The following is a 69,536-nucleotide window of genomic DNA, read 5'->3' on the forward strand; positions in this document are numbered from 1 at the left end:
ACCAATGCAGCTGCAACAAAGTACAAACAACAATATACCGAAAATTAAATCTTTGAATACACCTAAGAGAAGAGAATAACACTAACCTTTGTGCCAAAAGGACCTTCAGGGTGGTCTATTTCAAGAATATTCCTTCCCTGAAAAACAAAATATCTTTAGACAAGGCAAAACAAAATCATACTACAAATTCCAAAAAGCATCTACTCTACAGCAAAAGTCCCAGCAAACGAACATTGAAATCAGAGAGGTGCAATTTATTGATCACAAATGATTTTTTAGAAATGCAGAATCCATCTTTTGATTAGGGTGGGGTAAATCAGCTATAAAGGTAATTTCACAATTTAAAATTAAATAAACGAAGAGCACAAACCTAATTTGATTCATAGATAATAAAAGTCGCTCAACTTAAAAAATATATGGACAATTCAATCCTAAAGATTTGCACCAAATTATCTCCATGAAATCCCAATTTTATTTTCATAAGATAAATAAAATCTCAAAAATGAATTGGAATAATAATATTAAACATTGAGTATGAAGAAGGAAAAAAGTACCTGAAGCTCAGCCTGAATCTCCTCTCGTTCGTGACCAGTAGCAATTGGCACTACATCCTCAACCCTCTTTTTGATCTCACCACCTTCCATCACAAAAAATGAACGATGAATCATGAAATCGAAGAAAATCCAAAATAAAAAGAAAGATATGATTAATAATACCTGATTGTGTGGTGAGGAAGCGGGCGACGAAAGAGGATGACGACGGAGGAGTGGCGGTGTCGACGAATCGGAATGCGGCGGAAGCGGATCGAAGATGAGAAGTAGTGATAGATAGAGATTTGAGATTAGAAGAGAAGAGTTTTCGCCACATGGTTTGTTTCAAGTGAGTGGATACGGTGTCGTTTTATTCAAAGCCTTTTTGTTCAGAAATCAGAAGTGAATGATGCTAACAAAAACAATTCTTCTGTAGAACAAAGGAGCAGGTCATAAACACTTGGGACCACGCACGTGCCAATCACATGTGTATAGAATGTACAATATTATTATTTCATTTCATAAATTTTGCATCCTTCTTAATATTATTATTGATTCAGATGAATTTAAGTAATATATTAATTCACATTACAGACTTAGCCATCCTAACTTTTTTAAAATGTGTTTTAGGACACAAAATAAAAGATAATACTATTATTAACTAAATATTGGTGAACAAAATATTTATTTTATTAGCGTTTGAAATTTAGTACTCTCCTATGTTGATTTTAAATGTAGCTCATCAAAAATTTTACTCACTTTATTACAGGTTTGAGAGGTATGATCCAATTTTCTTGATTATTATGTTTCACTTATTTATTTAGGTTGAGTCCATTGAAATTTTCAATAATGATATTATATGTTAAATTACATCACAAATCATGCATTTCACGAATAAAAATATGTTAAGTCAATTAAGAAAACTAATTTTTTTTTTGTGTTTGCTTTATTTTCGTTGATGCACAATAAAATTTAAGATATGGTCTGAGATAGTTGATCATTGTTACTAAAAGTGACATTTCTATATCTTTGTTAAGAACAATTATAATCTTTGTTAATAGTTTCATTTATGCTTAGAACAAGTATGGTAGCCAACAAGGAAATTGCTTAGGGAAGTGACCTAAATTTCATTTAGGTTAAATACTAGGAAAGAGAGGAGGGATGAGAGCAAAACAAAGTCAAATAATTGGTTAGGTTGTCACTAACCAATATCTCCTAGATATTAGATATTAGAGAGAAGTTTTATATTTTGTTTGTAATTTTAAGGGTATTCAATATATAAAAAATATGTGTCATTACACTTTGTTTTTTCTTTATTTTTATCCATCATTTTCTTCTTGAGGGGAGAGTCATAATGCTTAAATGAGAGACGGAATGAGCATAAGAGAAAGGAAACATTCTATTGAATTTTATCATTAATTAAAAAGAAATCTAAACCTTCATTGCATTTGATTAACGTAAGAACAAATAGATACATGAATAATAAAGTCGATAGTAGACTCATTGAACAATAAGCCCTCCTATTATTACAAGAAATCAACCTATAAACTATATAGTATATTAATTATATGCTCAACTAAATGGACCAATTAACCACATGCATTTTTGTTTGCACTAGTTATTACACAATCTCATGATGAAGCATTCAAGCATGAGGACTAGGATAACGAACACTAAGCAATTTAACATCATCTAAAACTGGCCCACAAAGTGAACCAGAGTTATCATTCTTCATAGTATAAAATGTACTAAGGAACCTAACACGTGTACGTGTTGACACTGCCTTAAACCTAAGTTTCCCTCTAATAAACCCTCCTTTGCCCTTAGACTGATATGAAACTTGAACACTGTCTCTACCAGCAAATGCTTCTACAATCATTGAACCTTCACATGCATTGTTTGCATCACCAACAGCAAAAGTGAGGTCATAAGTTTTTCCAATAGTGGTGATCACAACTTGTGCAAGGGCGCTTTCTTTTCCTGCCACAAGTTCAATGGCTCTTTGTCCCTCAGGTACACTGAAGTGATTAGAATCAATATACTTTACAGCCTTAAGTGACTCAACTATCCATCCTGGCAAAGGACTATGAGAGTCCTCAATGTGGGGTGGTATTAGGACTCCCCATGATGCTTTAGGGAACACATATGGCCCTTCTTCAAAGTTCCCATTTTTCAGCAAATTCGCTGCACCCACATAAAAAAAATTCCAAATTTAGTATATAAAAAAACATGATTGGTTGAGGGGAAAAGAAAGATAATATAATTGACCTCTAGTTCTTTTGGGTGGGTTCAAAACTCTCAAGGCAACTGAATCAATAAGTGGGCCACAAGCTGGATCCTCTGCAACACCTGGATTATGGATCACAATTTCTCCTTGTGGGAAATCAGCCCTAAACCCACAAGCAAAAGATTCCCAACCATTGCTACCATACATAGTCTGAATAGGAATCACTCCCCAATCAGCATCCTCAGTTGTTGGCACAACAGACACATTGAGTTTCTCTTCTTGTGCACATGTACGTGCAGCACTAAATGTGATTGAATAGAATGACCCTTTAGTGAAATTCACCTTTTGCTTAATAGAAGCTTCATTTCCAAGCCTCACAGCAAAGGCACCCTCAGGCACAATTAGTAGCATATCACCTTGTTTCTGGCCTGATTTTATGTATTCAACAAAGCCTGAAACTGTCCAATTGGGTATGGCATCTGTGCCCACAACTTCGGAGCCCTTTAATTGTGATGGTTTTGGGCCATGCTCAAAGTCACCATTGGGTAATAAACCTGAAAGTGTTCAAGAATTTGGTGTCACTTTACTAATGCATCAACTTTATCAACAAAATGTGAAGCATATGATTCATGTAAGAGTTTTGTTCCATATGATAGTGGGAGCTTTCAGCACATGGAAAATTGTGTCAGCCATGTGAAATAGCATAAGCACATTTGTTGTCCCACAAAAATGTATCAATCAATATATTATTGCTCGTGATTGGTTGAATACAACTAGTGCTCTCCTTGGATATAGTTAGATGATTAGAATATGTGTAAATTAGGGTTAATCAGACAAAACTAATGTGCACCTTGGAGTTTGTAGTTGTTGCAATCACTACAAGTTTATAGTTATTAAGTACTTTATTGCAATTGAGATGTCCAAAAGATTAACTTGAAAGAATATGAATTTAATTTGATATTTCTTTATTTAGTTATTCATCAAACAAGCACATGGATAATAAATTAATTAAATATTATAAATAATTAATTTACAACTAATCTGATAGTGAAGATCAAAATAATTACAAATGAAATTCAATTTTCTACTTCTGTTTTAATTTTTTATATGGAACTCAAAGTAACTCATTAAATATGATTGATATTACTCTTCCATAGTTAAACCAGTGCATCACTAAAAAATCAAACATGAAAATACTTATGCTAAAAAAACAAATGGAATGAAAAAACAATTTTTGCATCATAAATTTTTTTATTATAAAACTAATATCATATATCACAAAATATTGATAAAATTAATATAATCTGATAAAGTTTTGAATAAGAAAATTGAAAGTTGTTTAGCAATTTGGAGTAGCTTTCTAATGATGAATTAGAAATATGACAAAGTAGAAATATGCTTTAAAGTTGCATACAAATATTAATTTGAGGCTAATCCTATAATGTTGAAGTATTATTAAAATTATAAGATGCTTTTAGATCTGAAGAAAGAGACATTGCATGTGGGCTCAGACAATGCAGGTTGCAGACCAAAACGACTACCATTTCACATGGTCGCAGTGGAGTCACATGCAAACTTCAAAATCCTACATTAGATTTACATTTATCATAACAATAATATTACTTATTTTAATGTTTCAAATGTTTACACATCATAATGAAGTTATGACTATATATTACTTAATGAGTATATTCAATGTGAAATAACACATTAAATATGATGAATGAATAAAAAAGATTCATGTAATTATTACCATAAACTTTTATCACTAACAAACTCTTTAATTCACCCAAATATGAAACTTTGCTTGAATATATGTAATAGATATGATAGTTGTAAATTCTAACGTTGTTGTAAAATGATAAAGAAAAGTGACTTAGATGCATTTATATATAAATGGATAGTTAATAAATTGGAACTTACCATCAGTGATGGAGAAAGCAGCTTGAAATGTTGAGAGGAATAGCACTATTAGGAATTTGAGTTTCTCCATTTTGATGAACCACACAAGAGAGTAAGAGAGATATGTGACTTTAGATTGAGATCCTTCAACTAGAAAACACTTCCTTTTATTTCATAATTTCATGAAAAGACCATTGAATTTCACATAAAACTACACCCATGCCACTGGAACTATCCTATCCAATTCCTTTTCACATCAAGATTCCATTTTCCGCCAAAAAATAGCTTTGTCCTAAAGACATTTAATATTGCAAGCAACCTTGTTAAAAATCACTTCATTTTATATTTTACAATAAAGTTTATCTGGTATCACTTCTAGGAATTGAACCCTTAATTTTGAGAATTTGGTGAGTTTTATATTATTAAACCAACACCTTATTGATAAACTCATCTGTTATTTGTTAAATAGTAATGCGATTAATTGATATCAAACTTTGTTTTTCTAATTATCTTAAGCACCTATTTCTCATTAGAATAAGTGTTTTGCAAATTCAGAATGCATACACCTATTCAAAAATGAAATAGCTAGACATACATATATTTTTGTGTGTATATTATTATGTGAAAGTTTAATTTTTTGTATGTCTAAATCACATGAATCCTCTAGTGATCATTCTCTAAGTCAATTTTTGAATGATATATAACTCATAATTTAGTTACCAAAATCTTAACATCATATTTTATATCATCCTAAAATTGAAGAAAATGTTTGAAGAACAACATTTCCATTATGGAAAGAAAGGGATTTATTGATCAGAGCAAATATATTATAGACGGACACGTGTTATCTATAAAGATTTAAGGAAAAAAAAAGTGTCATTTTTAGTTGCTTCAAATTTGAGACGATGATTTTATATGGTGAATATGAGACAAAACCATTAAGATCCACATGCATTTCCAATCCACAGCATACATTGTCGGTCACAAGAAACACCTACATGTTATGAATCTGATTGCATTATATTATTTAATTATATCATTTCATTTTAAAATAAATTAAGCATAATACTCAGCACATAAAATTTATCGTTTGTTACAGACTATTTTTGTCTTTTGACAAGCGTGTACATGTCTCCAAAAAATAATTTTCTTAAAACTTTGTTGAAGTGATTTTCAGAAATGATTGTAGTGATTACAATTCTCATTCAAAATAATAAATTATTTATAGTTAATTTTAATCATTCAATGATTCAGATTAGTTGTTTATCATATTTCATAATAACATTTCATCTTAGTCTAGCGGAGATCTCCAAAGGATTATGTTTCTGGGGTTGGCTCTTCTTAAGTATTAGAGTGTTTAGTACTAAATCCAGATCCTAATATATGACACTCAAAAATATTTAAAGATTCATATTTTATTTCTTTTAGAATTAAATAAATGAAAACTTAGAAGAAAATACTAGAGATGAGTTATATGTTTCCAAACTAAACTAAGTTTATAGTCATTTAGTTAAGCAACATTAAAAATGAAAAAAAAAATGTAGAAGAGAGAAGAAATCAATATTAAATAAAATAAAGTAAAAGTGAAGAAGAAGATAAATATGAGGTAGGTTTATAAGGTCCATTTAAGAACGGTACCATTGGAGATGATTTTGACGTAAGTTGTTGGAATGTGTAAATAATAAGACACATTTAAGAACGAAAAATGGGTTGCATCATTGTGCTGTTTAATTTTGGTCCCCGATCTCTAAAACAAAAGGAGGATATCACCCCTGAATTATTTGAAATATAATCTGGAAATTATATGTATAAGAATTCCAGTAGTTCTAATAAAAAAATAATCCATGAGATCCGAACAAGGCAACCCATGTGCATGTAAGTGATTTTGATTTGAATGTGCCTTCATCTTGTCTACATTTTAGTACCAATTCTTTATTTCTTTGCTTGGGGCGGTTTATAGTCAGCATTAATAATTCTATACAATATATGGAATGGGTAAAATTAAATTTGATATCAATAATATGACTCTGACTTAGTGCCAGATTTGAGAATAGTGGCTTTCATGTACAAATAAGAGGCAACAAAATCACGTTATTGCATGTGCTTTTATAGTTTACAACATTAGATCGGAGACCATATTTATCCATTCAATTTCTTAAATTGGTTGTCACAAATTTGATTTATATTGTGTATAAAAATATATTTTATTGATAGGTGTGAAACCCATTTCAATAATTTCTATGTCTTGAAATATATTAGTTTTTCACTAGTTAGACATTAGTGGAAAAAATTATCATGAAGATGTTATTGAATAATGTAATCTCTAAACATATTTTAATATAGTTGTATATTTGGCTCCCTTGTGAGAGGATAATAAAGTGCGCATCTAACCGAAGATTAACTATTGAGATTATGACAAAGTGTATATAGTCTCGTAATCGAAAATCGGGCATAACATATATACATTTGTAATAAATTATATAGTTTGTGAAAATCTCAATCATTATTTTTTGAATCACAAAAAATAATGACTCCTAAATCCATATTGCAATAAATCAATACAATTAAGTAGAGGAAAATCCAATTGAAGGTTGAATGCTAATTAGAGTTTATTCTTTTCACTATTCATTTACTAATTTTACATCTTAAGTCCACACAGCATTACAAGCCAAGCCACTTAATTTCAGCAGCTTCAAAATAAACTTAGGCCATTATCTATATCTATGGAAGCACTCATAATGTCATATATATATATATATATATATATGTATGCTTCCCCTAATATTCTGTGAGTATGGATCCATTTCATTTTCACCTACCATTTTCATGTGGATAAACCTGCATAGGTCATATTAATATTTTTGTGAGAGAAAGAACACAAGTAACAAGTATTAAGGTTCATCAAAATCATTGAATTATGGTTACCTGGTTCTTTCTTTCCTCACTAAAGCTAACAGTTCTGACTTTAAACTCTCCTCTATTAGTAGTTAACTCATCCAATATTTCACCATTGCCCATTTCTCTTGATCCAACACCAGCTGATTCTACATCCTGAAATAACTTTGTGAAAATGTATTAAAGAATATCCTGAATTTCTTTGTTGAAAAATGTTAGAAAAAAATAACCAAAACTAACTACACTCTAATCATACTAACTATTGTAATAAAAGAGAACCAAGTATTGATAAAAATGAAGTATGACATACCCTGAAAGATAGACTCAAACTCAATCTTGGAGCACCAACTATTTCTTCATATTCTGCTGCATCCAATTCCCTTAGATGGTGAGGTTTGAAAAACTTGGGTAGAATATGTTGCCTCAATGTGATAAGCAAAAAGAATGGCAAAGGGAACAATATTCCAGCTATAGGAATCCATGTTATTCCGAAACAAATCAAGAAATATACACATTGGAAGAGAGTGAATGTGACTATATACTTGAATGGAACCAACTCAACAAAGGAAGCATGATCCCCTTCCAACAACCTGCCAAAATTTGATGAAATTATTTTCATGATTTTGTGAAAATGATGAAAATTAGAGTAAATTTCACTTACTTGTACCACCTACTAGGTGCTACAAGGAGAAGTAGTATCCTTTCCCAGAATTGATTCCCCGGAAGACTATCTATGGCCATGTAAGCAAAGTATCCCCACAGAACGGAAGTCGGTATCTTTTTTATGGCAGGCATAGCAAATACTGATGCTCCTACAAGGAGTGACTGTAATAGATTGCTCACTCTTTGCTCATTTACCCTCACTGGAAGATGTGCATCAATGTGTTTCTCGGGATCAAATGTACTCTTATTGTTGTCTCCTTTTTCTTCAGCATTTAGGATAACCTCCTTCAAATTCTCTAGCTCTTTGACAACTGAGTTACTCTGAAAAACAATCATATCCGAAACCAATAAGGATCTTAGCTATTCATGAATTGGTTTTACTGATCAAAGACTTGTTCTTACATCAGTGCTGCTATCCATTTCTATGAACACTGCTTGCATATTGCCGTAAATCTCAGAATTGCTAGCATTTCGCTTTATGCTTTCCTTGGCACTTTTAACCATTCTTCGCGAGATCAACTGTCATTCAAATCTCGTCATATCAAATATCAAATCTAATCATAATACTTATGACAAATTCCGATACTAATTCTCCTACCTGTTTCTTAAGAACAGCCAGGCTCTTGGTGTGCATCGGGGATTGAGGCAGAACTCCATTTGAAGGTGGTAAGCCAATTAGTCCACAAAGCAAAGTCTGATGATTTTTTTTAACCCAAAGCAAAGCATTAGTTACTATGCTAAACTAAGATGAATGAGAATTAAACAACTTAATATGAAACATACCATGAATCCTAGCAACAAAATGTCATAGTGATATGCAGAAGGTTTCTTTAGATTGAATTCCTTCTGCTGCGCCATCTGCGAAGCAACGCTATGGTCAAAGAAGTAAAGCCCGGCTACCATAACCGCAGGAATAAAGGCAGCAAAAATATATGCTGGAGAAACCTTCACCATATCCTGCAGCAAATGTTATATCAGTAACTTCCAAAACTACAAAAGAAAGAATTTGTGTCACTATGCAGTATGCATTACTTTGATTACAGTCCAATGGCGTAGAGACGTCGATTCCCAAGCTAGAGGAGCAATGAGCCTTCTTGGAACTCCAGAAGGCACTTTACTCGAAGTAGCGAATGATAGTAATGTCCACACCACTACCATTAAAGGTACCCCATAGTCTGCAATGAAACTTCTGAACCACCCTGCTCAATAAACATAGTTGTCAAATTCTACATGCTAGCCTTGGTAATATATACTCAATTCATTCGGAATTCACTTGACAAACCTGTCACATATAACCATGACCTTGCTCTTCGGCTTCTTAATGCGGTATAAAGAAGGCCGAAGGTGAATATAATACCTAACAATCCATTTGCATACAACCAATGAAACTGATACTTTTCCAATGTTGTGTCTTCCTCTTTAGGAACTTTAAACTCACTTACCATCCCCTGCAATTCAAAACACTTGCATCAACTTAACTCCATTTTCCATGTGTTATGCGAAATTATTTTCCATTCGATGTCGAAAATCATAATCCGCAAACTCACCTTGATAGCCTGTTGGATGAACAAGACTGTAATCAACATGCCAAAAAGCTCACCAGCAATCCTTGTAAATCTATTGATGATATTTCCAACATTAAATATTGATAGAAGAAACAGCAACAGAGCAGTCCATACACAAACCCTGAGAAATTAATAATATCAATATTAGACTTTGGTTAAAAATTTAACATAAGGTTATATTAAAGTAAATGTTCTTACCATCCTGCCCATGCCAAAAAAAGTTCTCTTCCTAAACCATCTTTATCTTTAGCAAAGTTGTAGAGATAGGTATACATAATTATGGTGGGTTCTGCAACTCCTACTATTAGGAGAGGTTGACCACCAAGAATTGAGTGTATGATTCCACATATGGCTGTAGAAGCTAGTGTTTCTACTGTGCTCAAGCTTCCATCTACATACAAACTAGAAATCTTTCAATCTCATAGAAAAAATATATAAAAAAATGAGTAAATATCCAAATTTTTCATGAGAAAAATGTGTCCCTGGTTGAGAAATGAAAAATCATGAAAAATTCGAATTTGGTCCTCAAGAATCTCAAATGTATTAGAAATAATATTAGTCTCTATTAGAAATTATTTTGACAACTAACTTGCATATTTGCTCTAAAAATGATCACTTTTTGCTATAAAACATTTAAAAGTTATAAGCTAAGACATGCAATGGAAAAAGATGAAGAACCTGTCTCTCTACTCAGCTGAGCACCAAAGGCAATAACAGGAAGAGCAGAAGCAAAGAAAATATATGTAGTTGGTGCTAATATCCTGTAATTAAAAAGCAATTGATTATTACATTAGAGTTTCAATTTTTCAAAGAAGTTGCTTCATGATCTTTAGATAAGTAATTTAATTACCCAATTCCTGAAAAGAAAGCTGAAGTCCAATCTTCTTTATAATGCACTGCTCTTCCTCTAATATCATTCACAACACCCTTCAAAGGTGTTTTTAAGCTCTCCATTTCTGCTTAGAAAACGTCACAAATTAATATATAAGCTTTTGTCTTTCGTTTTGGCTATGATTTCTTTTCACCAACCACTTATGTTTCAAAACAAAATATATGGTTTCAGTTTCAGTTTTCAATTACAAGTTTGTTTTTATGTACCAAAAAATATAAATTCAAGTTTGTTTTTTGTTTTCTAGCAAATTTCTGTTTGTTCAGCAACAAATGCATAGCGCAAAAACATGTGCTCATAATGTCACACCATGATTATGAAAACGAGAAAATCAGAGTTCGTGTGACACAAGTACACAACAAACTGAACTCATATTTTCCACGTACATGCAATGAAGTGTCAGACCCTAGAAAACCAATAAATCCACTACCCCTTCGATTCACATTTCAATACCAAAAGGGTTTATATTATAATACTACCATGCATGTTATATATCTAGGTTTAGAAACTAATTAATATAAATAATATTCTTAATTTGTCCAATATTTATGAAGCCTAACATGATAAAATAAAGGTTTTACATGATGTGGTTATTGGTGATAAGATTTTGTAACATAAAAACATATACAGAAGATAAAAGAAAGAAGGTAGAATTACACAGGTGATGAATGTTGATGATGATGATGTTGAAGAAGTAGAATACTGAATACCAAAAAACTTGTTATGAACACTTAGTAAGTTTTGTATTTGTAGACAAATTGTAGGGCAATATCCACTTATTTGAAAGACCCAGAGAATCCTAATAAGTGGTCCCACTTTTTCATGACACTGCTTCCACCAATGCTACACAAAAGTGTATAACATGGTACAATATTGTTGGTAGATTAATGGGTTTTTTTAACTATGTTTGTACGAGGAATTTGTCTGATTCTTCTGGAAAAATGAAAACAAATAATAAAAAATATTGATGAAGGAAAAAACTCAGTTTGAATGCAATTGAAATGAATATGAGGCTTTTACTCGACCTGGGAAACTTGCTAAAAAAGTGTGGAATTGAATCCTTAAAAGGGTTTGGAGTGTGAGAATGATAGTGAAGTATATATGAAAGTAATGTGAAAATGATGTGAGGATGAATTTTCTTCACTCACCTTCATTCATTGATGATATATGCTTTGGATTCATCAACAGCTGTTACATGCACAAGTAAGATAATTTGTTATTATTATAAAATGTTAATTTGTAAAACCAGGAAATCAAGATCAATATTTGTTACCAGAAAAAGGAAATCAAATTCAACTTTGATACGTGTAACGCGTAATTATCGTGAGCATGTGACTAGATTTCATGTTTAAAAACCAGAATTACTGTGGTGTTAAGTGTCATAAGCACGCTAGGTCAAATTTTAAAACCACGCCATATCTTTTTTTGATATAACAACACTCCCTGCTAATAATTATCACTCATGTATAAAGGAATCAAATCTTTAGAATTCTAAAAGATTAAGAATTTTGTGAAAGCAATATTTACCGGATGAGACAGTCATATATCTCGAAATCGATCTTTACTGATTGAGAGGATATTATTGATTATATAAAAAACATTAAAAGTTGGTATAACGGTATATCCAATCATTTCTTAGTTTCTTCCCTTAAAATTTTGTTTCTCTTTCTAAGTAGTAGAATTTATTATATAAAAAATGTTAGCTAAAATCATAATTATATCTTTAGAAATCTTTTATTAGACAAAACTTAAAAGGAATGAATAATGGATGCATTAAATGGAAATGATAAATGTTTAAATTTTGAATGTTAAATGAAAACTTAAGTAAGTTTAATGTATTAATAATTGTATTTTTGGGTGGCTTGCAAATAGAAAGCTAAGAGCCTAAGACATCCTGCTGCAACAACATGACCAGGTTTTCCTTCAAGAGCCAATTTATCACACAAACGTGGTTCTCGGTAACTGGTTTTTGAATTTTCAATATTATGATTTCATCTAATTTATTATTGACTACTTTCATTTTAAACTCTTAGCAATTGTGGAATGATAGGATGTATATTAATATTATTATATTTGTTATGAGATTTATTAGAAATAGGATAGAATAGGATAATATAGTTAGTTATTTAGATTTATACAAATAATTTGTATTTAATATTTATAGAATGTTCTTATCGTGTTAGACGATAATACTTGTATAGTCATTATCATATTAGGATTTGTTTATCTTCTTTAAATATTATCTTATTCATCCATAAATAAAGGAATGAAAATGAGAAATTTACTCATTTATTATCTTCTTGGTTTATATTCTTTCTAGGACTAGATTATTTCTATAGTGTTCTTGATAGATTGTTATTTTCACTCCATCAGGGATATATATGTTTTTAGAGTTAGAATCTATTAAGAGAGAGATAAATACTTCAAAAAACAAATCAAAATACAATTTTCAATGACATATTTATCCTTTTAATTATAATAATATTACATTTTTGTCATTAAAAATAAAGTGAAAACATGACAATCATTTTTCATATCTTTATTGGATAAGTATTAAAGGATTTAATATGTATATACTGATAATGTAATTTTTTTACATTGTTGATATATAATCCACCATTTATATGTTAATCATCATTGACTCTCAAATAAAAGTAATACAAGTCAATGATAAATGATATATTGTGAGTATAAAAAACTTTACACTGACAATATATATATTATATATTAAAGTTAATAATAAAACATTTTCTTTTTTTGGTAAAATATTGAAATGATCCTTTTTTTTAATTTAATGTAAAATTTAGGATGATCTTTTAGATGAAATATGATCACGTGCACATTGATCAAAATAGAATTGGTTGTTAGGGTTTACGAAAATACAATTGGTTCTATTTGGTTTGTTCTTGTTTACTTTCTTAAAAAGAATATAGTCCAAATTAAAAAAATGATATAAAGGTATGTTCAACATGGACCATTGATGACCACTCTTAATTTTCATACAATTTAAAAGTGACTTATGGCCTCGAAACATAGCTCTTCCACTCAATAAATAAAATATTCTAGAGACCAACACCACATATATCACTTTATAATGATTCACTTTATAAGTGATTATGTTAAAGTTAGAAATTTTCTTACAAAATGATTATTTGGGAAAGTGGTTTTTGGATAGGTGAGTAAAATGAAAATTGATCAAACACTTCATATTATTTTATATGCGCTATATTCTAATCAATACTGTGACTACAATTATTAATTATTATTGTGAGTTTGGACTACATGCTCTTAGGACTCGTTTAATGGTTAAGATAATGACATAATAAGATAGATAGTATAATAATGAATAACCTTGAGAGACGATTAAATATATTCATATTGTATAAAAAATAAAATAACCTTTAAAGCAGTAGTTTAATTAATTTATAGTACGTTATTACTTCTTTCATTGATCATTACTCTTAAAATATAATATTGATGTAATATCATAAAAATTACCAAAGAGAAAATTTTAACTAGCACATAAAGCGAACCAATACCCAACAAAGAATTAAAGATGCATCATGTGCTTACCCAAAAAAGAAAAAAGAAAATGCCTCATGTGTGTAAGCAACTATGAGTCAACTCACTTTAAAATGTGTAGGACTCCTATAGATAGTAAAGGGATAATTTTATTTTAAATTTTAATTTTAAGAATAAAAGTGAAATCTTACCATAAATAAAAATGTTATTAAATTTTATTTTCTTTGTTATTTGAGAGTACTTCATAGTAATTTGACTCCTTAAAAACAATGAATCAACCTACCTAGTACCCACAAAATATAACCAATTTCCATAATTGTTTATGGTAACATGGAAACGCGTAACTAAAAAGCCTTTTATAGGAGACCCTATCTTATGAATAGCATTTTTTGGGATTTATCTGATGACAAAAGGCACCCATGTTTGACGAATTATAATTAGATAACCAACTAGCATTGGTTCAAGCGATACATGTTTGATTCTCCTTAAGTAAGAATTCAGGTTCAAGTCTTGTAGATGAAAAAATGCCCGTTGGGAGAGTTAGCCCACATACCTGTGAATATTCCCAGTTCAGACAGGATTGCCTCCAATGCGAGGATACATGTGAGAAACTAAAATAAATTATAATTAGATACACTCAAGTGCGTATGAGATGTTCTCTCATTGTTTTCCTTATCAATTGTATAGTTAGTGTTTGGGAAATACCAAGCCTGCTTAGAAGTTGGTTAAATAATTTATTTGACAAAAAATAAATTACATTTTTTGGTTAAGTTTTTATTTGACAAAATTAGCTAATCAAAAGGTGAAAACTAAGATCTTAAAGTTTATGATTGACAAATTAACTTATTGAATGAGAAGTATTTAATGAAATTAGATTATCAAACTCACTTATAAGTGTCAGACTTAAAAAATTCTAACTTATAAGTTATAAGATTTCTTATTGATATAGATTATCAAATAATAAGTTATATATATTTTAAAAAGCCATCCTTGCCAATTAAGACTACTACCTTATTTTTATTCAAATAATTTAGTTGATTAACATATAAGACTCTCAACAAAGTTGAAAAAAACAGAATTTTTGTTTTCTTTTCAAAAAATGTTGGCGTAAAACCTCTATTTGATAAGCTAATTAAAGTACTATATAGCTTATGAGGTAGGGGACATATACTTTAGAAGTAACAAGTTTAAATTGCACCAATAAGTACCAAACAAGGAAAGTGATTCATATATTTATATATTTATATATTATTAGTTATTACACATATTATAAACTATTAATTATTATAATAGAATTAATAGAGAATTAAGTTGAAAAACTTACTTTTGGAATAAGTGAATTTCTCATCTTATTATTTTCTTTGGTTTCCCACAGGTATCATTGCATCGGAGACAATCATGTCCGAGCCGGAAACATCCATAAGTTAGTGGGGATAACTCTCCCAGTAGATATTTTTTTCATCAACAGGACTTGAACCCGATATCTTATTTAAGGAGAATCAAGCATGTACCATTTGAACCAAACTTCCGTTGTTCTCCTCTTATTTATATGTCCACATATCTATCTTCTTGCATCTTTTACATGATTAGCTAATTTTATCGAGCCAATAAATAGTTTAATTTTAGGTCGTGACTATTCAACTTTCGGCTACTTTCTTAGTTAATTTTATCTAAGATAGCTGAATAATGAGACAAACGATTTTGGAGGAAAGGATTTTCGAGCAATGAAATTAGTGATTGATTGAAAAAAATATATTTAAATTAAAATTTAATTATTAAATATTTTTCTAATTAATCATAACTTATAGTACATAAAGTAATATAAATTATGAGACGAAAAATAAGTTCCGGTTAGAAACCAAAAAACAAAATAGGGGAAGTTAACTTAACAAGTTTTGTTGGGTGATATGGTTTAAAGATGACGTAAAACCCTATTTACCAATCAAACTTAGAGAGTTGGACTTCTCGAAAAGGTGACATACTATTCACTTGTTAGAAAATAAACGTCTTTGTTGATGGGTTTGCCACCTTTATCACTTTTCTAATGTCCAAATATTATAGTATCTTCAAACCACACAAATTGAACAAGAATATTCCAATAACTCGACTCTTTTTTTGTTTCCCACGTGTATTCTCACACTGGATGTAATTTTGTCCGAGCTGGGAACATCCACAAATATGTGAGGTTAACTTTTCCAGCGGACATTTTTTCCATCTACAAGACTCGAACTCACGACCTTGCTTAAAAGAATCAAGTATGTACTATTTGAACCAACGCCCATTGATATAACTTAGACTCTTTTTGTTGGAACTGAAAAACAACCCTTAGAAATTAAAGAATAATGGACACTTAAATGAAAATAATTTTGAATTGAAATTTCCAACACGGACCACCTCTTGATTTTGAATAGCTGTCATTGGTTGTGAAAAAATGTATGGTACGCTAGAATAAGAGACAAGTTTAATGTAACCCATGAAGTTTGTGGTAGATAGGTACATTTTGTTCTTACTTCCATTGATTTCTAGGAAGCAACATCATCACATAAATTAATGGAAATAGAAAAGTAGATTATCATAGTATGCCATTGGATATCACACTTTGTGGTTAATTGAACATCCTTATTCATGGACATAGTAATATGTATCATATATTTTGATTCGTCATTTGATTTAACTATTCAACTATTAATGTAATAAATGATATTTATTGATCCATCAAGAATTAATGGCCAAGGGTCGTGGAATGTATATTAAATGACATAAGATTATGGGAAATGAGTGATTGAGATGTATTTATTCTTTGGCGAGGAAAAGGATGGTTTGTTAAGTTCTATGTTAAACGGTGGCAGCATTTTTATCAAGAAAAAATAATACCACAAGTTGAAAGTTCTTAATTTTCGACCATATAAGTTATTTCCACTTGGATTACAACTGTTTCAACTTTCATGGTGCCGAGGCTCTACCTGTTTTGGACAACTCATGATGGGAGCATATCTATTCTTTCATAATGTGTGTCACTCAATGTGTCATTGATTATTATTGTTTGAAAAATGTATTTAAATTAAAATTTTAATAATTAATTATTTTTTTAATCAATCACAAGCAGCGGCACATGGAGTGGTATATTATTTTGGACAGCAGATGTCTACCCTAATGGGAGAGCCCTAGGAGTCGGGGACCATATTATCAAGAACAAGATTTTCTCCATTAACGGAGAAGACAACTATTTAATTTTACATTTATTTTCAATAATAAAACTATTATTATATTGTACATATATATAAAAGGATAAAAATGTCTTATCATATTATTATTTCTTTTATTTTTTGTGCTACTTGTCTTAACTCTATTATCAGAATCACTATTGATAAGGAAAGTAACATTGCATTGAGGAGAAAAATGTATATTTAAAGTGAGAGGATATTGAGCTTCTCTAACGTATACTTTAATTTAAGGACATTTTGATAATATACATTGATCTACACCATTGAGTATGAGAAGTGATTGAAATAATTTCACTCAATTAAATGAATTTATATCAAAATATACTTTATATAATGTAGATATCAATTAATGTGATTCATCCCATTAATATCTGCATTAATTGAGATTAGTCAAACAAGCCGCAAAGAAACTTAGAAAAAAACATGATACGATTAATTGAAATACATCAATGATAGTTCATAGTGCATAGATAATGTAAATAGAAGAAGGACCATACAGTGAGTGAAAGAGGTGATGAGAGATAATAATGAATGAAATTAAATGTAACTAGTGTAATTTAATTTGGGTGTAAATTGATCCATCATCGTGTAAATAAAAGCTAAGCCATTCAAAATCAATCCAGAAGAGAAGACCCATGTTGCAAATTTACACTGCTTCAATGTGGCATGCATTTACACTAATGTTGTTCACAGTGGAAACAATTGATTTGAAACCATATGGTTAGACCCCTAAAAAAATTGAAACGTGGGGTGAACCCATGCATTTCAATTTTCCTTCTACCTGTTGAAACATGACTAGAACATGTTTCTCTGTCAAAAATTCTCAAAAAATTGTTAGATTGGTATTAAAAAGTGTTAGATTAAGAACTTTGTACCATCTAGTATGATTTAACTATCACACTTCATAAAAGAATATCTGTCATTTTAAGTTTACTCTTGGTAGCTTGAATCTCCTGCATTTGTCTCTGTAAAGAAAACAGATCAAGTTAAACTATCTAGTTTTGAATATTGTTGCCATGCATTTGCAAAATTTACAAGAAATTATTTTTTGCAGCAAAAGCAACAACCTGATATAATGCATTCCACCAAGCATCAGACTTTTTATATAGCTGAAGCCATTCGGTTGCCATTGAGTATTCAATAGTGTTCTTCTGGGAACAATGTGATGTCGATACTGCATTTTTCTATATAAAGAAAACATCACATTATGGAAAATCGTATTATTTTATAATTAGTGGCGAGCAAGGTTCTAAATTGCAGTTGTGGTTAGTCATGTAGCGTATACCGCAAAAAAAATGTGATCAACACGGCTGCAATTGTTGCCGATATGCAGTTGTGGAGATTGTGAGAATTGCAACATTTGCAGCCACTAGCAATTGCAATTGAGGACCTTGGTGAGAAAAGGTTAAATAGATCCATAATTTAGGTGAGCTCTACCATATCCCGCTGTTGCTTCTGAAATCGGTCAAGGACCAAATGACCGGTGAATTTTCTTTGCTTTTCTGGTTCTGTTATAATTCCCTTCTCAGCATAGACAACCCTGGAAGTAGGGAGTGTTAGATGTCATCCAAGTTCCTTACAAAACAATGTCACTAACGGTATCGCTATTCCAGAGATTTGAACTCGTAACCATCATTGAATTGAAATATCATTTGTAACTATTACTTTTAGGCTCTCAATCTGTGACCTCCACACCATCGAAAAGAACATCAATCATAAAATAATAATTCAACATGATAAACAAAAGCAATAGATGAAGAACCTCATTTCTCCAAGAACAAGGCATCTCCTGTTTGACTCATATAAAGCAGATTCAGCTGCATCTTTTGTCTTGAAAATAACCAATGCTCTCCCTGCAAAATCAATGCATGAGCTAAAAATTAATAAAAGAATACTACGCACTATCGAATTTGGTATCTTTCTTCGCACATGGGATAAGACCAACAATAAAAGTGGCACATTGTTATAAAGGTAATTTTGTAAATACCATAGTCTGTATTGAAAGTCGGACTCCATTCTATAATCCTTGCCTCAACCTTTTCTTTGAGAACATGCCAAAGAAGATCCTGAACGATAATTGAGGAAAAATAAGTTAAGGAGCAAGGTCATTTGACGCAAACAGCAGATTGATTTAAATTCTAAACCCGACCTTTCATAATCCATATAGGTGGAAAGAATAACTATCATCTCAACATATAGCATATTTTGAAGATGTTCTAAGGTACTTCCAAAACTAAACCAGCAAATATATTATATCAGTTTCAACTGAAGGAAGGGTATTCGGTTGTGGCATTCTATAAAAATTCTAGAAATGCTAATAATAAGTCTCCATTTATGCTGAAATTTCCATAAAGTTGTTCATAGTCATAATGGGATCAATCTTGAAAAGTTCAACAAGCAAATAAATTATACAGTTATAAGCAAACTCGAGAATATACAAGATTAGGAGTTGTAAGTTGGATCATATGTATACCTCTACTTCAAATGACGTGTAGGATGGATCCAAATTACTCAGTAAAACAAGGGTGCCCGAGTCTCGAGCATTCCGTAGTCTTTCGTCCCAAGGCTAAAATTATGTTAAACACAACAATCACTTCATATTATATCATCATGATAGAAGTATAACGTTGCAATTAGTACATGTATGATCGCTTGTAACAATCATTTCCTAACATTTAAAAGTAGCTATATGCAATTGTTGTGATATGACATTTTCAATTGGCTTTATTTCCCATAAGAAAAAATATGTCATGTGAATAATTCAGTATGCATTCAATCTTGTCACAAGGATGTAGAATAGCCACTCAAGTTAAACAGGACTCCTTTAAGATTTTACTGAATGATAGTGATGATAATAATATGAATAAGAAAACAAATGATCAAAATGAGAGAGATCAACCGATAAATTTTTTTTAAAGAAGAGAGTGACCACAAAACTATAGAAACATTTCACAGAAAACTGATTTGAATTCTTTGAGCTGATAAATATGAAATTCTGAACTAGAAAGAAAGCCTGATAGTTTCATGCTTTAGCAGATGATTAACGAAAATGTGGGAACAATTAGGTAGCACTTCGCAGATGATTAACGACATTGTCACCCCCTAAAGATCATTGACGTAAGAAATGAAAGAAATACATTTCAAAATGACAAAATAGGTACTTAAAAATACTGTATATAGTTTCAGATGCTGGAGCAGGAAATTATGGATAAAACAAACTCATTTAGATCCTAGTGTGAGGTTGAGAATTTCCAATGAAGCAAAGGACCTCCAACATAAACGTTCTTGAAGATATCATTTTAGGGACATTTACCAAAATAGGAAAAAACTATAGTCTATATGTTGGATAAATATAAGTAAGAACTCACCAATTTCTTAAACCACTTTCTTCTCTCCTGCAAAGATGAAAATGGAAAGGAAGAGGGATTAGAACCGTCGGTGAATTATACATGAAATGACATCATCAAGTTGCATATTGTGAATTTTGTTTCTGTCACCACTAAGATTCTCAATCTTTTTATCTTGCTTTGAAAGTCAGGTTGTAAACCTGAATCCTTTATGTTTAGGCAAGAAGCAACATTATTACATTCAACGAGTCTTGAAGGACTCCTATCATTGTATTCAAATAAACGAGGGGAAAAAAGAACTGATACCATAACCTTAAACTGAATGATTGCTTAACTTATAGTGTATCCATCCATTTACTCCATATAGGACTACTCTTTAAGGATAGAAGTTAAAATATGATAACCGTCATGGGCGAGACTTGAGACTTACTGAATCTGGCCTTTCAGTCACCTCAATAATTTCCCTGCATGTTTTGATTCTTTTATCCGGATTCAGTTTTTGTGCATTGTCATAAAATTCCTCTTCCTTAGGGGATTCGCTACTTCGATTAATGGTTGAATTCTCTTCTATGATCTTCCTTTTTCTAGGTGGACAAGGAGGTAATGAGCTCTTTGGCAAGACACTCTCAGAAGTTCTTACTTCAGCTTTATCTTCAACTTGACATTGCAATGTATGAGAAGGGTCAGTCCTACACTTAATCACAATTTTACGTCCTAAATTTGTCCCAACATGCGGAGGGCTAGTGGTTTTTTTATCCTCCTTCCTGTTAAAGAACCGCTCCACTGCAGAACAGTAACACAATGAACAAATGCATATGGTAATACCAATATATGCACATATGGCAACTACTGGTTGATAACAACTCCATATCAAGATGTCAAATAGATTCTAATCATGGTGTGCACAATTATAATTCATGAAGATATGCGTGTAAATAAATACTAAACATGGATAACTGACCTTTAACCCCATCGATTTCATTTGGAAATTTATCAACTACGGCACGCCTTTGAACATCAAATGCGTGGTTGAAAAAGAAGTCAGCCGTCTTTAACTCTGTTTTAGATGGCTCGGGATTTCTCTTGTCCTTTGAGGTGCAAATAACATTGCATTTTCCAATAATTGACCCCTAGAAACAAAATTTGGAAAGGAGGAGAAAGTATCAACAACTTTTACAGAATGACAAAGACTCACTTTCCAATGTAAAATTTTATATGCTACACCGTTATGACAAATAAAAGCATCAGCTCTTCACAAAAATGGTAGCACCAAAACTCTACAAATGAAGAAATTCAAACTTTAATCGCTGCATTTTTTATAACTTATATAACATCTAAAAGCATGTTTGCAAGCATGCATATCTCCAATAACATAGTGCATGGTTGATAAGATAACAATTCAGTAAAGCAAATCAAATACAGTGACCATAACTTGTAAAAGGAATTTAGTATTTGCATGTATGCAGTCAAATGGACCAGCTTCCTTTCATGTTTCCCCCTTCCAGGTTCCTCTTTAAAGTAACATACAACATTCTTGATTGGCATATTCATGAACCTCGGCTCCAAGTGATACCACTTGTAGAATTTATGTCCAATACCCAATACTCAAAAACACTTTTAGTACCCTATTATGTTTACTAATGAGTATTAATAATAACCAAGTCATAGTGCATAATGAGCACATTCAACCAATGTCAAAAGGCTTGCATAATGACCATTTCCGACGTACCAGATTGTTGACATTGGAAACACCAGTGCCCACACCAGAAGCCAAAAGTAACTCATTCCAATTTGGCTGATAATCTCCCAAGAAATTGCGAATTTCGCAAGGACGAAAAAACCAGACGACTTTGACCACCTTTTCATGATTTGGTCTCTCATATATCTTGACAAGCTTACCAACAGAAGTTTCAACATGATCAGTGTGGTAAAAGTAGACACAATCATAGAGAAAATACTCAACACCCTCATAAACAAAAGACTCATAGAATTGAAGATTTTTATCATTCATGCCAACTCCTTTCTTAATACCCCACTTAAATTGTTTCACAGCTCCACCATTTGTCTCTAGCAGGTGTGACATGGCTTCTAACTTTCTTAACTTCTACTCACCAATGCTTAAAAAACACCAACTTTGTAGTACAAACCTGCATTTAACATAAATGAATTACATTTTCAAAACTATAAAGCATTAAAAAAATATGATTAAAGTGCAACATGTCAACCAAATAGAATATCAGAAGTAAAATACTAGTACATAATCAGAGCAACAAAATTGCATATTAAAAAAGATGAAAAATTGAGAATAACAGAAGTACAATCCTACATGATTATAGCAATAAATTGTAAATAATTTATACAACATTGGGACAAAAACTCTCATTCACAGTGCATACATATATATTTATCTACTCTACCTCGAAACCCACAAAATTATAAGTAAATTGCAACATGATTAGTGGATCAACATTCAAAAAAATCAAAACTTGAACTTAGGAATATAAACTTGAAATAACATTTACGAATAAACAAGTGTTGACTTAGGAATAAAATAATAAAAAATGAAAGGACAATGGTACCCTACAAAACACTCATTTTACAAAGAGAGAAGAAGAAGAATGATGATGATGATGATGAGAGTTAAAAATGCAAAATGGGTTTTGTTAATGCAATGCAGAAAGAGGAGTAAAAAGAAGAAGAAGAAGAAGAAGAAGAAGAAGAAGAAGAAGAAGAAGAAGAAGAAGAAGAAGAAGAAGAAGAAGAAGAAGAAGAAGAAGAAGAAGAAGAAGAAGAAGAAGAAGAAGAAGAAGAAGAAGAAGAAGAAGAAGAAGAAGAAGAAGAAGAAGAAGAAGAAGAAGAAGAAGAAGAAGAAGAAGAAGAAGAAGAAGAAGAAGAAGAAGAAGGCATTGTAATCCGTACAGGTTCAAGGTTCAGTTGATATTATTGTTTCTCATTCTCACACCTTCTTTGCCTCACTACTACTCATAAATTTCATTTTTTTTGTACTTCAATAGGACTACTAGAATAAAAAAAGGAAATTAATAAAATAAAGTTGTTATAAGTAAAGTGGGTAACATTATTTTAATTGGTTCATATGTTAGTTGTGGTCAATTAAAAATAACAAATTTGGTAACATGACAATGGAAGCAGGAACAACATGGCATGATCATGTTGGGAAAAAAACTTGTCTGCCTTCTATGCTATGAAACTTGAAACTTAATCCCTCCTTCCTTTCAACACAGAACCCAAATTATTAGGAATTATTACTTGTTAATTCGTTAATTGACTAAGCCTTACAAATGGATGGAGATCACATATCTTAAATGTGTCATACTTTATGTTTCAAGCTAATTAGAATGCCCTATTTTATTATTTTTTATTTTTAAAATTTTTATTTTATTCACATGTTCGTGTTAATATATGATTGTTTGAGAAAGAGAACGAGACACTATTTGGGACAGGTGAGTAATAACCACAGTTCAAGAACAATTGGTGAGTGGTGACTAAAACCAACCTATTGCTTTCATGTTACTTTATAAGTATCCAATTTTTTGGAAAAACGTGTTCCCTTATAGCTATACTTTTCAAAATTTAGTCAAACATTAATTACTCTCTTATCAATTCTACATTTATCTTCATTGCTGTGTAAAGAGAGATAAAGTTGTAGAATGAAGTAGAGAGGAACTAAAAAGAATAGAAAAGGAAAATTATTGACAATTTTGTTTGAAAAAAAAATCAATTATTTCATCGTTATGCAAAATAACCTAAGAGGACAACTATAAAGAAGGGCTGGTGATGGAGTATTTTTTATCTCTCAATTAACAAATCATCAATATTACTCCATCATCTCTAATACAAATTTTGATATATAATCTGTGCATTAATGATATAATTTTTTTTATTTTTAGTACATCATATTACTTTTATTTAATAATTGATAATAACTAACATTTATCAATAATCAAAGATAAAATTGTTTACGTATCATTGTTGCTCAAAGTCTAAGATAATAATAATAACTTCATTATAACTCTCCGTCATTATTATAAAAAATATAGCGAAGTAAGTTGAGGAGGAACTGATAAGGGCACTTTTATTTACGAACTATTAAGAGATTTCAAAATCTATTCTGTTTTAAGTTTTAATATTTTAAACAGTTTAAATAGCGAAGTATGTTTTAGTTAAAAATAAAAGATTGATTTAATAATATAATGTCATACTAGATCTTAAAAAGACGAAAAGATAAGGATTTAATTCATGTGTGCGGAATGAATTAATTCCTTACCATATCGTAAGAAAATATCATTAGTAGTATAAAAAAAACAATTAAACGATCTTCAATTTTAGTACTTTTAAGAAACTTATTTTTGTTACAACTTGAAAGAAACTTCAAACGTGGTATGTTGTAACATACTAAACGATTTTCTAAAAAATGGATGGTCTTCACTCTTGAGCAATCGGAAACAACTGTGCTAAAATGCTAAATTATATTCATTGTCAATCAATCTGATGATAAAATAAATATACAATTGCAATGTAGGCTTGAAATGGCAACCAACTTAAACAAGCTAAGAAAATAAAAGGGTCGGGAAGATACACATTAAAACCTCTACCTAAAGCTACTACATAAAAAATACCCAATAGAAGCGAATGTTTTTATCTCTTTCTCTTGAAGTAATATTTGCTAAGAAAGAAAATAGAGAAGAAATCAAGAGAAGGATAAGGAAATAGGAGTCCTAAAATAAGTAGTAGATTGACTGGTTCACCTATGTATATAATTCAACTTGAAAGGAGATGAGTTATTGGCTGAGAGTCATATACAGAGAAGAGCCTACAAATGAAGGGTGATATAGCAGCAAGCAATGCCTTTGGACACTCTTCATGAGGTAGATGGCCACATCCAGATATTGCAACCAGCCTCTGCATGTGTCATAAAATGAATAAACCAAGTATGAGGAAATTTTGAAATGGAAGAAAGAATATGCCGATAAATGATTAGGGAATTAAAAATGTGGCTGAGATTAGTAAGGTGTATCCACTATTGAATAGCTAATGTGCATTGTAATCCCAACCCACAAAATGATTGAAACATTGGATTCATTCTAACTCATTTTCAGCACAACTGAGAATGAATGAATAGATAGGGAATAGGATACTTACAGAATTTATAAATCTTGAGGCCATAGTCTGACAAGATTTCAGAGAGACAAGGGAATCTTCAACACCAGCTATGACCAACATTGGAATGTCTTCTACAGCTTGCAGCAATGATTCTGCATTTTTAACTGAAAGGATGGTTTCAGACGACAATTTCCCAATCTCATGAAGTGCTTCATCCCATCCTTCTACAAATAGTGGAGCCTAAACACACAAGAACATTCCCATGTAACCCAAGTCAATAAAATCTGTCACTAGAAGTGACACTCAATAAAATAAAAGTATGGCAAACTATCACCCAAAATGAAAATATACAGAGGCACAATGGTGACATAAAATGGTCGTGAGCCAAAGTTATAATCAATGAGCAAAGTCTACCATGATTTACTAGGATAAGAAAAAATTACACAACAGTCAAGCCTTACACAACAGTCAAGCCTTAATCCCACTAGGTGGGGTCAGCTACATGGCTCGAAACGACATCACAATGCTCTATCATAGATCAAGTTCATTTATAAATTGCGGGGGGGAATTCTTAGTCATACACACACTCCTTCAGAAAATGTACAACACATAAAGAATATATGTAAAAGTAGTAAAATCATACATTCAATATGCGAAACTAGCTAAACAAAGCATGAATCATGAGTATTCATGGGCACTAGAAGTTTATGAAAGGTACAAAAATACCTTATAGAGAGACAAAACTTCTGTTGTCATTTTGGTAGCATCATACCATGAACGCCGATTAACCACTTGGGTGATTTCTGTTCTTAGTAAAGGGCGAACCAAATGTTTCTTTCCAAGTGAAGTATGCAGAAGGATTCTGGCAAAGGAAGGAACTACTTCCCTTGACAAGCTAACGTTCAGCAATACAACCCCTTTCACGGTAACCTGAATGACACAAAACAGATCTAAGACTTGATCAGATGTGAATGCATATTAACTAAAAAACTGATGACCTCAACCATTTTAAATTAGCTTGTGTAGGATAATTTGAGTAACATGACCAATGTAAGTGTTATATACCTATGTACCAAAATAACTAATACCAGGTTACCTTTACCTAAATATCAAGTACTTATTATTCCTTATCCATGGAATCTTTTTTTTTGCTATCTTAATTGTTTTGTTGCATATTCTGCATCCAACATGATAGGCATATAAGAATATGTATCTAATCCCAGTGTTACAAGATCCAGCAATCATGGACTAAGCAATAAATAAATAGTTTTCTACTTGAAGAGAAATTTAATCAAGTGTTCGGGTTACATCTACATTAGAATAGTTAATCAATGTGAACAAAATCATTGAAATTATAAAGCTTGAATTGCATAATATAAAGGCAGTGTAAGATACAAATAATAAATATACTAAATCAATCTAACCCGCATTAATTGCCATCCATATTCATATTAAATGTAGAGTCAACCTAAGATTCTAGCAAGGCATTAAGATCGCATATATAATACTCAATAAACCATTGGAACTAAACACAGTATGCTATTGATGAATTTATTTCTTAGCCCATATTGTTATTTGGATGAAGAAGTTAGGGAAAGTTGATGGATATATTTTGAAAAATTAGGGAACAGTGATATTATTATACATCAAATAACTTCGTGAATTGATTAGGCCAGCATCACAGGTAATTCCAGGGAAAAGCTCAGCTGCAGAATGTGGCTAATGAAGTTGATTAAATTATCTATGTCGCAAAATAAAGCAGGAAGAAATACTCACGTTGAAGGAATTCATCGACGTTTGAACTCTTTGCGCAGCCATCAAAGCAAGCAACCCTCCATCATCATGACCAATTAGCACAACTGAAGAAAATCCAATCTCAGAACAGAAAGATAACAGCAGGTCAACCTGGAAAACAAAAACCATAAGATATTTGATTTCAGATAAAAGTCAAATTTTGTATATAAAATAAGATCACTGGGTCTTGGGGGCCATAAGTGAACTATCCCTTCAAAGGAAATCAGGCAAGGGGTTCTCTTTTAGCACCCACCATTCTACGTTTCACACCTAACGACATTTTCAGATAAGCCTTCAGAGAGGGTTTGTTTTGCATTTTTGGATAAGCTATCCAAAAATATTTGTACTGTCCGATAACTTATCCGAAAAATTGGTGTGCGGACAACATAAAATTGGGGGTTTTATTAGCGCTAGCCAACAGACAATATACCCAGAAAGATAATAGTGGCACTTTCCAGAACCAGAAGACTTGTTTAATCAAGAATGTGGAGAATAAAATAGTGGACATCATCTAATACAATTCACTTGAATGATAAATAGTAATGACCTGATTTTCAAGTTTATAAGGATTAGGCAGCTCATTTTTCTCCCAATTCTCCCGACGCAGCCTTGATGTTAATCCCCAACCAGGCCTATCGAATGCGGCAACTGTGCAATTGCTCTGCCGAGCTAGAGACCCCATTATGTGACGCCAAGAGAAGACTCCTCCGCCAAAACCATGTATTAAAACAATACCTACTTGTGCAGTACCGTCCAAATTTTGCTCCAAATACAGAGAATCTGATTTAATTGTTTCATCTTCTTCGCCAATTTCCTCTAGATGCAAAACAGGGACATCTTCAGTAAGGGGTGAAGTTACTGGACCATCTAACAGAGGAGCATATAGAGATGAGCCATGGAATTGGTTGCTATAGCTCCTGTAGAATTGTCGCTGAACTTTGGGAGACATGCATAGCAAATGCCTATTAGATTTTGCCAACCCCCCGACTGTTGATGAAGTGCTGCTGCTAATAGAACTAGATACTCTAGATTCTAGGAAAGATGTTGACGACAAGTTATATGGAGGTGAACCAGGCAAGCTGAGCTTGTAATGGAGGGTGAGCCCTTGGCAGGTGATAAATAAGCTGTCTGAGTCTGCAAGTAATGTGGCTGGCAGTTCATCACGAGTTGTTGCTCCAAAAGGTCTCCGCCTCATTTCACTGTCACTTTGTGGGGTTCTCCCCCCGGAAGGAACAGGAGAACGTGGGACCTTTTGATAGCTAGAGAAAACACTTTTGCATGAAAGGGCCTGCTTAATTAGGCAGAAATAATAAAATACGTCAATGTTCTGTTTTTTATTTTAACATGTGTCATCAAAGTATTTAAAAGCGACAAAAACAAGTCATGTGAATTGAAAAAACGTTCTTTAATGCTACAAGTAATATTACAACCACTTAATTCCAAATATGCAAAACTTAAGAAAAGCATACTCAGCAATAAAACAATAAGTTACTAATATTATGATGCCAGATATGAAATAACGACATGTTACTTACAGCCTCCGGATCAACTCGATGAAACATGAGCTTTCTCCTTGCTCTGCAGCTGGTTCTATAGGCAACCACAATATGGCCAAGGGCAAACGCAACTGATGAGAGAAATAAAACAGGCATTCCCCATGACTTCTTCAGATGTACTCGCTTCCTTGTGAGGGAAACAGAAGCTTCTGCTTCAATCTGAGAATTTACAGAGAAAACACAAGCTTTGACTGAAAGGAGAACAACTGAAACCAAGGAAGACAGAGTCACAGTTCCTAAATAAGGACCATGTGAGAGAGCAGGGCCATCACAAATGGAATAAATACCTGCATTCATGAAAAGAAAAAACAAGCCAAATATGAGAACAAAACTTACTTTTATTTCAATAACTACTATACACTGATTAACACGTGGAGAGGATGCAAGGTAAACGACAGATTCTGTACACGCAGCATACAATATGAAAAAAATTAAAATACATTCTGTAATAGTAACACACTTTCAGCCAAATGGTTGTCGAAACAATATAGGACAACTTCGAACCAAACTAAAAATATACATTCCTCACTGTAACGCGCGAAAATAAGACAAATCACCAAGCAACTCCTGAACAAATTCAACTCATTAAATATATAGCAACTGAATTAGAAGTTGAAGTTCGATACGGTAAACGACATAAAATGACTCGTAACATGCGCTTTATCTACGTTTAATCACAATCCTGATTTTTAAATGCATAAAAACAGACATAAAAAATAACGAACAACAAAATGGTTCTACAGACAAATGAAGCAATGTATCCACAACCTTCAACAAAGAGCAGTGTAAGATTAGAAACACATGATGCTTAGTTGATTACTTCAAACACCAGCAACAACATAGAATGACGATAATCAGCATATCATACAGCAACATAAAAAAAAGCGAACAAAACAATAGTAGATGAGAATGAAGAATCATACATATAATGATGATTGATCTCAAGACTGAAACCATCGGAATATCCGTCAAGGAGCTTTTGAAAGCATATTTACGCAAATGCTCCTTGAAGCTGTAACACCTGACACACGTGAAGCTCGAGATCAAAACGCAAGGTACAAGCACGTCCATCACCGCCACCACCACAGGCAACGACGTCACAAGCAGCGACGCTACCAACGCTGCAACGAAGAAAACCGTCCGAATGCACCTCCGAACCTTCTCGAAGTATTGCCCTCCCTTCGCCATATGGATCCGGTAACCGTTTCCACGTTCGTAAAGCGGTTACGATGTCTTCAACTCTTTTTTCTTAATAGAAAATTAAAATCAGTTAATTAGTTACTACCACAAAAAATTTGAAGAGAAAGAAAGAGAGATCTCCGAATCCGATGTGCAACTGAAACCCTGGCTTAGTAAAGTTGAATAAGGTGTTCACCGGCGCCGGCGGAGGTTCACCACCCATTTGAGGCGGCGGAAAATCACGGTCGCCGGAACGATAGGTTAAACGGTGCTAGTGTTGAACACAGTTTATTTTTTCTTTTTCCTTTTTTCTTCTCCGTCTCCAACCTCTTTCTTTCTCACTTTCTATTTCCTTTCTTCTCTCTTCTCTTTAAGTTTCTTTTCGTTTTCTCCCGTTTTATTATTTCTCTCCATTTTTTTATTTTTTATTTTTTTTGTTGCATTCCGCTAATTTAAACATATTCGTAATTGTTATGTGGTTTTATATTTGTATTTATTCTATATATTTATGTATATATAAGAAGCTTTTTAAATAGTAAATAATAGTGTATTTTTTAATAATTAATATGTTTTTTACATTGCCCAATTATGACGATGCATTACTTTTAGGTAAGTGTCTAGATGTTAATGAAAGTTATGTGTGACTTGATGACAATATAAAAAAAAGTTTACTTTATTAATATAAAATAAATATTGAACTCATAATAATCATAATCATTAATAATGTACCTTTTCGTGAAGTGACATGGTAGTTTTTGCATGCATAATATCGTCAATAGTTTAATTAAAAATGATTTTTTAGCTTTTCTCAACTCTTTACATAAATCAAATTTTTAACACTTAATTATATATTTTTGGATCTCCAATGTTAAAAGTTTGGTTCATGTGAACAATAATTATTTGGAGGCATAGTTGTGAACCTTTCTTAAAAAAGATTAGTTCATCAGCAAAAAAAAGTTATCATTGATAATACTAAAAAATAACTTCTCATTTCAAAGTTGATAAGTTAATTTCATAAAAAATAGACTACTCAAGGAGCCTATTTTTACAACATCAAAAAACGACTTTTATATTTTTCGCATATTCTTAAAAAAATTATTATTCATTTATACTTATGTTTTTATTTTTAAAAGTAGTTTAGAGTTTGAATGGTGGATTCAGTTGTTCGTAGATTTGAGTGTCTTTTATGTGGTTGTTATTATATTTATATAAGAAAAAATATAGTATTATGGTATATTAAAATTTATTATCATATGTAATTAAAAAGGTTTTATTTAATGATAAAATAAGAAAAGATGTTTTATTTAATTAATTTTAAAAAATAATATTGTTCGTTATATATACTATTATATATACTATAATGCTAAATAATGGAGAGTCAAGTTAGCTCAATTGTTAGAGTGATTGAGTAAGAAGTTATAAGATTCATGACAAATGGTAATGTTTGGGGCATAGCGTGATGCATCATAGTTATCCTGATGTAGGGTAAGATACATAAGTTTTAGTTTGTTTGTTTTTTCCCATTTGTATTTATATGTAACTAACGTGTTCAGAGACACGAGAGACACTCTTATGTATGTCAACCTACTTTCTAATTATTTATAATGTGTAGTTTAAATGTTATAAATGTCAAATGTAGTAAGAGTTTATTTGGTTTACAAGATAAAATAAGAAGATAGGAAGACGTGAGTAATGTAAAATGTGAAAAAGAAAAAAAAAACGAGAAATATAGTATATTTTTGTAATGATTGGTATAAGAGAATAATGATAGAAAATGATTAAAAATAAATATTTTCTTCTTTTTTCTCTTTTACTTGGTTGGATAGAAAACGAGGAGAGGGTGATGATATTGTGATTCAAATTACAAAAAATATATCTAAAATAAAGAAAAGAGATAAAAAAAATATTGTTTTATTATTAATTAAAAATAAATGTTATAATTTTGAATTATAAATTTTATTATAATTTTAATTAACATTTTCAATTGATATGATTTGACACATAGTTTATAACACCAATTGAGACACTAGATCATTTCCGGAGTAAAATTTATCTTTTTCTTCTCACTTTCTCTCCATAATTGGAGAGAAATTTTTTGCTGCCCACCCATTTTTCCCCTCCCTCCTGTCTTTACCAAATGAGGTGAATTTCTCATTTTTCTTCAACTTATTTCTTACTTTTTTTTCCTAGGCTAAGTGAGACAGAGAAGAGAATTACTTGAAGGTCGAAGGAAGAAGATATATAATAAAAAAATAGGCAAGGAAAAGTTTATGTAATATTAGTGCTAAATGTTAGAGAAATATGATTGATAATAAAAAGGGAGAATAGAAGTGTATGTAGTGTTTTGATGCATAATTTTATACTTTTATAAAAATATGAAATTATAAATTATGAACGGTAAAATAGATAAACACAAATTACATAGGGGTAGTTATTTTGTGTTTTTCCTTTATTAAGTTATATATGTATTAATATAAATTAAAATATAATGGATAAATAGCTTTTTTCAATTACTTAATATTATAATAATTTAAAATTGTATTAAGGAAAATCGTGTTTATATTTGAATTTTAATATATAACCTTTTTATAAGATATTTTAATGTATTTCTTATTGCTTATTATAAAAAAGTCATTGAACAACACTAAATAAAAAAATACTATATTACCTTAAAATTATTGTTCTTGTATAAACATGATGAGAAACATCTTAAAATTATTAAAAAACCACAAACAACACATCCTAAATAATCCAAGCACACTAAATCCATTAGAGTGTATGATAGGTTGCATTATAAGGTTGAGGCATTGGAATAAATAGAGGAGGGTGAGTTAGGTGAATCCAAGTGTAGTCACCATCACCACCACCACGTCCTCTACGTGGGTTCCACTATGTCACAGCTTGTCCCTCATTCTCCATCGCTGACACCTATTAGGACCGTTTTGCATGTTTCCCTGACACTTTGTCCCTTCAACTATAATACCATGTTCATGTCGTAATTCCTCCATTATATCATTTCCAAAATACCATAACTAGCGTGTCAACAAACATTTTGTGTCTGTCAACCCGCATCCTTATTTTATGATATTAAATTTATATTTTTTATTTTAGAGAATTAAAATATTTTGTATTGGATGTGCTTCATGTTATAATTTTTGTATTATTATAATATCCAACTTAAAGTGAGATGTATTAATTATAATTATCTAAGATTATATGCTTTTACTTTATAAATAAAAAATATTAAGGGCAAAATAAGAAAATAAAATCATGGTAGTTATTTTAAGTTTTGGCTTTATATATAACTAGTCGCGAATATTGTGTGATACTACATATTCCATTTTTATATATTTCATTTTTTGAATTAAAATGTATTTTTGTGTTCGGTGTACTTTATATTATATTTTTTTGTTTACGATAATGTTTAATTTAATGTAAGATATGTGGTTAATTAATGTATTGGTGGTAGTTCTTAGGATTATATAGTTTTTTTGTAAAAATTAATTAATGTTAAGGGCAATATAGGAAATGAAAATTACATCATGAGGGAAATTATTTCAAGTTTTGGCTTTATATATAGTAAGTATATAAATAGGTATAGATATATATGTTAGATATGTGGTTAATATGTTGGTGGTAGTTACATATGCTTATATGTTTTTTTTTTACAGAAATTAAAAAGTTTAAGGGCAAAATAGAAAAATAAAATTACGTCATGGTAGTTATACCATGTTTTTCAATTATATATAGTATAGAAGTATAAATATATAATATCAGTGTAAAACTTTATATAGTCAATATATTTAATCATTTATTTGAAGAGTTAATGATAATTAAATATAAATAATGAGTGATACAATAATGATATATAAAACTCATATATTATCAATATATATATACTTTTTCTTTCAAAAATAATAATATTATTTAAACAATAAACTATTTTATTTTATTTGTATATTTGTTTTTATCTTATTCATATCATATACCAATATATTCAACAACAATTTTATGTTAGACTAATTATCCAACATAAGATTTGGTTTTATTCAAGTTTAGGAGCGACTATTTATAACATTACATGCATTATATACACTTTCAAAAATAGATAGATGATGTATCCAAATTGGGAGACTATTTAGGATTGACATAGCTGAACCCCATATTTGATTGTGGGTTATCTAAACCAAAATTTGGGCATCTATTTTAATAATTTTGGCATCAACCCAAATTTATTCTTTTATTCAAATTTTATATATTTTATTATAGAAAATTTGAATTTTGGTATAAACTTTATATTATATTTTTGTATAGATTTTATATTTTTGTTTTACCTAATTAATATGTTGGTGATAGTTACGTATAATTTTATGATTTTTTATAAAAATTAAAAGTTTAAGAACAAAACAGGAAAATAAAATTATACCATAATAATTGCACAATGTTTGGACTCGGTTGGCCCTGGTTAGGGGTCAGTCAAGCCAAAAGAAACGGACAGAAACGTAATTTCCGTCATTTTCGTATTACCTGCATTTTAGTTTTAAAAAAGGAGGAAGAAGACAAATAATTTATTTTAAATTATTATATTGGAGAGGTATACCACTCATAGGGTTTTCCCTTCGCATAGGCTCAGTTTTAACTTTCACTTTTCGCCAGAGAAGCATGCGCATGCCCTCAACCTCTGTTAATATATATGTAGCCAAAAAACTTATTACTATATATTATCAAATTAATGCTATTAATTCATATGTCACGAAATTTATAAAAAATATATTTAAAATAAAAGTTTATTTTTTTGACTAATTTTAACTCATGACACATTATAGTATAGAAGATGTGATCTTCGAGTGCATATCTTCTCTCAATTTTCAAGGTTTAGTGTTACAAATTACCGATCAGGTGGGACCTACTTCCATAGCACGTGGACAATTACTTCTTAGTATTACAATTAATCTTTGTGTTATTTATAAATAGTGGTTATTATAACTTTAAAATAATATTTTTATGATCATTCTGCCTTACCTTGTTTTTGTAAGAGATAACTTACGGAAAATATAATAGTACATGTATTGCTTAAAGAAGTTGCCAAACCCATTATTAATTGTGTATCAGAGAATCACACAAAAGTGAAGCAAACCTAAAGAGATAAGCCCAAAAAACTGAAAAAGAATCGATGTGTGCCAAACTCCATTTATTTATTTTTTTCATAATGAAAAATGAAGTTGGCTAGATATGTTATCTTTATGGGAAAACGTACAAAACACCTCCTCTATTTTTTATATGACGATTTTATCCTTAAATGTATTAAAAATCATAATATTTGAATTGGATGAAAAATCATGTTCATCCTATAAATAGTTGAAAATTTGATGAAGAATGTAATGTGTAAACCGGAGGACTTCAGAGTGTTTTTATAATACATTTTTAGATACCGAGAATCTAAGAGTTCTATATACTGTCAGTATATCATTCGTATTTAATTACCATGGACTTCTAAAAAAAATACAAATAAATAGTAAATATATTCATTATATAAATCTTTATAAAGACAGTACATAGATATTCCACTCGTACATAAGATATTTTTGGGCACATTTATGGAAATAGAATAATAAGGGCAATGGTTTGCCCATTTCGTTGCCCAAATAAATGTCATGGGTGATTCTTCTCTACTGTAGTTATATCTTCCCATGTGCCCTCATCATTGAGATTTTGAGGGACCATAACTAGGACTTATTTGAAGACACGTTCTCACTTGAAGAAATTGGTTAGGGTTTACCCATTCTTCATATCTAAAATGATGACTTCAGTTTAAAAATAAATAAATTCAATCAATATTTAAGAATGGTTGAAGTAATCTATCCTACTTAAAATCCTAATGATTGTATTCTTATTTTCCATAACCAACTAAAATATCAACTTACCCATAAATTTTTACTTATTTGACTTTGCTATGTTTTTTCTACATTGTAAATAAAGGGTGCTCTCATCTTATGAAAATCGTTATTTATTTGATTGTTATAATTATATGGAATGACTCTTATCTTGATGTATTTGCTTAATTATAAATTTAGGTTTATTATTTTTGTCACTAACCAAACCTGGATTCATCCCTATTTTATCTTGTACTAATTAGACTTATACATGTACAAATATATTTTAGTTGAGAAACATATTAGAATATGAAAATTAACCAAATTATCACTTAAGAATCTTAATAAGAAACAAACTATACTTCCAATGCATACGCTGACCCATGATTGAGATTGTCAAAAGAAATGGACCTTTCCCGTTCTTACAGTGTGGGACAAAAGGGAGGCTCAAACCCTTTAAAAACTTAGAAATGGGACACTAAGGCACCTCAAAAGATAGAGATCACCTGTCTCAAATGGTGTCTCATTTTACGTTCTAAGTCAATCAGAGTGCTCTATTTTATTAATTTTTGTTTTTAAATTTTTTATTTTATCTACATGTTAACATATGATTGGTTTGGGACAGAGAATGAGGCACCATTAGAGATATGTGATTCACATACCCTCAAAAGGTATTAGATGATGAACTGATATGATATATGAATTATGTTGGTTATACATTTATAGAGTGTATCTCACTTTTTGGTCGTGTTTTGTGTCAGCTTGAGAGGAATTGGTCTCAAGGGTCCTATGTTTCTAATAAAATTGCTTGTTGCTTGTAAAAAAATCTGACTTAGTTCCTCTTACATTAGAATAGGTCACGAATTATCGGATCAATTAAAAATAAGAGAGGTCAAAACAAAAATTCAGATTTATTACTTTTCAACAACCTATATTAGAAAAGAGATAGCAAGTGTTAGGTTTACTATGAAGTCTCACATTGGATATACGGGGAATAGCGAATAAAAGGTCCATGGTTGCAGTATGATCCAACAGTAACTCTCGAAAACAAGAGATGGTAAATGTAATTAAAATTGAAAAGGAGATTAATGAAATTTTGCTTAAAAAAAGAATACATGCATAGAATAATGAATGAGGCATGCAGTTTTAGTAAATCTAGCCATGCTGGTTCTGATGAAAGAATGGCCCATGTATCTATCTTCTTTTTACACTATCATGTCTTGTGACATGTTCCTTTGTTTTTTTATATACACACAGAATAAGGGGATCTAATCATACACAGTTTTTCTGTTGGAAACAACTGAAGAATCTCTTTTCTGCTTTATTATCTTCTGTGATGACATAATAGTGGCAACTTCAGAATCTCCCTTTTTCTTTCTCCATAGGCTACTGTACTAGCTCCAATAATAGAACTGTCACATTGTCTTACTAGCCATAACTCAAATATAATCTCTAATTAAATATGAAACCAGATGATTATATATGTATTTTTCATTATAAATTCAAGAACTATAGACTCATTAATATATTTAGTTATTTTATAAAGTGTGTGGGGTAACTGCATTATAACAAGTTGTTGCCTTGTGCATAAAGGGGACATTGATTTAATTTGAAACAATTTAATGTACTTAACATTTTTTTTAAAGTATCCAAGTGATTAAAATGAATAACTAGAACTGAATTTTTTTGTTCTAATAAATGAGTAATTGAATATAATGGCTACAAAGGTAGGTCCATGCAAGTGCTAGGGCTATATCATATTATGATATAGAGAATCTTTGGCTTTATTTACCCTACTTCAAAATATTATGGAATCAAGCAAAATTTGCATACAGTGTAATATATGGGGAAAGAAAAGAAAAAGGGCAGTGAATAGAGAGTACCATAAGAGAACTTTGAGGTGGTGTCACTGTGTCAGAATGAGGCTGTTTTTCAACTATGGTATTATTTTTTTTCAATTTTCAATGCTCAAAAAATTTCCTTAAAGTAACTTGCGTTGTTTCAAGTGGTACATGTTTGATTCTTCTTATGCAATGTTTCAGGTTCGAGTATTGTGGATAAAAAATGTTCGCTGGGAGAGTTAGCCCCACATATTTGTGGATGTTTCCGACTCAGACATGATTACATCCAGTGCGAGGATATCCGTAAGAAGTTTAGATGTAAATTATAAAGTCGATTATTATAATGGTTTAGTTTTCAGGTGTTAGCCGGATTCAACTTTAAACCTGGCCACAAAGTGTTGAAAGTTGAAACAACAATAGAAGAATCTTTGTCCATTCCATGATATACAAAATTACAAACAATGATACCCCAAATTAGGTGTTGCTAATTATTACCAATACCATCTTTTTTCTTCTTTCCTTCTCAAGTGAAGCAAGAAGATTACAATAAAGAAGAAATAGATCATATTGTACTATATGCTGTCTAGCCGGATATGAACCATCTCAATTGCTTTTAGCTATCTAGTGATCGATCATGTCAAGGAAGAAATAGATTTGATGAATTTGTGTGAATAAGGATCATCTTCATTAATGAACAGACAAATACATGTTTATACTCTTATTCTTATATTTTATTTTATTTTTTGAAGCATGCATTTGTCTCTTTATTAATAGATAATAGAGTAAATGTACAAAATAGACCCAAATATGTTTTCTTTATAAGAATTAAGCTATGAAAATTGTTGTTTGGTGTGGCACCTTGGTTACAGACTTTACAGCCACAATCTGCAATATGAACACTAAAAAGCAAACCTTTAAGTCTGTAAGCACTTCTACCTGTTTGGACCGTTGTGCTTTGAACTGGTTATGTTATTGAAATATTCTTCATATTAATGTTCTTTGTAAAGAAACATACAATAAAATAATTCCAAAACAAACTCCAGCTTTCTCTTGTCAAAAAGCATAAACTGATTCAGCTTAATTATAGAAAATGAATGTTGCTTAATCTTACAAAAATTAGCCTTCAAAGTTTCAGGATGCTTTTGCATTTTAAGTCATAAGAATTATTTTAATGCTTTTACACTTTTCTATGGATCTTCAATCTTTTGTTCATGGTAACATGATTTTCATAAAATTATAAATACTCAAGAAATACCAGTGGGAAATATCCTTCAGAAAATTAACATATTTTTTTAGTAATATATACCCTACGTCATATTATGCATTTTAATATGTTTTTGTCGCCTTAAAATAGTCAAAATAGATTTCCTCGTACAATTACTCTTCCTGCTTTGAAAATATTCTTGAGTGAAATCATATTTTACTCTTCCAATTTCAATGGCATCACTAATTATAAATGTGACTTTAGTGTCAAATTCACTAACCAAAACATGCTATTGATTAAGACGTGGTGCTAAGTGTAAGAAAATGAATAATCGTGAGTTGACCGTTGAGTTGGTTTGAAGTAATTTAAATAACCTTTTGTCTTTAAGATGTTAATGGGAATGTTTGGTTTGTTTCATAATTTTGTTTTGATTATAGTCTATCGTAGTAAGTAGTAGATGATAACATGTGGCCGAAATAGGAGAATTTCCTAGAAGTGACATTAGAAGTAGGTACCATAATGGAGTTATGATTTAAAAAAATAAAAAGAAATATAATTTTCAATGATATATTTATTCATTTGATCATAAATTTTTTACACCTTTACCAATAAAAATTAAGAGAAAAACATACATGAGAAGATCCTTATTCATTATAATGTGGGTATTAAATGTTTAAGATCTATCTCTTCTCATTGACTCATTCGGGTCAAAAATTAAATAGGGTGCTTTCACATTCTTTTAATATTTATAATTTATAGTTAAATTTAAGTAATGAGATATTTGACTTAAATCAATGATTTTTTCATAATATAATAAGTTTTAGCTTTATAGGTTAGTTTTACTTCTCCATTTCTTTCATTTTATTATTTAGTTAAGTATATTCTTCAAGTTGATAACTTATTAGGTGGATCTAGTTCAATTTGTCACATGCATGAAATAATGGTTTCAGAGTTTGAAATGCATGGTTCCACAAAATAAGTTGAACTCTTGAGTTGGCCCATACCCATTTTATTTTTATCTCTCACCACTTTAATGCTTAGGTGGGTTTGGATTTATGGGTTTGATTGACTTAAAAGCCCATTTTACTACTGGGATCCAAACTTATAAACAATTCTTGAAATAAAATGATATCCTTTTCCTCCATTATGATGTTAAAGTCTCTTATATCCCCCTCACCAAAAATGGAAATAAAATTACTATAATTTTGAAGAACTCATTAAATAATCAAATAGTGCTAAATTATATTAACATAGAAAAACATGAATATTGGATGTTTATAGCCTTTATACTAATAAAGCATATAATCTAATCTTGGGTGTGGAGCAGTTGGTAAAAGATGATCCAGCGTAACATGCGATTTTGATTTTTGAGTAAATATAATGCCACGTTAAATGTTTCGTAGCATTTTATATAAGTTGTTTGAACTTTGGAATAAGGAAGCCCTAAGTAAAATAAGATAAATTACATGAACTAAGTCTTAGTTAGCTAAATAGTTAAATAGAACTAACTTGAACTTAATAATATTCCCCCTTCCTTTTGAAACAAAGAATATGCAAGTCTTAACAAGGGTAATATAACTGGATTTTTTTATACTACTGAAAACATTTTATTTGGTCGTTAATACTTAATAATAGAGATGGAAGAATAGAACAAGCAACATATTTTGAAGCAACTTTGTGATTCAATTCTTTCATGTCCCAAGGGAGTCAGCACAAACTCTCATGTTAAAGTGGGAAGCCAATAATTAGGTTCAATGGGACGATTTTGCAATAAAAATTAGCCCATAAATAGATAAAAAGCAAGAAACAATATGCTAAAACTTGAGATATAGACTAAGTTATTGCAACTTTTTAAGTCACTATAATAGTACAAACTGGTCATATGCCAACTACAATGCATGCAACATCTAGTCTATACTACTATTGATCATGCTTGCACATACAATCATGTTTGTACAACTCTCTATCAAGCTCGGATAATCAACCTAGTTATATTAAAGAACATCCTTCATGACAAAGTAAATGATATTGCACTTGAGCGGTGGACATGTTCATGTTGCCATGCCGTTGAGTTAGTCCAAACTCATAATAAGGTTAGTCTCGTAGTGTGCTAAAAGGACGAGGTCATGTCACCCACAATGATGATATCCCCCTTAAAGTACAATCAACTTCAACTCACAATATAAATATTGTAGCCACTCACAAGGAAATGACAACGTATTTTATCTATATTCTCTATCTAAACATATTCATATAAATACCGACTTAAGCGTCTGAGTCCCTTTTCAAGTAGTCACTCAAGGCAGACCAATGTCAAAGAATGCTCGGTTCTACCCAAATCCCAAGTTCAAGGAATGCTTGGTTCTACCCAAATCCCAAGTTCTAACAACTATCCAAGATCGACTATTGTCTATATCAAATAAGACAACTCAAATTCGATAATCTCTCATCAACATAGAAGAACAAGAGAGAGACATAGATTCATGATATATATTTGATTTTCCTTCAATTAGTTGATGAATTCGAGGCTTGTGTAGGCATAAACCAGAGAAAAACAATTATGGCCTGGACGACTTAAGCTCGATTAACATTGCCTCGTGTGATGGATGCTTATGACTTTGACCATGAAGCTTTTATATTTAGTATAATATATATACATCCAAATATAAAATTTGGAGAATTTTCTCATAGGATATGATATGCTCTATATACATTGAAAAACTTTACAAAAAGAAGAAACATATATGTGATATTCATTGAGAGTATTTTTAGGAGATATTAGCCATTCTTCATTAATACATGATAATCAAAATTTAAACAAATAATGTTTGTGATAATAATAAGAGAACACTATTTTTAGCCTTATCGGGCTATATGCGAGATTGCATCAATAAGCAAAACATCCTTAGTGCAATTTAAAAGAAGTATTAATTTCATATAATAGCTTACAATTCAAAATTGCATTTACTAAACTATTGTATAATTCTGGAATATTTTATATATGAGAGATAAATATATTTCAAAAAATGGTAAGTAGTATTTGAAGTTGTACTTAAATGTGTCGAAAAAGTATCCAAAAAATATTTATGGTTCCCCACAAGATTTGAACCCAAAACCTTACTTAAGAGAATCAAATATGTACCCTTTGAACCAATGTCTGTTAGTTTTAAATAGGTGCAACACGATTTACGAGAAACAAAAAAATCCATGGGTGATTTAGGCCACTCCAATTAAGATATTTGATGCCCTAGTTGCGAATAGTTGTGTATCTAACCCTTGTTTCCTTCGAGAGAGAAAAAAATATATAATCTTTCTTCCTTCTCGAATTCTACCTTATCTCTTCTTATCACTTGTGTCTCTCTTTTTCATTCTTCTCTTCAAGAGAGAGACATGGAAGCTGTTCTTCAAACCAGAGGGCTTCTTTCTCTCCCCTCAAACCCCAGAAACAGGGTCCTTCATCCTTCTCATGGCTTAAAGCACAGATTTTTCACCCCAAAGCCCAAAATCCTTCATGGGTCTTCTCTCACTACCAATGTTTCCCAAAAATTCAATGCCTTTGCCCCATCAAAAAATAACAATCTTTTTGGTTTAAAGGACAGAAATTTATTCATTTGCAGAGCTGAAGCAGCAGCTGCAGATAATGGGCAACCTTTGGTTGGTGAAAAAGAATTTGAGACACCAAAGATTTTGGGTATTCAGGTTACGACTTTGAAAAAGATTGTACCTTTGGGGTTGATGTTTTTCTGTATTCTTTTCAATTACACCATTCTTAGAGACACAAAAGATGTGTTGGTTGTTACAGCTAAAGGAAGCAGTGCTGAGATCATTCCATTTCTTAAAACTTGGGTGAATCTTCCTATGGCTATTGGGTTTATGTTGTTGTATACAAAGTTGTCTAATGTGTTATCCAAACAAGCCCTCTTCTACGCAGTGATTCTTCCATTCATTGCTTTCTTTGGGGCCTTTGGTTTTGTTTTGTATCCTCTTAGTGGCTATATTCACCCTGAGGCATTAGCAGACAAACTTCTCAACATCCTTGGCCCAAGGTTTCTTGGTCCACTTGCAATTCTGAGAATCTGGAGTTTCTGTTTGTTCTATGTCATGGCTGAATTGTGGGGTAGTGTGGTGGTTTCTGTGCTGTTTTGGGGGTTTGCTAATCAGGTACTCTCATTGTTGTAATGCTCAACCAACTTTTTTTTTTATTGTCATGATTCTGCTATAGTTTATGTTAGTATCATTATTATATTATGGTTTTAGTTCTGGTATCCTAAACATCACATCTTAATGTGACATGGCTATTGAATTGTTTTACTTTTCTGAGGCTGTTGGTAGAGCTTATCTTATCATGTACACATTTAAGCATGTGTCTGGAAGAGTTTAAAGACACTTATGAGTTATGACCTTTGTATAAGCACTTAGCCTATTTCAATAAGCTTACTAGAGAAGCTTATGTGGTGGTCATACACTTTCATGTAATAAGTGCTAATTGACGAACTTTTAATTATGCTGTTTTCCTAACCATGCCCTTCATCTTTTCCATTTCGGCATCTTTACCCGGGTTTGATCCATTTTCCCGAGGTTTGAATTTTTTGTATGTTAATGGTGCATTGGTAATTAATCTGCCTCATTTTCTAGCTTGGCTTATATGCCATTAAATCTCACTCAACTAATGGTTGTTAGATGTTGGTTTCATTTTCAATAGTATGCAAACCACTTATATGGTTCGGATGTGATGATGTGATGGCGATTTTTTTAATGGTGCATTCGTTATTGTGTTCTATAATTTTGCACTGTTTTATGCAAATTGTAATGAATTTAAGTTAGAAATATGTATATTATGTTTTGAGTCTTCTCCTTCTTCGTGAAGAACAATGCTAACATCTTGTTTTCCCCCTACAGATAACTACAATTGATGAGGCAAAGCGATTCTATCCACTGTTTGGACTTGGGGCCAATGTAGCACTTGTGTTCTCTGGCCGGACTGTGAAATACTTCTCTAATATGAGGCAACATTTAGGTCCTGGAGTTGATGGTTGGGCCATCTCTCTAAAAGCAATGATGAGCATAGTTGTGGGAATGGGACTTGCAATCTGTTTCCTGTATTGGTGGGTGAACAATTATGTTTCTCTTCCAACACGTAGCAAGAAGAAGAAGGTAATCTTTTTAAAGGCAGCTATACTTTCGTGTGCATATTGTTTTTGTACCTAAGGCTGATTGAAGCATCCTCATTTAGACATTACCATTTTCCATTGCCTCCACTGCATTTTGGTTTCGTTCTTTCTAATGTGTATTTGGTGTTAAATGGTGCAGTAAGCATTTTGTTTTCACATACTGACATTTACCTTACGTATTTTTTCCAGGAGAAGCCTAAAATGGGAACAATGGAGAGCTTGAAGTTCTTGGTGTCTTCAAGGTATATAAGAGATCTTGCCACTTTAGTGGTCGCGTATGGCATTAGTATTAATCTTGTTGAGGTTACATGGAAATCAAAGCTCAAAGCTCAGGTAATGTAAAATGAAAACTTTCTTAGTTTTGGCTTTAGTACTGACCATTTCACTTTGCAATTTCTCTCACACACCTATGCAAATTGGTGCAGTTTCCTAGCCCGAACGAATACTCATCATTCATGGGCGACTTCTCAACTGCAACCGGAATTGTCACATTCGTTATGATGCTTCTAAGCCAATTTATATTTGACAAATATGGATGGGGTGTTGCTGCCAAGATCACACCTACCGTCCTGCTTTTGACAGGAGTTGCTTTCTTTTCCCTTATATTATTCGGAGGCCCAGTCGCACCTATTATTGCCAAGCTTGGAATGACACCACTGCTAGCAGCTGTGTATGTCGGTGCAATGCAGAACATATTCAGCAAGAGTGCTAAGTACAGCTTATTTGATCCATGCAAAGAAATGGCTTACATACCCTTGGACGAGGATACCAAGGTTTGGAAATTCTCATGAAACTTCTAATGACTTTGATTTTATAAAGTTCAAATACCTGATATTGTACAAGTTTGTTATAATTTTTTCTTTGACTGCTTCTATATCCTATGAAAAACTATGAGCCAAATCATTAAAGAAGATTTGGAACATGATTTTTTATAACAATGGCATCGTTTAATCTGTATCCATATATAGCTAATATCACTTAGGAAGAGCTTATGAAAATAGCTTAGGATATTCCTATAAGTTCCTCATGTGAAAAGTGCTTGATTAAGCTGTTTCCCAAGCACACCCTGATAGGATATGATTGTGCTCTTCGATGTTTTAGATCCTAAACTCTTCCAACCAAGCATATCTGGTTTAAATTGTTTTGAATTTCCTCGTTGTAGGTGAAAGGGAAGGCAGCCATTGATGTCGTGTGTAACCCATTGGGGAAATCCGGTGGCGCTCTAATTCAGCAGTTTATGATCTTAACATTCGGATCACTAGCTAATTCAACACCATACCTGGGAGGGATACTTCTGGTGATTGTCCTTGCCTGGTTAGCAGCAGCCAAGTCATTGGACACACAGTTTACCGAGTTGCGTCAAGAAGAAGAACTCGAGAAAGAGATGGAAAGAGCAGCTTCTGTTAAAGTACCAGTGATAGCCGAGAACAGTGAAGGTGGAAAGGATTCTCCTGCAGATGTTTCACCATTGAATCCAGCAGCAGGTGGATCCTCAACTACCAATAATTGATCAATGCTTCTTTCTGTGACAGAAAGGATGAGAAGTAGAACTCATGAGACTAAGTGTTAGGTGAAAGTGAAACTGTTTTGTTTTAGACTATTTAGTTGCTTATAGTCATAGAATAAGTTTTGCTTCTCCCATTTTTCAAGCATTATTTTTGTAATCCCCATTGACTTTATTCTCTTGTTAAGAAGAGTATTTGACATTGATAGTTTGATACTTCATTCATTTATAGTATTCATGAGTATAATAAAGAAGTTAAAAATCTAATATTTTAGCACATAAACTACAGTACATAAGCATTTCAAAAGAGATAGAAGGATATAAAAGCATATCAAACAATGAGTCAAGCAAGTGGAATTGTAAAGAGAAAAAAAGATAAAACATGTGTAGTGATGATAAATGATTGTACAATATCTATACTATTGATGTTTGTTGGTAACACACAATGATTCTTATGACAGCATGATTTCCAATAGTGATATCTATATGATAATATGATTTCCATTAGTAATATCTAGAAGAATGATTTTTTTTTTGAAATTTCAAAATCATATCCTATTTTCTGAGAGCATGGGTATCATATCACTAGAAGTTAATGATCTGACTGTTTTTTTTTTTAATTTCAAAGGTTTCAAAATGAAAAATTACATGGAAAGGTAGGTTCAGGTAAGAATTTGTTATGAAAATGTATTAGGGTAAGGGTTACATCTTACGAAAAGAGTTTTATTATCTCAAATCTTGTCTCATACATTGTTCCTAATGAAACACGGAGGATGAAAAATATAAGTTGGACCACTTGACCATCATTCTACCCATTTGATCAAGTATTTCGAGGTAGGATCATATACTTAGCTCAATATAAAAATGAACAAACTAAAATTCTTGATAGTAATTACTAAAATTTTCTAAAATATTTAGTTGTCTAGGGCATTGAAGGGGTGAGCAAAATCAAAGACGGATATAACCCAACAACTTGGATGTTGAAAGTTACAACTACAGCACAATAACTTAACTTAGGTGTTAATTTTACCGAGTTATACCAAAATTCTGATCTGTATAGGTAAGCTGATACACATGCATATGAATCTGTTAAACTATAGTAGCTAACTAGCTATCATCATATTTGTATTCTTGATTTATATGCATTAGTTATACTATGATTTTCCTATGTACATAAATGCTAACATATTTCCCTCCCTTTTTGTCACAGATTCTAGTGGAGCTACGTTATATTTTTGCTCAACCTATCACATATGAACGTAAATAAACTTCGAAATTGAAGCACTTCCCATTGAATTAAAACGTTTACAGTCATATTTATAAATGGTTGGTATTTGAATGTTTGGGAAATTTCATTGATTTTCAGAGACGAATAATTTGTCAAATATCCTACCTTGAGGAGCATGTTATTGGAAGAGCCATACTAGTTGCTGTAGAAGTTAATCTGGGACAATGGGTATATGAATATATATCAGATTACATTACATAAATCATCAACGGTATATTAGACAGAAATAACTGAAGATCCCTTTAATATATGAAGATTAGTAAGTTACAACCAACACCATCAGAAAACAAAGCTAACAAAGAGAAACAAATAGAGACACAAATCATCCAGTCTGTGCAAAGAATGGTAAGGGTTAAAAAAGAGAATCTGCCAATATGTGTCACACAGTCTTCCCTATGCTGATCCAAATTCATGAAACCATTTCTCGTGGCGATCAATGTCTGACTGAGAAACACTTCTTTGGACTTTCTTCAAAGCTTCTTCAAAATCACACATGGCAACAGGATCATTTGAAATCTCATCTTTGGGCATGTTCTTGATCTCATCACGAGTCTTTCCCGCTATCTTACGCCTCATACCATTCAAGGAAGCATCACGACAGACATTAGTCAGGTCGTCTCCACTATAGCCCTCTGTTCGGCGAGCCACATCATCTATATCAACGTCAGTGGCCACCTGGTGCAAGTCAAGACATAACTTGTTAAATGCTCAATTTCTTTATTTTAATGAGTGAAGTAAATGTTCAAATTCACTGCTCAAGATAACAAAACTTACCTATTCATATTTCATTGCAAAAATCAATTAAAGGCTTTAACACAACAAAAATTAAGACCAATGTCAGTATCACAATAACTTGCCTCTACAGTCTTCAAGTTGATACGGATCAGCTCTTTACGACTCTCAAAACTTGGAAGAGGAATATATATACGCTTTTCCAGCCTTCTTCTGCTTAGCATTAACATCAAATTGGATCAGCAATTGTTGATCAGTGTATCAAAAGAGATTTCAGAGAAATATAACTAATCTCAAGTTTTAACTTTTTATCACTTATAACTAAAAAGAAAAGCATCAGAGAAGCAAATACAGACCTTAGTGCCTCATCTATGTCCCATGGGAAGTTAGTGGCTGCCAAAACCATTACTATTTTACGGCTACCATCTTCATTTGTCGAAGTATTATTTACACCATCAACCTGAACTAGAAGTTCGGACTTCACCCTTCTGGATGATTCATGCTCCCCAGAAGCCCTGATGAAGTAGAAGATATAACAAATTAAGTGTGACATCATGGTCATGGGGCCATGAAGATTATGTTGGGGAAAGAACAATGAAGACATACCCTCTGGCATTGCATAGAGAATCAATTTCATCAATGAAAATTGTACTTGGTGCATATGCTCTTGCAAGATCGAACAAACACCGTACCATGCGCTCACTCTCTCCACGCCATTTAGAAGCTAAAGTAGCAGAAGAAACATTAAAGAAAGTGGTACCACATTCAGTAGCAACAGCTTTAGCAAGAAGTGTCTTCCCAGTTCCTGGAGGACCAAACATGAGAACACCTTTCCACGGTCTCCTAATTCCCTGCAAGAACAGAAATAATGAGCACAGCAGGAACATTTCTCTAGACTTACAAAGACAGATTTTGCAGCGATAAGATGACAATTTGGTGATTCAAATGAGAGTACTGGGATACAATAAGACCTACTTAAAAGAATAGAGCAATTAAGGAAACATTTTCTTTGAAAAGGATCTCGTCATGCTAGAGGAACTTGAGTAACATGTGAATTTGTCCACATAACAATAACTTTACAAACAGGAAAGAGTTGCAAACAAAATTAAAATGTGGTTGTATGGAACATTAGTTCAATATATAGCCAAACAAGGATAACAATTACAAGTTATCGTACAACCGAATTTTTAATTATATAAGAATTGAAAGTAAAATCATTATCAAGAAATACCTGGAAATACTCAGGCATCCATAGTGGCAGCACAACAGCTTCTTCTAAAAGCCTTTTGGCTTCAGTGAGGCCAGCAACATCATCCCACCTGATTCCAGGAGATGTTTCTAATACATCTCTTTCAAGCATTTCAGCCAAGTCAGGATCAGGACCTTCATATTGTACCCTCTTTGATTTCCCATCATCACCATCCCCATTCTACGCATAAAATAAACATAAAATAAAAACACAATTCTGACTTCTGAGGACCAGTAAGAGATTCTACACTATAACACAGTATGTTGGTGGCAATAATGTAGACACCAAAATTACCACAATCCCCAAAAGTCAAGATTAGTTTTGTAAATAATAAAGCAGAAGACACACACCTCGAATTTGAGCTGTACAGGTCATGTAATGTAGGGCCATTTGTTTAACAACAAAAGAAATGAATATTTTGATTTAAAAAATCATTGCTGACACTTTTACATTTATTTGGTTGGTTTCTTACAAAAAAGGCAAAAGCTACAAAAATAAAAGCTGGATTTGCCAAAATTGCTTTTGTCAAATCACTTTTTAAGCCAGACAAATGGGCACCTACTCACTAGGAACGCAACACAATATAGATATGTTCATCCCTAATTACACTGTTATTACAATACAACCTTTGAAGTGAACCTGATAATTGGTACGAAAAAAATGGCGAGTAGGGTACCTGATATGCAAGGTTAATGAGCAAACCTAGTAACTATTTACACATTCAATTGTAAAATTAGACTTCACTTGGACTGGATCCAACTATTACCTTCAATTTCTATGAATAACACTAGCCATTCAGTGATTAAAGTTACTCATTACTATGAATAACACAGTCCCTAAGATTTTAATTTGCATTCTATCACCATTGCAACCTCAATATTGCGATTTAGGCAGTCTGGATCATCTACCGCATCGAAACCACAATTGCACCACAAAAACACAATTTAACAAACATGCTTGCCACAAAGGGATCAACAGTATCCTAATTAAGCTATATAAGTTTTTGCAACTTACAACTGCATCTGTCTTACTAGACTTTCCAGAAGCATTCCCTTTTTTCGGAGCAGTCGATCCTCGTGTTCCAGAGTTAACCCTACCCGCCCTGGCACCACCACGAGCATTAGCATTTGTCGCGACCCCGGTTGTTGTCGTTGTTGTTCTGGGAGCAGCCCCACGCGTCCACACGCCATCTTTCCTCACATTCCTCGCAGCCTGTGGTCTTCTAGAAGCATCGCGACTCGGAGGACTTGGCGGCCTCCACACATCGGGATCGTGCATCGGATTAGTAAAACCACCACCACGGCCCGATGATGATGAAGTAGGGTACTCATCCAACGGCTGAAACACAAAGTTAGATTTAGCAGAAGAAACTGATATAGTTGGTGAAGGAGACCTTCTTGATTTCGCAGTTGGAGTTTCCTTAAATGCCCTTCTCTCTGCATCTAGTTGCTTCACTACTTCCGTTTCTTCAGAAAGTGCTTTCTTCACGTTCATCCATTTCGTACGGATTAACGGATCATCAACACTATTCAGGTGCCTATAATATAAGATAATAACAATAATGATCATTAATAAAATGAACGAAACAAAATAGTAGAAACTGTGAATTAACGGTTATATACTTGTTGATCTGTGCAATAGCACCATCGAAGAAGATGATAGAAGTATCGTAGAGTCCTTCAAGAGCGTATTCTCTAGCTAATTTGAGATGATCTTGTAACCCTGCTAAAGCTCCACTCATTGTTGATTCGATTTCGATTTCGATTTCGATTTCAATTTCAAGTTCATGAAGATTGTTTCTAGAACCTTCTTTGAGTGCAGAGTAGAAGTGTTTTTGACGGCGGCGAATATGAAGGGGGAGAGAGAGAGAGAGAGGGTGGAGGAATGTGAATTGACGAAATAGTCCCTTGAAGTTTCGGGCAGTAACGGTTGGTTTGGGTTTTTGTTTTTTGAGATCGTTGATGCTGGTAACGGAATGGGCCCACAGCCCGTAACAACTTTTTCCATTCAGAGATAATTTAAATTTTACTTCTTTTTTTGAAATGTCATGATGCATTATTCCTCAAACCCTTCGAAATAACAAAATTAAGGTATTAAGGAACAGAGGGGAAGAAGTAGCAACAACCCTAAGGTACATTCTTGTACTCCTCCTCTTTATTTTTGTTTTACTTAATAGGGATCAAATTAGAGGCATAGTGAGTCTAGTTTTGATAAATTTCAAAAAGGTAAATGTAATTCTCCAATATTATTAACACTACTTTTTACTCTCCTTTAAATCTTTCCCTAGTTTTTATTTGTATCGTTTGTAGGGTGGGGTAACTTTGTGTAACATTGTAACCCTCATGTTATAAGTATGTCATCATTGTTGTTTTAAAAAAAATTACCATTCAAAGTTCAAACATAGCAGGAAATGGAATATGGTGTTTGGGGTGCTATTTTTCTATATAAAAAACAATGTGTAACACATGTTATGTTTTGAATCATTAGCTACAAAGACATTATTATCTATGCATATGATTTACATTGGATAGGAGAAAGAGAGAGAAAAAAAAAAAATACAGGATATTCAGCTGAATAAATATTCTTCTCCTTTATGATTCCTTTAAGATTTGAGTTGTATTTTAAAGGAGATGAAAATGGAATACAAAGTCATTTTATAAATATATTTCACCATTCTAAAAGTTTGTTTTTTCTTTTTGTTCTTCATCAAAACTAATTTACAAACTCTTAATCATTATATACACATTTTGGTATTTCACCCACCAAATGGTCACAGAAGCTGAAGTGGATTATTATCCTGAATTGGATAATTCTTTCACAAATCTGGAAAAAATGTTAATGAAAATAAACATTAAACTAAAGCAGCAATTAAATTAAAACACGTCTTAATTTGTTGGCTTTTTGTAAATTAATAAATAGTATCGATATAATATTACAAATAAGAAGAAAATGTAAATTTGTTTTTTTTCCATTCATTTTTTATGGTCCTCGTCTTCCAAGTTCCAATCTTTCTGTAATCTAGACAAAGATGCAAAGCCTACGTGGCAGCTAAACCAGCTAAGCACCATTGCTGATTTCATGTTAAGCTTTTGCCTTTGACACACCTCAAGTAGAGAGAGAGAAAGATAAGTAAAAATGGCGACTTTGAATGTGTTTTCTCAGACATGGCAACCTTGTACAATTTCACCTTCTTTGTCTTGTTCTAACACTATCAACAACTATGTCTATTCCCACAATAATAATAATAATTGTTCTAACAATTGTAAAGTACATTTCTTTTCCAATTCCCGTCATTTCTCTATTCTATCTTCCCTCTCTGCCCCTACTTCTCAATTCACAACCCACTTCTCAAAATCAGGTACTTTTTCTTCATTCTCTCCACTTTATTCAATCAAAATTCAATTTTTTGTTCTGGGTTACTAATTCTAATTGTAGTCTGTATACACAACATATGTGTGTAACTGTGTATATACATAGTAGCTAGTTAGTTAGAACACTTTGTTATTTTTAGAAATTACATGGATGAACCTTAACCATTGAATCTTATTTGATTAATCGAGATAAGAAGATATAATTGCATGCCACTTCTTTTTGAAATGGTTATTCATGATTAACTTAATCTTGGCTATATGGTTGTATGGTTCAGATTCACTTTTACATTGTTAAAATGCACACTGTTCTCAAATTACTAGATGATATTTCACTTCAAGATGAATGGGTAAAGGGATGTTTGTCATAAAATGAATGAGTGAGTGGAGGTGTTATATGTTTACTCGGATTACTATATGGCATTTGAATTGAAAATTTTCTGATAAATCTCGAGCTTGCTTGATAATTGATGCAATTAGCTCACTTTGTCATATACATATCTCATGTTATTTAGTCTTCTATTTTGACTCACCTTTCAGTCAATATACGAGAGAAGGAAAAGAAAAATGAAATTTACATTCGAAGCTCCATTATATTTGCTCATACTGTTGGAATTTATTTGTCTAATATTTGATTTACAATAAAAATTATTCCGGCAGGAAGTAGAATGTCATGGCTGCAAAATAGTTCCAATGCTGCCAGCAGTGGTTACCGGAAGCGTCCTTTATATTCCGTGTTTCCTACAAAACCTGCTGAGGTTGCCTCAGTGCAAGACCTTTTTGAATTTATTTGCTCAGGACCTTTGCTTGACAAAATAGGTGTGACACAAGAGAAGGTGGCTGACTCGATAGATAAGTGGTTATCATATGGTCGGTACATATGTCAGTTGTTTCAACTTAATGAGCTGTACCTATCTGAACCTCAAAAAGCTCGGGTTTATCACTACTATATACCAGTCTTTATCTGGTGTGAAGAACAGATCTCTCAGCATCAGTCCAGCTTCAACGAAGAAGACGAAATACCTCCTCTAGTGGTATATATTTGGCTTCATATCTTCCATGTTTCTCTATCTTACAGTTTGTTTTCTGCATCTATTTTTTTTAATTGTTGAAGGGCTTATAAAATATATTTTTCACTTTGTGTGACTCAGATTGGATTCAGTGCTCCTCAAGGCTGTGGAAAAACAACCCTTGTCTATGCTCTTGACTATCTTTTCCAAGTAACTGGCAGGTAGGCTCTGAACGTTGAAACTACACTGATTTTGAATTTATCCTTTGTTTTGATGACTATATAGAAAAGAGAATAAGAGATTCATTAAAAAATTGCTGATACATGTTAAAAAATTCAGGAACTCTGCAACGATATCGATAGATGATTTTTATTTGACGGCGGAAGGTCAGGTATACAGAATTTGTTATGCACTTCTGTTTTTGAGGTTAATGTTCATCTTATTCTTTTCTCTTTTGGGTTGACAAATCATGTGTTTGTATTGTAGAATAAGCTGAGAGAAGCTTATCCAGGAAATGCACTCCTTGAGGTAATTATTCACATTTAAGTGAAGTAGTGGACACTATTTTCTAGGTATGTTATCATTTATGACAACTAAAACATTTTTGTTTGCCTTGTTTCCTTCCAGTTGCGCGGAAATGCAGGAAGCCATGATCTTGCTCTTTCTATTGAAACTCTGACTGCTTTAACCAAAATGACAAGGGAAGGTGGGTCTCTATACTAGATTTTTTCACTCTTTATTATATTGTATTTACGTGTAAGTCCTTGTTATTCGAAATGTCCAGGTACGAAGACGAAGTTAACAAGATATGATAAAGTAAGGGCATAACTTGCATGTTTGGGTTATATCTTTAAATCTGTAGTTTGTAATTGGTGAGTTGCTTGGCCTTTGCAGTCCGCCTTCAGTGGGAGAGGTGACCGTGCTGATTCTTCAACATGGCCAGAAGTTGAAGGACCTCTTACGGTAACAGAATCTTCAATAACTTTTAAGCTGCTTTTGATGGGTCAGTTTCCATGCTAAAAACAATACTATTAACCTTGAGAAGTTTGGAGGAAGATAAAATCCATCTTTGAAAAAGTTGGATTTGCAACCACAACTAAAGTATAACAAGATAGGCGGGAATTTGGTCTTATATTTGTCTTGAAACTTGAACGAACTGATCTTTATATTATGTCAATTTCCTTTCAAAACTGTTGACCTTTCCATTACATGCGCATGGATGGCCTTTTAGGTTGTGTTGTTTGAAGGTTGGATGCTTGGTTTCAAGCCACTTCCAGTTGAAGCTGTAACGGCCGTTGATCCCCAGGTTACAGTTAGTGAAGGGCCTTTTTCGTCCTTGATTGCGTATCGATTTTATTGTTACTGAATTAATGATTATGCAAATTCTACAGCCTTTTCTTGTAAGGGAGGATTGTTTATCAATTGTGCATTTTTTCAGCTAGAAATTGTAAATAAAAATCTTGAAGCATATTATGATGCATGGGACAAATACGTAAAGTCATGGATAGTCATCAAGATTAAGAACCCAAATTGTGTCTACCAATGGCGCTTGCAGGTAGGTTTTTGTAACATCCTCTTCAGAAATTGTAATCTTTGTATGTTAACAACCTGGTTTTAACAATTTGTCTTGTGCTGTTCAAATTTGTAGGCTGAGATTGCCATGAGGGAAGCTGGAAAACCAGGAATGTCCGATGACGAGGTTTGTTGCTCGCATGTATTTATGTTTGACAAAATATGAATGTATAAGGATCTGCTTGGTTTGCCTTAACTTTTCTTGTTTTTATTCCCTATTTCATTAATAATTAAAAGTATGCCATGTTTGTTTTCATTCTATTTCCCGTTTTCAAAGATTTGCACAGAACCAGAACCAGTGAAAATGAAATTTGTACCGAGTTATTTTCACCGGTTCCTATACAAGTCTTTGAAAACACGACAGGGTACTTGTAATATACTTGTAATTACTAATGAAAACGGTTAACATTTTCGCAACCCAATCTGGCTAATATTGTCTCTTCGACATCTACATTCTAATGACTAATGCTAAGATTTTTTATGGTTTGATTTGTTCAGGTTAGAGATTTTGTTTCTCGCTACCTGCCGGCATACAAAGCATACCTTCCTACACTTTACTCAGAGGGTCCAAATGGATCAGATCCTAAACATCTCCTAACCATTGAAATAGATGAGGGAAGAAACCCCATTCTAGCTACCTAGGATTACTATATGTGATAAGAAATTGCTGACATTGGTTTATATGGGATAAGTCAATCTATGTGCATTATTTTCTTGAAATATATAGAGAATATTTTCATTAATAATAAATGATAACGGCTAATGCATGCTTTGTGGTTTCCCTCATGGAATAATGTCTTTAGGAACAATAGCAAATGCTTATTTTTATTCCTAACTCTTTACCACAATTATTACATGCACATATACATAATTTGTCTGTAGTTTTGATTAATTGCAACTAATATTAAAACTATATCCTTTTAATCATAAAAAACTATATCTTCTTAATTGAGATTTGAGACTAACTTTTAGTCCATATAGGACCAAAGTTGAAAAAGTAATTGTGCAAGTCTCTAATCAAATACATTGCTCCAAATCTTTTATTAGAGAGACCAACAGAATAACTAGATTTCACATAGAAGCTAAATATCTAATTTAATGGGGGAAAAATAAAAAATACTAAGAATAATTTCTCAATATATTTCATGTTATGGGTAGGTAGTTTAAAGTTTAAACCATAAGGTGTCATGCAAATATTTATATACAAATGAAAGAGCACTAGAATCAACCACAGTTTGGTCATGAAACAGCAATACCAGTGAATATTATAGATTTGTGAATGAAATTCAGCAAGATTATTATGATATTGTGTGCTTAGTGGACTATGTTCGCATATAGTATTTCCCAAGCGTGTAGGGTCCCTATATACGTGTCACCATAACCGCCCTTATATCATTTATCCTCCTTTTAACGGTCCTAATAATCTCATGCCCTTGTCTAAGCCTTGGGAAACATATGCTCGGTTGGGGAGGGACATTTTCGATATGATATAGAAATCTATAACCCTTCAAAGTTATCTTAAGTTATAATATAATGTTACTCGTGGGTAGGGAATTAATCTTCAATCTGAATTGCTTCACATATTTTATATGTTTTGATTTGGACATGGCTTACGCGGTTGTAACTTTGTTGAGCCCCAAGTGTTCCCTGGACCTATGGTTTGTTTAAGTTTGACTCATGATTTGGTGTGATCCTTCACACTCCAGAGACAATTTATGCCTTGGGTCCTACGTAACTCACCCTTTCATTCTTTTGCTCCATGCATTATCATCATCATCATCATGCTCACAAATCCCATGCATTAATATGGCATGCATGTCATCGGTCATTATCATCATCATCTAATGAGTCCGTATACACAATAATTTGGTGAAACATGTAATCATATATGGTCTGAAACTAGACATATCTTATTACATATCATATTTACTAATCACCAAAAGAAAGAAAATCACAGGGTTAAATTGTTCCCAACTTTCAAAAACTTAATAATCTCACATTTTCACTCTTATAAGTTTAAATATATTTTGTCCTTGTAAATTTGGTGTTATGGGTTTTAACCCTTATTTGCATTTTTGGTTTTCAGTTTTTTTATGAATTTTTTATTAGAAATATAATATATCTTAGAAATAAGCTTGTCAAATAGTAGGAGTCCCATAAGATCACTTGTACCAACTAGTGTTTCCAATGGTATACCAAACCAATCAAAATGAGTTATTTTATTGGAATTTATTTTTATAAAAAACATAAATTAATATTTTATATTATTTTGAGAAATATGATTGGGTAGAGACAGGGGGACAAAGTTTTTTTGGGACAGAAGATCCTTGTCCCCGGAAATACTCGTGTCCAATATAATGCAAAGTCACTTTGAAAAGCTACCAAATATATATAGTGCACCCACCACCAAATGTAAATGGTTCCATGCTGAAAATTATGTGCATGCTTGGAAATTTTATTAACTTTGCTACTTGATCTCCACCACTCTTATATCTAAATGGTGCTTATTACGTGCTAATGACAATACTAAAGATGTGATCTCCACCAATTGATGGAAATTTTAATATACTATTATTTTTATCTCTCCATAATAATAAAAGTATGATTACAATTGATAAACAATAATTAATAGAGTGCTAGAATTTTGAAAATAACAATGAATAGACTTTTAAAAAAATATACACGGTCAAATGCACCCAAGGTGGTAAAAAAATAATGAAGAATAAAAAAATTATTTTGTAGTCCCCAAACATTATCAAAAAGACGTTAGTCTAGCAGTGAAAGACCTCAATGATTGATTCATGTGAGTGACGCTCTTTGAGATAGACAACTACGAACTCCGAAAGAAACTAGTCCATTACCCAAAAAGGTAAAGAGATACTCTTAATATTACAAAAAAACGCTTGATTAGACATGCATGTGTAATTAAGTTGTCCATTGACCTAATTAATCAAGTGGCAGATCTTTATTTTTATTTTTGTACCCCGAATAGTAATAGTAGTTACGTCATTTTAATCTCAAAATAAAAACATAAAATTATATTGGAAAACATATACCCGACATGCGTGCATGGCGATGAGGGGAAAAATATCTTCCATAATGGCCTTCCTGAAAAAATGCATAGCCATTATTATTAGAAACATTAAAGGAAGAAAATTAAAGCTTCTCAATTGGCCACATTTCCAAGAATAATCCAATATTGTTCCATGCCAACTATATGAACTTCATAAAATAAAGTACAAATGAGTAAATAATAGTAAATATTAACAAAAATGTTATTTTTCAACCTGTGATAATTTTAATTGTTCTTGGTTTTTTATCAATGTTTTGAGATGTTTAGATGTAAATTTAAAAGATAAAAATAAGTGTTAGCTAAACTTTTATACAGCTAGTGTAAATATGTGTTGATATTATATTTGAAGGATGTTTATAGAATCATGCAAAAGGCTGAGGATTATGAAGAGATCGAATGCAAAGGGCTCAAGACTGCAACCAAAAGGTTCTTTAAAGGGATTTATAGAAGGTGTGAGTGTGCCAAAGTGAAAGATAGATCGGAAAGAAAAGAAGATAAGATTCTGTTTAATATAATGTCTTACACGCATTGATGATCATTTCAAAAACTATGTTGTTGTTTTATTATTATATTTGAGGAAGCAATATAATTTGATGCATGAATCTGACATTGTCTTTGATAAGCCTAAGAATGAATGATTTTTAAAGGACCATGTTTAATGAAATAGCTAGGGAACTAATTGATTATTGAATTTATATTCTAGCTTATTTCTGAATATTATTGAAGTGAAATGTTAAACACTTAAGTTCACAATTTTATTTGTGTATATTCCTAATAAGTGAAATTAATTCAGTTTGATTTAATCAGTCTTGTTCCTAGAGTTGGATTCAAAAACCGATCTAAACCGATCAATTTTTAAAAAATCCATCACGTTGAGCTAAATGTTGAGGATTGATATTCTAGTTAAATGAATTGAAACTATTTGTTCAATCTAAGATTATTAGATCATAACTTATTTGACATGTCAAATGAAATAACCTCCTAGCCCAGCTTATATGCTCATTAATTACCTCGACTAGCTTATCAAATACAAGATTAAGTTATTAAATAAGCCCATTTTTAAAAGCCCAACAAAAAACATATTTTTTTTATCAAATAAACTAACTGAGTGACTTATAAGTAATTTAATTCTATTATTGATTACTCTAGTAATTTTATTACCACCACGTTGACACTGCCACTAGATTAGAGCTAAACCATAAAAGAGACCAAAACAGAGGCAACAAAAGTTAGTAGAAAACTGCCCATAGATTGGTGGATATAATATTAAAATATAGTTGCTAAAATTATATAAATCATCATGCGTTTTCAACAACAAATATTTAAGAGTCAATTATATTCTTTTAACATATAAAATGTCATAAAATTAACATCATAAACAAAGAGAGACTTGGCAGAATATTTCTAGTTCATGAACTTAAGTTATATATTTGTTTCTCACAAGGGGTGCACATGATAAGACCAAGCACTAGCTCAATCCTAGGTGCAGAATCTTATTTGCATACCAACATATCAAAATAATAATAATAATAATAATAATAATAATAATTCTTATACATACTAACTAACTCGCTATTTTATAAATCAGTTCATACCCAAAGTAGTTAGATGGAATAATAACTTCATTTTATCATTACTTTTTTTGATTAAGTAGTTGAAGTGCAAAATTGTCAACAAAAGAATACTATTTATTAACTTCATTGCAATATTTTGAATTGTACTCTATATTCACAACTATGACCAAAATATTGAGAGTTTGGAATGACCCAAACAATATGACAATCACAATGAAGCAATCAAATAGACTATATCTTCCTTGTTTTACTCATATTAATTAATTGATGGTGGTCACAATAGCAATGCTGCTTATTTGTCTCAATGCATTTTAGTCCAATGAATTGTTTGTATTGAAGCCTTTAATTTCTAATCTACTTTGACTAATGAGAAATATAAAGAGAAAAACAGATCCACCTATGTGACAAAACAAATAAATTACATTTTAATTATGAACGTAAAGAGAAAGATAAGATGGATTAAACACTAGTTGTACTCTTAAAACAATGGATGTAATTACCAAACTTTATAGTTATTTGGTAAAGACAAGATACCCGGAGAGTCCATAGTAAATGAAAATTGCCACATGTGGTAAAAATATATATTCAATAGTTGTGATTTCAAATTAATTTTTAATAAAAAAATGAAAATTAAGAAATCTTCTTATATTCCAATATTATAAAGGCCATGTTAATCATATTGTGGAAGCAAATTTGAGCACAATACTAGTATTATTAAACTTATACTCCACTAGCATAAGAGGAAAGAGGGACCATTTTGCCATGAATTGTCTCATCTTTAGGGTAGAACAAGAGGATGAGACTTTGAATTGTGTTTGCCCTAAAGTGAAAATGTAGTTGTCATCCTTTTCTTTCTTTGCATTCAGATTCCTTTAAGGATATATAAGAAATCAGAGATCCTCATCTATGTAAGTTGGAAAAGGAGCTTCATGACAATATACTTTCAGCTTGTTTTGTTTTATTTCCCTTTTGATTAATGTTAAAAGATAAAATGGAAGTGGTATCTTATGCATGTAAGGAGTATAATATAAGGGAATGAAGTATCTCCTCCTGCTAGTGAAATCATGACATGTGTCATGTTTCATCATTTTATATAAAAAATATTTTTTAAAATAAACAAAATAACATACATGTCACATTTTTACTGACTGGAGGAGATAAATTATCTCATGATATGAGGAAATACATTATTATCATGATATAATGCCATACTTCCATTTTTTTAGATGATGTAGTGCCAGCTAGTTTATTCAATTCTTAACCCATATAGAGAAAGAAAATTGTAACTTTTCTAATCCAATTAAATTTTAATTCAATTATCTTAGTCTTGAATGAATTGTGTGGTTCTCTAGAGACATTTATTAATTACATTGGTTTCTGGAATGGTAGAAAAAGTTATTACCATTAGTCAAAGAAAATTCTATTAACATCAATGATTTTTTCTACAAATGAATTATTCACTGGGCCTAATTTGCTTGATTTTTTCTACAAATGATTAAGTTCTATATTTCTTTTTCTTTTGATGCTTTTCACATATAAAGATTAAAGAGTAGGATACATCATAAACGAATATTGTGTTGTATTTTGACCAAAACGAAGAGAGAGAATGAAAAGAAATGCACCTGTCTAATAAAGCTTTCTCAAGCAAATCAAATTACATCATTGTATGAAGAAACCAGCCACATTCAAAAGTACCTTCCTTCTTTTTATTGTCTCCTTTAAACATCTATAAGAACATTTGGTTGTATTTAAAATTCTGCTTATGTTTTACATTTTCTTCTCGTTAATTAAAAGATTGAGGATGTTAACTAGTAGCAAGGAAACCATAAATTTTAGATACTCAAGGTAAAAATAATACATAAAACCAATTACATGAATGGAAATAACATAAAACTATCATATATAATTTGGGTAGAAATTTGTATAACTTTGTAATTAAATGAGCACCCTCTTGCAGTTTTATAAATATGGCTTGTTAAAACGGATAAAAATAATAATAGTTAAATAAGAATTATCTCTTATAAAGAATTTTTATTTACAATGAAACCACATTTTTCTAATCAAAATCAAGTGTTTCTCATTTTTATCTTTATAGCAACTTGAATTATAATATATAAATAATAAACTCATTTTTATTGTTAAACAAATAAAGGAGCTAGTTTCCATTGGATAATTTATAAAAAATGTTTACTATTAGTATTTTTGGATTAATAATATATGATATTACAAAATCCTCAATGGTATATATAATGTATTGATTACTTATTAGTAAATATGTTAGCTATTATTGACTTTCAAATAAAAATATTATAAATTAATAATAAATGATATTATAAATTAAGATGTTCGCATATGATGTTTTTTTTTTTTTTTTAATGAGTTGTAACTTGACATTTAAGAATGGTGGAAGGATTGGTCTTAATAAGAGGGGGACACGTGACCCGTGAATAGCGGTTATGATAGATGAACCCACGAATGAAAGTGTAGAAATGGTTAGAAAGTGACACGTGGAGGTTGTTGGAATTAAAAACAAAAGAGGAATAATGAGTGGTGGGGCCTGGACAGGAAACGACACAGAGACAAGGTCACATGGTCAAGTAGGCCCCACATCTAAAACTCAAACATCAATACCCTACTCTATATCTCCTCATTCATTCACCTTTTGTCATTTTCTGAGTATCTTGCCATGCCCGAAGTCGTTACCTTATATTCTTCTACAAATATTCTTACTCATAAAAAATGATATATATTACTTATAAATCAATAATTAATAATAAAGTATTATTTTATAATATAAATCATTTCTTTAAATAGACTAATTGAGACTTCCAAAATGATGATAATGTAACATTTAAAATATATTAAATAGATTATGGTCCGAATCCCAAGTGGTAAGCATCATGATGGTGCCTTTGTTGAAATTGTGTCCTACATAACATTACTATTTGGAGATAATCGATGGAGTATAGACAACACAAAATTTGCACGAGTTTGTTGTCAAATGATTCAAGATAATACCATCGAACTACTAGTATTTTCAGATTTTGGTAACAACTAACCATAAATAGTATAAATGTAAATGTAAAAATGTAGAAACGTGTAATAGTAACATTGTTGTAAGGGATGGGGTTTGAAGCTGAGAGGGCCCAAACAACAAAGCAATCAAAATATCATATCACAAACACACGCTTGCGTCATTCACCATCAAACTAGGTCCACATATTACTAAAATTTCTAATAATTGTTTACCGAGACAACTATTTCAAAGAATAATGAGATATAATAGTGTCTATAATTTATGGTTAATTCAACTTCTCTCTTAAAAACTTTTATAATAAATTTTTTCACATATCTAACTTAACTTTGATGAAACAAGAATCTACTCAAAATTCTTATTAAAAAAATAGGAGAAGAAAGTATAACCCATAACAAAAATTAGTGTTGATTTGTATGGAATAAATGTCGACATACAATAAACTCTTGACAACATATTAAACGTTTGATTCTAATCAAAATTTCGTTATAAATTATAGCATCAAAATCATAAATACAAATTTTCGAAATATTACGTATCGAATATATCTCTACACAAATTTTTCTCAAACCATCAATCTAATATCATCCTTTTTTTTATTGAAGGCACTCTCAACCTAATATAAAGCCCCCCACTTTGTTGATAAAGAAACAACAGGACTACCATAGAACTTTGATCTCTCCCCCCTCTCTCTCTCTCTATATATATATATATAATCTTTCATGTCATCATAAAACTCTGAACTTTGAAACAACTGCGCCGTCACAATGTCGCCGGAAAGTAGCACCTACTCATCGGAATCTGACGCCGTCGACTTTAACTTAAAGGAGACTGAACTCACTCTGGGCCCTCCCGGTATCAAAACCGGCAACAAACGTAGCTTCTTCGACACCGTTGATCTTCATCTTGCCACCCCAACCCATAATAATTCTGCAAATTCTAGCAATAACTTCTTATGCTCCACCACAAAATCCCAAACACCCAAGTAAGAACACACCCACCATAGAATTAAATCACTTTTACCTTTTACCAACTGCACAATTTTTGTTTTACCTTACAAAATTGAATTTTGTAGTGAAGAAGTGGTGGGGTGGCCACCAGTGAGAGCGAGCAGAAAGAATGCAATGAAGAGTTGCAAGTACGTGAAGGTGGCCATGGATGGAGCACCATATCTTAGAAAAGTGGATCTTGAAATGTATAAGAGTTATGACCAGCTTCTGAGAGCATTAGAGACCATGTTTTCTTGCTTAACAATTCGTACGTATTAATTAATGTTCATAGTCCTAATATATAGTATATAGTATGGTACTATATTATGACCATACTTCATTAGATATTGTGAAGAGGGTAATTTGGTCTTTTGTGAGTTGCAGGTAATGGATTGAATGAGAAGAAAGTGATGGACATAGGAAATGGGATTGAATACATGCCCACTTATGAAGACATAGATGGTGACTGGATGTTGGTTGGGGATGTACCCTGGAAGTAAGTTCAATGACTATATACTATTATATCGGGGAGTGATTCAAGTGATAACATTTCTTATATAAAAACTGTGAAAATAATAAATTTGTGTCTTATAATCAGTCGTGTATGTATTTTTTAATCCTAATTATTCAAATAAGATATAATGATCCATATTAATTGTTCTCATTTATCACAATATCACCCTGTATACTTGAGGGCTCTACTATTTGTTTCATTTTCTTAAGAAACCATCTTTTGGTTCTATTTTGTTTTTCTAGGATGTTTGTTGAATCATGCAAGAGAATAAGACTAATGATAAGCTCAGAAACCATTGGCTTAGGTGAGTACTTCTTTCAATTTTAATCTTTTCTGTTTTGGTAAAGAAGAAAAATCAAGTTCATGTACACAATTACATTGATTTTTATTAATTTGATTTACTAATATTGCAGGTACGATGAGTGGTTCAAAATGTAAGGGGGCTCAAGTAAAAAGAATAAATGGTACAATGATAAGTTGTTAAACATTTACACCTTCAAAGTGTAGCAACTCCAGTTAGAAGAGTTGATTTAGTTTAATGATAGCATATCCTTGGGACCTAGTTAATGTTGTACAGATGCTATATATATCCCTTTCAACACCTTTAATTACTTGCTTTTGGTTTAGTTACTAAGGTACCAGAAGAAAGCCACATCTGGATATTAAAACCAATTAGGATATGTCTGCCATTCTTTTATAAAAATTGTGAGAAGAATAAAATTGGGTAATTTAACTTTGATTGAGATTAAAAGTTAGTTAGTACCTGAATCATTTTTCTATTCATCAATCAGTATGTATGTGCTTGTTTAATCTATTATATGTACTTGAGCTTAAGGAACCATGTAATTACCTCTGCTTTCATGTTAATGAATTTTGGGTTTGGAGTCTGGAATGATGTATCCCTTTTTGTACTTGTTGGATATATTCTCCGATCAGTTGAACTTGTCTCATCTAATGTGTCATCCACATGATTATAATGTACATGAATGACAAATTTGATGTTGATTTACTGAATATAATGATCTCAACCATTCAACATATTTATAAAATCTGAACATGTGCACTTTAACCAAAATTCAGAGGTGGCAACACGTAATAACAGACACTAAGGGATGAACTAATTACAAAAATTCGCATGCAGACCATAAAAACGTTGAGATTATTTCCAAAAGTTCCTATTTCCGGTATCAAAAACTTAAATAAAAAAAACTCATTTTTTGCCACTTGTTCGGAAAATTTGTTTGGTCAAAACTTCTTCAGAATATTCTTCTCAGCCACTACTAGAACTCAACATCAGGCAGGGTTTTCACATAAACTTGTATGGATTCTGATGCAAAACTGAAGTACAACATGGTCACAGTGTATACATGCTATGCTGGCCGAATGTAGGACCAGAGACTTAAAACTTATGCATCTCTCCCTGCAACCTAAATGGTAACCTTGGAGGATGATGCTGCAAATACATGTAACCTACTGTCTAACATCTCTCAGGAGCAAAAAATGAACGACCAAATGAGAAATTCAACCCTAAAACATAAGTTATACACATTTGCAAAAGCAATACGTATCAGTTTGGAGAGGGGGAACTCATGCAAAGAAAAAAACACAACCGTGACCTCTGTCCATAATTTGATATAACTTGCCAAAGTTCAGCATGACCCTTGCTGAGAACTGCATCCTAATTGTGTAGAGGAAGAGTCAAATGGAGCTCGATCTACCAAGCCGAAACTCCGTAAGTCTTTCAGCATGTGTTTAACTTTGAGAGATAGTGAGATCTTTAAATGCCTCTAGTTTCCCATTTGATGTGACTGAATCTATATTATGATCACCCACCAAATGGTTAGCATTCCCATTTTCAGTGTTCTTGTGTATCTTATTCAGAACAGAGTTAGGAGAGGCAGAGCTATTGCTGCCCTCAAAGTATGTAGAGTAGGAGAAAAACTCTGCACAACGCACTTTCCATCCTGCAAGAAAATTAACCATTTTCAAATTTAGACAGAGTGGTATGGATGACAGAATCTATTATTGAGGACATGAGAGGTACGATGACACACCAATTGAAGGTCCAGGTGAACAATAACAAAGGGATTGGAAAATAAGTATAGAAATAGAAACAGCTCACATTTTGGTAAAAAAATGAAAATTATACATTAGTGTTAAGTCAAAACCAAAACCTACAAATTGCTTTGAAGTTTTGAAAGACATTGATTGACCCGACCCCAGGTGAATAGCATACGAAAAGAATAATTACAAAATGCTACACCTTTCAGAGAACTATTTTTAATTATTATTTTGTTTCATTTTTCCTTTTGAAAAAAAGGTTATCCTTCCAGCAATCAATAGTTTCATCTCCAAATGCACATCATTTTGGAAAGGATAATGAACCCAGATACACATCATTTTTCAGAAATCACAAAAGCACAAAGAGAAAAGTTGATTGAATGAACTTGTCCTGTTTTAAGACCATCGAACAGAAAAAATTAACCAGGCAACAGAAAATCCAATTATACTTACTCAGTGCAGCATCCAGATCAACAAGGACTGTTCCAAGAAGTTTATGAACTGCAATACAGTCTTCAAGTTTCCATTCTCTGATCGGTCCGAGTGCTCCATTTCTACAAGAAAAAAATTATTGCATGAGTCAATAGTACTATTATTCATATTAGAAAGCCAAAATAGAATCTGGAAAGTGGGGAAAGCATACTGACACAGCATGGGCATTAAAGAAACAAGCATTTAGTGTCAAACAAGTTTGAAGAAGACAAACAAGTGATGTTGCATCAGTGCTTAATAGCATGGAACTTAGACATTACCTTGGCACAAGGTTATTTGTTGACCCTTCAATAAACTGGACAGCCTCAGCCTTTCTGTTGTGATCCAAAATGTACAACAATTCTCCAAAAGCAGCTCTGTGCATCAATGAATCTGCGACCAAGAGGGAGACAAAATAAGAAACCTTAAAATAAAACATGAAATATATTTTTCATCAACAAATGTACACATAATGTTGACTATAACCTTTATGTTTTTCAAGGAAAGAGTTATTTGCCTCAAACAGAGATTTCCCATGCAGCTGACTGCATAAAAAGAATAACCAGAGCAAGTTAGAAATAAATTGTAAATTGATAAAAAGAAATGTATCTAAAGCCCCCCAAAAGACAACGAAATAAGGAGAGAAAAATTGTTGAAATTATAGGGTTTAAATACGTAAGGGGAAAAAAGAATGACCAAAATAGTAAATTGTATTGATAATATTGTAAATGATGATATGTGATACAAAGCCATAATATTAACCCCTAAGAGATCTTCTAAGATACTCTAAACAAATCTAAGATATAATCATAATATGAGATATTCTCTCTCTATATCTCTAAGTATAATTTAGATATTTTCTATAATATAATTTCAAATATTCTAAGATACTTTCGTATATTGTAATAAATTGCACCAAAGAATAGAACCTGATAGTTTGGCGCTCAGCTTCTAGGACACCCCAAATAAGTTTCTCACTGTCAGTCACAGGGGCATTCATGGATCCCACTTTGTGGAAGAATTTAATCTGCAACATATGAACTAAGAAATGAGTGACAACAGAAAATACTTTTACTTGCAAGGGAAGGAGGAACTAACAAGAATATGAGGACAATATATCCTAAAAATTAAGAACAGAACAAAAACAGGAGAGATGGGTAAGAAGCTGGTAGCAAATTGCAATTAACAGTTTCCATTTGATTATCTGATTTGTATCATGCTAAAAATAATCAATTTCAAAATATGACTTGTAGCATTAGAACATCAGACACTATTGTGTATTGTTATGAATTTTGATAAACTTTAAAAACCTGGACTTCCAAATCCCATTAACATGAAGTAAATTTGTTCATCAGAAGAAATCCGTACCAGGCAACGATGAGAATCCGGATGTTCAGCATCCAACCTCAGCAACTGCTTTACAGCCTACAAGTAAAAAAAGAGAATAAAAATTATCAGGCCTGGCATCATTATTCTAAAATGATAGAGATATATAACCTTATTAAGATATGTGAAATAAATGTCCAAATAATCAGCCAGAATTCGCATAAAGTCACAACATAGAGCCATGAATAAGGTGCTGAACAAAAAAATCTAGGCTCCACATTTAACATGTTATTAATACCTGGAAGGCAAGCAAAACCTTCTGCTTTCTCATATATAATTCAAAAGAGAGCAAATGTGTCTCCAATGAATCAGGTGAATGCTTCTGCAGCAACTTCAAGTATTTTGTGGCTTCAGACAATGGATCTTCAACCTAAGCAGGAGAAAACCACACAGACAGGAAAATATTAGTCCTGACAAAAAGGATAAGCATAGTTTACCGAAATTGTTAAATTGAAGGGTTTTAGGTAGGGAAGGAGGAAAGGAGAGAATACATCTCAAACTAATATAATATTTGTATTGACTTGAGGTGATGATAATGTGATACAAAAGACAAACCAGGAATCATATCTATACTAATAGTGAACTCCAAGTCCAGATTATAAATTTATAATGGATTTTTAAAGCCGGTAGAGAATGGGTTCAGGTTCAGAACCTGTTTTTAAACTGCTTTATATCCAAAACCCAATCAAGAACTAGTTCATATGGAAAATCCAGATCTATAACCAATTTTCCAAACTTGCTTCAGATTCATTCTTCCAAACTAATTTCTAAACCAATTTTTAAAACCAATTCAGAACAATATTTGATAAGTTTATAATTTTCTTTGAGGTAATAATTAGTTAAGAGTTGTGCAAAAAGAAATTAAAAACGAAAGGTAAAAATCCAAAACCAAAGAATGGAAAACTTAGAGCATCTGGTTCTTGGTGCTTCAATCTAGTTCGTAGGGTTCATTTCACCAGCTGGATTAGAGAATGAAGCAATCCAGTTATCCTTACTGGGTTAAATCCATTTTCCGGTTTGAGTTAAATCAAATCCCTTTGAACTTTAAAATAAATGGATTGGATTAAAACCTGAATAAAAACCAGATCTTTAATGGTTTGAGCCAGTTTAGATACAATTTGGTTCAATGGAACTAGTTTTTTTAACAGGCCTAGCTATGACCAAGAGTTCAATTTTGCCACCACCATTCCTCTAGTAAAAGAAGTTGA

The 69,536-nt window shown here is 31.9% G+C and overlaps 10 protein-coding genes and 1 long non-coding RNA gene across 17 annotated transcripts in view; 4 read left to right on the forward strand and 7 right to left on the reverse strand.

The window, feature by feature from the left end:
• The window catches only part of LOC109358566 (putative cytochrome c oxidase subunit 5b-like), a 3,451-nt gene extending 2,510 nt beyond the window's left edge, over positions 1–941 (reverse strand). Inside the window, exons 1-3 of the mRNA XM_019602866.1 lie at positions 717–941; positions 555–637; positions 87–137 (exon numbers count right to left, since the gene is read on the reverse strand). Coding sequence (XP_019458411.1) covers positions 87–137; positions 555–637; positions 717–867 — 285 coding nt within the window. The 5' untranslated portion in view covers positions 868–941. The remainder of the gene's footprint in view (positions 1–86; positions 138–554; positions 638–716) is intronic.
• Positions 1,963–4,819, reverse strand: LOC109358565. Its single transcript, XM_019602865.1, has 4 exons — positions 4,681–4,819; positions 2,799–3,311; positions 2,176–2,714; positions 1,963–2,123 (listed from the first exon to the last, which is right to left on the reverse strand). Exons 1-3 carry the CDS (start codon positions 4,748–4,750, stop codon positions 2,176–2,178), a joined length of 1,122 nt encoding a protein of 373 aa, XP_019458410.1. The 5' UTR covers positions 4,751–4,819; the 3' UTR covers positions 1,963–2,123.
• On the reverse strand, positions 7,395–11,542 carry LOC109357751 (boron transporter 4-like). 3 transcript variants are annotated; one of them, XM_019601789.1, is made up of 14 exons: positions 11,448–11,542; positions 10,633–10,738; positions 10,461–10,543; positions 9,981–10,173; positions 9,765–9,903; positions 9,500–9,665; positions 9,250–9,416; positions 9,001–9,174; positions 8,816–8,911; positions 8,620–8,736; positions 8,216–8,538; positions 7,865–8,144; positions 7,585–7,710; positions 7,395–7,497 (listed from the first exon to the last, which is right to left on the reverse strand). In XM_019601789.1, exons 2-14 carry the CDS (start codon positions 10,734–10,736, stop codon positions 7,471–7,473), a joined length of 1,995 nt encoding a protein of 664 aa, XP_019457334.1. In that variant the 5' UTR covers positions 10,737–10,738; positions 11,448–11,542; the 3' UTR covers positions 7,395–7,470. The 3 variants fall into 3 exon arrangements, with proteins under 3 accessions (XP_019457334.1, XP_019457333.1, XP_019457332.1); XM_019601788.1 differs by having other exon boundaries at positions 11,382–11,488; XM_019601787.1 differs by lacking the exon at positions 11,448–11,542 and adding an exon at positions 11,331–11,425.
• LOC109358621 (protein ANTI-SILENCING 1-like) lies at positions 18,032–23,755 on the reverse strand. Its single transcript, XM_019602955.1, has 11 exons — positions 23,684–23,755; positions 22,494–22,911; positions 21,726–21,894; positions 21,195–21,547; positions 20,786–20,812; positions 19,891–19,983; positions 19,405–19,483; positions 19,180–19,270; positions 18,855–18,957; positions 18,485–18,601; positions 18,032–18,382 (listed from the first exon to the last, which is right to left on the reverse strand). The coding sequence occupies exons 2-11, from the start codon at positions 22,845–22,847 to the stop codon at positions 18,320–18,322; spliced, it is 1,449 nt and encodes a 482-aa protein (XP_019458500.1). The 5' UTR covers positions 22,848–22,911; positions 23,684–23,755; the 3' UTR covers positions 18,032–18,319.
• On the reverse strand, positions 25,338–30,788 carry LOC109358620. 3 transcript variants are annotated; one of them, XM_019602952.1, is made up of 8 exons: positions 30,611–30,788; positions 30,159–30,483; positions 29,215–29,522; positions 28,227–28,970; positions 27,662–27,790; positions 26,612–26,815; positions 25,925–26,125; positions 25,338–25,684 (listed from the first exon to the last, which is right to left on the reverse strand). In XM_019602952.1, the coding sequence occupies exons 2-8, from the start codon at positions 30,421–30,423 to the stop codon at positions 25,544–25,546; spliced, it is 1,992 nt and encodes a 663-aa protein (XP_019458497.1). In that variant the 5' UTR covers positions 30,424–30,483; positions 30,611–30,788; the 3' UTR covers positions 25,338–25,543. The 3 variants fall into 3 exon arrangements, with proteins under 3 accessions (XP_019458497.1, XP_019458499.1, XP_019458496.1); XM_019602954.1 differs by having other exon boundaries at positions 28,227–28,967; positions 30,159–30,788; XM_019602951.1 differs by having other exon boundaries at positions 30,159–30,788.
• On the forward strand, positions 42,635–46,239 carry LOC109358580 (ADP,ATP carrier protein 1, chloroplastic-like). 2 transcript variants are annotated; one of them, XM_019602889.1, is made up of 6 exons: positions 42,635–43,493; positions 44,232–44,486; positions 44,693–44,836; positions 44,929–45,276; positions 45,666–46,013; positions 46,055–46,239. In XM_019602889.1, exons 1-5 carry the CDS (start codon positions 42,723–42,725, stop codon positions 46,011–46,013), a joined length of 1,866 nt encoding a protein of 621 aa, XP_019458434.1. In that variant the 5' UTR covers positions 42,635–42,722; the 3' UTR covers positions 46,055–46,239. The 2 variants fall into 2 exon arrangements, with proteins under 2 accessions (XP_019458434.1, XP_019458433.1); XM_019602888.1 differs by having other exon boundaries at positions 42,636–43,493; positions 45,666–46,239.
• On the forward strand, positions 46,776–47,069 carry LOC109358579. Its single transcript, XR_002108984.1, has 2 exons — positions 46,776–46,841; positions 46,934–47,069. It is a non-coding gene; the product is annotated as an uncharacterized LOC109358579 (long non-coding RNA).
• LOC109358576 (katanin p60 ATPase-containing subunit A1-like) lies at positions 47,466–51,347 on the reverse strand. The gene is made up of 7 exons (XM_019602885.1): positions 50,899–51,347; positions 50,291–50,813; positions 49,259–49,456; positions 48,634–48,878; positions 48,384–48,542; positions 48,153–48,240; positions 47,466–47,970 (listed from the first exon to the last, which is right to left on the reverse strand). The coding sequence occupies exons 1-7, from the start codon at positions 51,330–51,332 to the stop codon at positions 47,689–47,691; spliced, it is 1,929 nt and encodes a 642-aa protein (XP_019458430.1). The 5' UTR covers positions 51,333–51,347; the 3' UTR covers positions 47,466–47,688.
• Positions 51,392–56,012, forward strand: LOC109358577 (D-glycerate 3-kinase, chloroplastic-like). Of its 2 annotated transcripts, none has more exons than XM_019602887.1 (12): positions 51,392–51,407; positions 53,305–53,678; positions 53,796–53,875; positions 53,994–54,045; positions 54,141–54,182; positions 54,282–54,360; positions 54,439–54,470; positions 54,549–54,617; positions 54,886–54,960; positions 55,093–55,209; positions 55,303–55,353; positions 55,725–56,012. In XM_019602887.1, exons 2-12 carry the CDS (start codon positions 53,313–53,315, stop codon positions 55,866–55,868), a joined length of 1,107 nt encoding a protein of 368 aa, XP_019458432.1. In that variant the 5' UTR covers positions 51,392–51,407; positions 53,305–53,312; the 3' UTR covers positions 55,869–56,012. The 2 variants fall into 2 exon arrangements, with proteins under 2 accessions (XP_019458432.1, XP_019458431.1); XM_019602886.1 differs by lacking the exon at positions 51,392–51,407 and adding an exon at positions 52,243–52,634.
• LOC109357978 (auxin-responsive protein IAA1-like) lies at positions 63,568–65,302 on the forward strand. Its single transcript, XM_019602049.1, has 5 exons — positions 63,568–63,892; positions 63,983–64,164; positions 64,281–64,392; positions 64,653–64,714; positions 64,824–65,302. The coding sequence occupies exons 1-5, from the start codon at positions 63,675–63,677 to the stop codon at positions 64,892–64,894; spliced, it is 645 nt and encodes a 214-aa protein (XP_019457594.1). The 5' UTR covers positions 63,568–63,674; the 3' UTR covers positions 64,895–65,302.
• The window catches only part of LOC109357962 (N-alpha-acetyltransferase 16, NatA auxiliary subunit-like), a 13,112-nt gene continuing 9,250 nt past the window's right edge, over positions 65,675–69,536 (reverse strand). The window contains exons 20-26 of the mRNA XM_019602018.1: positions 68,567–68,698; positions 68,311–68,367; positions 67,872–67,969; positions 67,429–67,487; positions 67,224–67,335; positions 66,925–67,025; positions 65,675–66,374 (exon numbers count right to left, since the gene is read on the reverse strand). Of these exons, the coding sequence (XP_019457563.1) occupies positions 66,163–66,374; positions 66,925–67,025; positions 67,224–67,335; positions 67,429–67,487; positions 67,872–67,969; positions 68,311–68,367; positions 68,567–68,698 (771 nt within the window). The 3' untranslated portion in view covers positions 65,675–66,162. The remainder of the gene's footprint in view (positions 66,375–66,924; positions 67,026–67,223; positions 67,336–67,428; positions 67,488–67,871; positions 67,970–68,310; positions 68,368–68,566; positions 68,699–69,536) is intronic.

Source organism: Lupinus angustifolius, chromosome LG10, assembly GCF_001865875.1.
Source record: "Lupinus angustifolius cultivar Tanjil chromosome LG10, LupAngTanjil_v1.0, whole genome shotgun sequence".
In the NCBI taxonomy this organism is placed as follows: Eukaryota; Viridiplantae; Streptophyta; class Magnoliopsida; order Fabales; family Fabaceae; genus Lupinus; species Lupinus angustifolius.

What these genes read in the sequence shown, in the direction of transcription:
- LOC109357751 (XM_019601789.1), bottom strand. Translation starts at nt 10,736, where the DNA reads ATGGAGAGCTTAAAAACACCTTTGAAGGGTGTTGTGAATGATATTAGA. An exon ending in TTTTGTTGCTAGGATTCATG is followed by an intron (nt 8,912 to 9,000) that starts GTATGTTTCATA and finishes AAAAATCATCAG; the next exon opens with ACTTTGCTTTGTGGACTAAT. An exon ending in GTGAGGAAAGAAAGAACCAG is followed by an intron (nt 7,498 to 7,584) that starts GTAACCATAATT and finishes TGACCTATGCAG; the next exon opens with GTTTATCCACATGAAAATGG.
- LOC109358621 (XM_019602955.1), bottom strand. Translation starts at nt 22,847, where the DNA reads ATGTCACACCTGCTAGAGACAAATGGTGGAGCTGTGAAACAATTTAAG. An exon ending in TTTCCAATGTCAACAATCTG is followed by an intron (nt 21,895 to 22,493) that starts GTACGTCGGAAA and finishes TTTTGTTTCTAG; the next exon opens with GGGTCAATTATTGGAAAATG. An exon ending in TGACTGAAAGGCCAGATTCA is followed by an intron (nt 20,813 to 21,194) that starts GTAAGTCTCAAG and finishes TCATCTTTGCAG; the next exon opens with GAGAGAAGAAAGTGGTTTAA.
- LOC109358576 (XM_019602885.1), bottom strand. Translation starts at nt 51,332, where the DNA reads ATGCATCATGACATTTCAAAAAAAGAAGTAAAATTTAAATTATCTCTG. An exon ending in GGATGCCTGAGTATTTCCAG is followed by an intron (nt 48,879 to 49,258) that starts GTATTTCTTGAT and finishes CTGTTCTTGCAG; the next exon opens with GGAATTAGGAGACCGTGGAA. An exon ending in TCTCTATGCAATGCCAGAGG is followed by an intron (nt 48,543 to 48,633) that starts GTATGTCTTCAT and finishes CTACTTCATCAG; the next exon opens with GGCTTCTGGGGAGCATGAAT.
- LOC109358565 (XM_019602865.1), bottom strand. Translation starts at nt 4,750, where the DNA reads ATGGAGAAACTCAAATTCCTAATAGTGCTATTCCTCTCAACATTTCAA. An exon ending in TGCTTTCTCCATCACTGATG is followed by an intron (nt 3,312 to 4,680) that starts GTAAGTTCCAAT and finishes GAACACTTTCAG; the next exon opens with GTTTATTACCCAATGGTGAC. An exon ending in CCCACCCAAAAGAACTAGAG is followed by an intron (nt 2,715 to 2,798) that starts GTCAATTATATT and finishes ATGTGGGTGCAG; the next exon opens with CGAATTTGCTGAAAAATGGG.
- LOC109358577 (XM_019602886.1), top strand. Translation starts at nt 52,412, where the DNA reads ATGGCGACTTTGAATGTGTTTTCTCAGACATGGCAACCTTGTACAATT. An exon ending in ATTTGACGGCGGAAGGTCAG is followed by an intron (nt 54,046 to 54,140) that starts GTATACAGAATT and finishes TTTGTATTGTAG; the next exon opens with AATAAGCTGAGAGAAGCTTA. An exon ending in TCTACCAATGGCGCTTGCAG is followed by an intron (nt 55,210 to 55,302) that starts GTAGGTTTTTGT and finishes TCAAATTTGTAG; the next exon opens with GCTGAGATTGCCATGAGGGA.
- LOC109358620 (XM_019602952.1), bottom strand. Translation starts at nt 30,423, where the DNA reads ATGGCGAAGGGAGGGCAATACTTCGAGAAGGTTCGGAGGTGCATTCGG. An exon ending in ATCGAGTTGATCCGGAGGCT is followed by an intron (nt 28,971 to 29,214) that starts GTAAGTAACATG and finishes TGCCTAATTAAG; the next exon opens with CAGGCCCTTTCATGCAAAAG. An exon ending in CGTCGATGAATTCCTTCAAC is followed by an intron (nt 26,816 to 27,661) that starts GTGAGTATTTCT and finishes TGTGTCATTCAG; the next exon opens with GTTACCGTGAAAGGGGTTGT.
- LOC109357978 (XM_019602049.1), top strand. Translation starts at nt 63,675, where the DNA reads ATGTCGCCGGAAAGTAGCACCTACTCATCGGAATCTGACGCCGTCGAC. An exon ending in ACAAAATCCCAAACACCCAA is followed by an intron (nt 63,893 to 63,982) that starts GTAAGAACACAC and finishes TGAATTTTGTAG; the next exon opens with TGAAGAAGTGGTGGGGTGGC. An exon ending in GTTGGGGATGTACCCTGGAA is followed by an intron (nt 64,393 to 64,652) that starts GTAAGTTCAATG and finishes TTGTTTTTCTAG; the next exon opens with GATGTTTGTTGAATCATGCA.
- LOC109358580 (XM_019602889.1), top strand. Translation starts at nt 42,723, where the DNA reads ATGGAAGCTGTTCTTCAAACCAGAGGGCTTCTTTCTCTCCCCTCAAAC. An exon ending in CACGTAGCAAGAAGAAGAAG is followed by an intron (nt 44,487 to 44,692) that starts GTAATCTTTTTA and finishes TATTTTTTCCAG; the next exon opens with GAGAAGCCTAAAATGGGAAC. An exon ending in CCTTGGACGAGGATACCAAG is followed by an intron (nt 45,277 to 45,665) that starts GTTTGGAAATTC and finishes TCCTCGTTGTAG; the next exon opens with GTGAAAGGGAAGGCAGCCAT.